A 72,089-nucleotide genomic window follows, 5' to 3' on the forward strand; every position below is an offset into this window, starting at 1 on the left:
CACCAAGTCCCTGCAGTGAGGCATCTGTAATATATCATAATCTACACCACTCCTGAGGCAACACTAAAACAGGAGCTTATGTCAACTTCTTCTTTAACTCGTGAAAACTATTTTCACAAGCAGTTGACCAAATAAAAGGAATCTTACTGGTAAGAGCTTTCAATGGCTAGCCAACTGGGCAAACCCTACACGAAACGCCGTAGTAGCTTGCTAGACCCCAAGAAACTTCTCACTTCTTTTACGATTCGGCCTTTGCCACTCAAGGATTGCTCCACCTTACTAGGGTCTACTGAAATCCCTTCGCTGGAAACAGTTTGGTCTAGAAATAATACTGATTCAACCAAATTCACACTGGAAAACTTAGCATAACAACTTCTTTTCTCTCAATCGTTGTAGCACCATTCTTAAATGCTCCTCATGCTCTTCTTTCGACTTAGAGTAAACCAGGATATCATCAATGAAAACCACGATGAATTGATCCAAGCAATCATGAAATACCCGATTCATCAAGTCCATAAAAACTGCTGGGCATTCGTCAACCCCAAAGGCATCACTACAAACTCATAATGCCCATACCTTGTACGAAAAGCAGTCTTAGCTATATCTTGCTCACCCGCACTTGATGGTACCCCGACCTCAAATCAATTTTCGAGAACATTGTCGCTCCCTTAATTGATCAAACAAATTGTCTATCGAGGTAACGGGTACTTATCTTCACTATCACCTTATTCAGCTCTTTGTAATCTATACACATCGTAACGATCCATCTTCTTCTTCACAAAAAGAATTGGAGCTCCCTAGGGAGAATGACTTAGTGGGATAAAACCTTATCTAAAAGCTCTTGGAGTTGCTTTCTTAATTCTTGAAGCTCGGTTAGGGCTATTCAATAAGGGGCTCTCGATATTGGTGATGTCCGGGTGCTAGTTCAATATGAATCAACCTACTTCTCTCTAGAAGTAAACCTGGTAGCTCTTCCAAAATACACTCCAGAAATTCTCGAATTACAGGCACCCTCTGAATTCTGGCTGAGGAACATCACCTCTGCACTACATGTGCTATATATCCCAAACACCCTTTTCTCAACATCTTTCTAGCTTTCAAGCTATGATCAACATACTCAATTGATGGCCCTCTCCGAAATTAAACCATCTCCACTATCAAGATTAAATCTTGCTTTCTTCTTCCGACAGTCAATTTCTACTCCATACTTCCCTAGGAAATCCATACCCAAATCACGTCGAAATCAGGCATATCAAACACTATTAGATCAACTAACAGCTCTCTTCCATGAATCACTATGGACTCTCTGGAACGCTCTCACGGTCAAAACACTAACCCCATCAGGTAACTCTGTCCTAATGGGTTGGTCTACCATAACAGATTTCAAACCTAATCTTTCTATCATCCCATGAGATATAAAAGAATGCGTGGCTCCAGAATCTATAAAGCATAGAGAAGAGTGTATGAAAGAATAACTAACCAGTTACAGTTGATGGACTGGCCTCTACCTCACCCTGTGCCACACGGTAAACACCCTGGCATCATGCTCTAGGAACTTGTGCTGCGGGTGGAGGAGGAGCTTTACAATCTTTCATTAGGTGCTCTGGCTGGTGATACCTATAACAGATATTCGGACCGAACTCTTTTAGACACTCCCCCAAATGATTCTTCCCACACTTAGGGCACGGAGTGACTCCAGCATTTCTAGGCCGCTTACTCTGCCACTCGCCCCTATTCTTCTTTGCTGGATCCTCTTTTTGTTCCATGTCTCTACTTCTCCTAGCCTCCACTCTTTCTTTCTACGGAGCAGGGGGCAGTTCATTCTGTACTATCATGGATGGCCCTTCAGAAACTCATCTTGTTCACATAAATCTCTGATCTCAACACCCGATCTAATGCTTCATATAGGTATGAGGGGGCTCTGCTCTATCATAACATCACGGGTTATTTCTGACCTCAACCCGAGAACAAATTTCTCTCTTCTCAACTCGGGAGTACTCACTATCCTGGGTGCAAACCTCGCAAGAGAGTTGAATGAACTGAATACTCCTTCACTGTACTTATCCCTTGCTTCAGGTTAATAAATTCTTTTATTTTCTCATGAACACAGTCAACCGTTCGATACTACCGGTCTCAAACACTCTTGTAAAATCTCCCCAAGTCATAGTGGCGTGTCATGTGTTTCTTCATAATTCCCACCAAATTCGGGCATCACCCCAAAATAAAACTAACATAGCTAATCCTCTCTCTATCATTCATGGGAAACAGGGCCACCGTCCGCTCAACGACTTAAACCACCTTCTACTTCTAACAAGTCCCTAGTATCCCTAAACTCTGGCGGTCGATGCTAACTTGCAAGCCCCTGAATCGGATCAACTCGATTCTATACTATTGAGGTACCAGCCCTTCTCGCTCTTGCCTTACGGGTGGTACCCTACTAGGGGCCTCCGTTCTCTCTGGACAACTCTCCCCTGACTCTCTGCTAACACCTGCTGGACAATGGTTCAGAATCATTGTCTATCAAGGGTAGGGGGAGTTTGTTCTGACGTGTAGGGATTCTCCCTTTATCACACCCTTACCTTCTTTCTATTACTACGTCTCATCAACAAAACAACCATTCTAACATCAACTTCAATATTCACTGAGAAGAAAATAATTTAACTTACAATGGTCGAATAAGACACGTCATAGTGGCGAGAATGACACACTGTCCCTCCCAAAACCATTGCTCTGATACCAAAAATGTAACAACTTCTTTCTACTATCATATTCATAAAATAATCAATAAAAAGCAAGTATATTTATCAAAAAAAGTTGGGTCCAAAAAGTTTCTTACTTATAAATACATTCTTTCAAAGTACAACATCATTTATACAAAGGACTCTCAAAAAGACAGTGGACAGTGTAGTCAAGTCTCCCCGCTTGCGACGTCCATCCGACCACGTTCTCACCTATGTCCAGAAAAACAGAGAAAACAATAGGGTGAGCACAAAAATGCTCAGTAAGTAAATATTCTACTCTATAATCCTGTACAAATCTGTTCGTACTCTTGTTACTCTCTCTAGTTCAATCTCTTTGTTCTTTATCTACTTCTAACTCTTACTATTCTTTTCTTTCTTTCTATTCTCATCACCCATGGAGAATACCATAACCATACATGGATGAGATATTAAAGTATAACAATGTATTTTCTTTCTATTCTTTTCTATTCTTATTCTTTCTGGTCTTGTCGATGCATGGATTTGGAACCTTGGTCATGTGAGTGTACTCTCTCTCTCTGGTAGCCCTCATCCGCATGTATTCTCACGGCTATACAAATTCTATTTCTCATTCTCATTCGCTCTCTCATGGCGGAGACCGCTCTCTCTCTGGCGGTTTACATGCGGTAAGTCTACACTCACGGGTTCCCCATCGCATGACCTATTTTCTTTTCTTTTCTTTTCTTTTCTGTAGCACTTAATAATCATTTTATGCTCTAGTGCTAGTTCTTTCTTTCTCTTTATTCTAAGAGAATTAGTTCTTTTCTTTATCTTTATTCATAGAGTGTTTCTTTCTCATTTTTGATATTTCTTCTCATGTGATTACTCAATTAAACATATGCATATGGATGGCTCATGCCTAAAATCTTTCTTATATGCATTCATGACGTGCAAATATGTTATGTTGCATAAAGTAAGGTTCTCTACTTCTACTCATGCTTCTTTAGACATTTCATCAAACATATGTGTGCATACATAAACTATATTCTATTTGTTAATGATATTTCTTTCTAATCATCCAAAATAGGAGTTCAACTCCTTTCAAACATCATAACCTGCAAGGAAAACACACTTCAAATATTCCTCTCAAATTCTTCTAATTCTATCCACACTCTACCAAACTTTAACCACACAAACCACTCTTCTCAAGTGGAAATTCTTTCATATAACAACATTGAGCTCATTCATGAATTCATCAACTCATTTCAAAATAGAAATTCAAGCATTAAGCACATATATAAACCTCTACACATCATTCAATCAAGTAAATTACAACGTAGGTGAATTTACTTACCTTAAGCTCAAGGAGAAACCACTTAAGCTCTCTACTCTGAAGGCTTGATACTTCCTCTTAACCTTCAATACAAACTCAATAAGGATCCTACTTTTTCAACAATAAAACTTACATCTAGAGTAAGGATTCTCACCTTTTAGTGCTTAGGATCAACTTATAACAACTTCTAGTCAAAAGTTCTTCAAAGATCCTTGGAAACTTGAATGAAATTGAAGAGAATGATGAAGATAAAGAGGCGGTGGTGAAGAAGCAAATGAAAGGGTTTCTAAAGCTAAACCCTTAATATCTCATATTTTCTCCACTCTTTCCCAATATACCCTTGCTCCTTCTTTGAAATTCCACTTATGACCTTTCATTCTTTGCAAAAACAACCCCATTCAACCTATTCTCCATGCAATTTCCTTGCATTTCACTCCCCACGTTTCCTGCTAATTAGGGGTAGAATGGTCATTGAGTCCCAAAAGGAAGAATTCCCTAAAACTCAAGGAAAAATTCAGCCGAGTCTCCACCGCAGCGAAGCTATTTCTTCGCCCCGATGAAAACTCACAGCAGCTACACAGGATGTAGCACTTCGTTGCCGCGGCGAAGCGAAATCTTCACCCCGACGAAGACTGTAACATCCAGATTTCGCCAAGTCTTACAAATTTTCAGGGCATTCACTCAACCAAACCAATACACCCTTTCAACTAAGGATAAACCAAGCAATATTAACAACATACAAACTCAAATGAGGATAAATCAACAAACATTCAAGCCATTCATCAAATCTTAACTACGTACCTCAAGTGAGGCGTTACATTCCTCTAGTGGCCAGGCTTGCCAAAATAGAAGCAACTATCTTCCCACCTTTTCCAACGACACCCTCAAGCTTGAGAGCATCTTGTCCTTTGGGTTTGGACTTGGGATAGACCTTGGCCTTTCCCTTACCCTTACCCTTGCCTTTACTAGTAGCAACTAGTAAAACAGGTTTGGACTTTTTCAAGTCCTGCTCTGTAGTCCTTAGCATGTTTAGGAGCTCTGATAGGGACTTCAGTACCGTGTTCATATTGAAGTTCATTATGAACAGTGAACTTTTGATAAGTTTCCTTGACCTTCTGAGTGGCATTAGGTGCAAGCTCAGCCGGATAAGGCTTATCTAAGACATATAATTTCTTTTTGGACTTCAGTACAATCCGAAGATTTTGATACCAGTCCGAGAAATTGGATCCATCCAGCCATTTTCTTTCTCGATTATCGATTGCAGTGATAGGTTGGTATAGCTCATTTGAACGAATCTATAAGTGTAGAAAAACAAATGTTATTATGATGTTTATTATTATTTAATAAGTTCTTTTATGAAATAATCGCTCCCACTATTTTCCTCAAGCCAATAGCCCTCACTATTAATTTGAGAAAGCCTGTTGGCTTTCCCAGTGGACCGAGATCCCATCTAGCCCATTTCAAACCTTCACCTCACTGAACAAGCCAAAGTAGGTTGATCAGGTAGGTCAACAAACTTAATTCACACCAGTGATAGCTCTTACTACCAACCTGAAAAATGAAATAAGCCAACAAACCAATCAGACAATTCAATGGTCGAAACCATTGTCCTCAAGTGTGATTCCTAGTATTAGTAGAGTGGACACTACATGTCACCACGTATACATAACATGTGTACTTCTTTTACTATGCCTATGTGTAATACCCAAGATGTCAAAGGTATGTTCCTAACTCAAAATAGTCCTTTAGATGTTAATTTTATGTTAACAATCATAAAATCTAACTAAGGGCAAAAGAGTCAATTCATTTGGAACAGTATGAATCAATTATCCACAGAGAGGGATTAGGGGCAAAATAGTCATTTTTCCTATGGATGAGGCATAGAATTAGTTGATGGTAAGTGTAGTTGAACTCATTTATTCTATGTATTGCCTTGAATTCATTATACATGAAGTTATTGCTATTTATGTTTTATGAGTTGTTATGTTTGATTGAAGAAAATGAAGTAGGCAAGTGTAGTTGAACTCATTTATTCTACTTATTGCCTTGAATTCATTATACATGAAGTTATTGCTATTTATGTTTTATGAGTTGTTATGCTTGATTGAAGAAAATGAAGTGTGGATGTTGATTGTGGCAAAAACTTGTAGTATTGGAGGCCACATGGTGTTGAATGGTTGCTATTAGAAGTGTTGATGTGTTGTTTGCATTAGCTTACAATGTTATAACAATAATGGATGATTATGGGAATGAGATTTTACACTTCCTTTAAGATGTTAAAGACTATTAAGGGGAGGTTTATTTGATCCATAAGTTGACCTATTGGTTAATTGTCAATAGGAATTGATTTGGCATAGTTTAATATGAAAATTCGGATTTGATAAGTTAGGGGTTATGTTAAACATGCTTCAGTATTTCGACCATAACTTGAGTTATAATACTTGAAATGAGATGATTCTTGAATCATTAGAAATTTAAGACATAGCCCTACAACTTTTATGTTTAGGCCAAGAGCCAATTCGTTTATCAAATGGATGGAAAATGGCCTGAAGTATAAGTTCTAGTTATTAAAGTTTATGATTTAATATAATTAATTCTTAGAGTATGAATGATGATGATATATTAACAAGATTAAGCCATACTAATGTTTACCCATTAGTTAGATGATCTTTGAAAGATATACATGGTCATGATGTCAATGCATGATTAATGTTATGAAATGGCATGAAGATGCAGTGGTAATACATGTTTTAAGATGATGAATGTGAGCAAAAGGTAATCTAAATGGATTGTAATCCATAGATGAATTAAAAGTGTTAAGCTCACTAAAATATGTATTTACATGCCATAAGATGTTAGAGCTGATATAGACATGATGGAAAACGCGTAAGCATATGCTCGTATACTGGTTGAGGAAAGATGAATATATGCTTTAGATGCTAAATACGTGTAAGCACGCCTCGATGATATGAGCTCTGAGAGTATGAAGTGCTTAAGATGCTAAGAAAAGTCTGATCGGCTACACATTAATGCTTCATATGCATTTAGTTGCATTGCATGAGTTATGATGTTATTTACATCATGAGATGATTTATACTCATGTTAGATGATATTTAGATGTTATATCATGACATGTAATGGTGTGTGACTATGTTTACATACTTATTGTATGTGTATGCATTGATGTTTATATAGCCTAGGGAAAAATGATGAAAAGCATATGAATTAGAATTAAAAAAAGGGGGGGGGGGGGGGGGGGGGGGGGGGGGGGAGAGAAGTATACCTAGATGTAAAAGATAAGTGACGTGTTAACAAATATGTTTAAATGAAGGTCAAATAGCACATTTCGAATGAAATGGATCATTCCTTACTGAGCGATTAGCGCTCACCCTTTCATTGTTGATTGCTTTGCAGGTAGACTAGAAGCGAAGGATGCTAGAGACAGCGAGGCTACACGTGAGGGGAGATGATTTATTGTCATCTTGATGTAAATAATGTAAATGATAAATGTTTGTGAAACACCTTTGGAAGCTTCATGGGTTTTTTCTAAATACAACTCTTTCTCCAAACATGTATCCCTGGGATTCTCATTGAGGGATATTCAGACGATACCTGACTGGAGGGGGGTTTTACATTGTGATGTGCTTATCAAGCTTCGCTTTGGCGAACAAGCAAAACACATCATTCAAGTTGACCCATCACCATTAAGAAAAACTCCAATGATGTTTGACCTCTCATTGGTAGAAGTGTACCCTTCACTTTAGCGAACAAGGTTGCGATGAATAGTGGTTTGGTCAAACCCATGTTGATGGAAGGCGTTTTAATTAATTAACTTAATATACTTTAGTTGAGGGGTTTTTATTTTAAGTCTCACCAATTTTATCTTATTAGCATGTTATAGTCATAACATACACCCTTAGCATGCATACTAAGCATTAAGTAAACATGTTGGTGCATAGCCTTAACTAAAATTGATTTCCTCGAGCCAAGAGGAATCAGTAGGTCAACCTAGGTTTAAATAATCTTCAAGTAATTTGCCTTCTTCTTTCCATCGCTTCTTCTTCTCGATCATTGCACAACTTTGAAATAAAATTAAATTTTACATGATTGAAAAGAAACCTCGAGTTACATTTGAGGGGAGTGAGATGACAGAGAGAAGTTACATTGGAGAGTATAGAGAAAGGTAAGGCACGTAGGCCCTATTTTAAAATTATATAATCCCAAAAATTATTGAACTAGGTTCATAGGCTTATGCACCAAACACCATTCATTTTCAAAAAACAAGAAGATGCATAAACAATCAAAATTCAAATTTTGATTAAGTTGGTAAATTAATGTTACCCCTTGATATTCGATAGTGTATATTTAAGTCCAACAAGTTTTAAAATTTTTATTTTAGTCCCTTGTTATTGGGCCTCACTCAATTGGGCCTCCATAATGCTTCTAACATGCAGCAACAATTAATGGATTAAAAAATATTGTGTAACGATATGATCACGGCCCAAAATTTAGCCCACTGCATAAAATCATGGTCTGCCCAAAAAATTCCAGAATGGTGCACGTTTTAACATGCACCAGATCAGGCCCTTGACTAAAAAACCAAGTGCGGTCAAGGCCAAGTGTAGGGAGCACTTGGCCACCACGGGACAGCCTCATACAACAGCTCACAAGGAGGACAGCAGTGGCGCATTCACTTGCGCTACTGTTGTATGCGTCAACAGCCTTTTTACTGTCGTACAAGCTTGCTACTATGCTATTTGCGATGGCACAACCCAAGGCCACATGCTGGAGCATGCATCCAACACCCCTCCATGCACAACAGTGCTGCTGTACGCATTCTGTCCAGCAGCAATGAGCATTTGCGCACTGTCGCTGCTATTCTTCGTTGCTGTCATATGTAGCAGTGCACAGCAACAAGTATTACCCTTCATGGCAATGCACACCGTAGATCAAGATCAAGTTTTATTTGATCTTGATCAATCACAAACAAGTCAGATCTACTGCAATATTTATTCAACGCAACACATCAACCAAAACAGTTTTTTTTTTTTTTAAATCAATTTATAGATTTTAAGAAAAATGTTAAAACCCTAATTGATACATATCGAAACCAAACATCATATAAAAGAACGTAATATGGTATAAGAGGCTCTGATACCACTGTAGGTCTACAGATCAGATTTGTGTAGTGGAATACAAATAAAAACTTGTTCCATAAACCATTGAGCCCTAGATCTTTATACCCGTTTATGGTGTTTGCATATGAAACATATATAAAACTGAAATATTAGAGTTTCATACCGGCGTGTGGAGGCTCTTTCAATCGATACAAATCTCTCCTACTTCAAGTTAGAAGTGAACTTTCGGTATCCACACAAAGATAGGACGTCGATTACCAAGCGGTTCGATGTGCTAGCCAAACCCACAAGTGTCAAGGATGGGAATGTAGAATTTTTCTAAGAAAAATTCTCCTCCTACAACAATGGAGAGTCCATGGTTTTTTTTTGGGGGGGGGGGGGGGGGGGGGGGGGGGGGGTGGGGGTGGGGGGGGTGGGGGTGGGGGGGGGTGTGGAGGGAGTAGAGAGAGAGAGGACGGCTAGGGTCTTTTTTTTGGTGAATATCCTTATTTGTTTTGATTTTAAGTACACTTAAATAGTGTACACCAAAACCCTAATTTAATTTTGGAATTATATCAAATAATTCCATAATTAAATTAAATATATATTCAATTACCAATATCAAGGTAATTTCCCACATGGCATTTTGTATTTCAAATTCAAACTTGAATTTGATTTTATATCATCTTTAATATTAATATCATTCAAATATTAATATGAATATTAATATAAACATATATATTTAAATACATAATCTCACTTATTTTAATTTCCATATGAAATTAAATATAGCCAACAACCTCAACAAATTTAATTGCATTGTGAGATTACCAAAATACCCTTTCATCTTAAAAGATGAAAATACCCTTCTCACTTATTTATCCTTAATCTATCTTCTATTTGTGTGACCTGAAGGCTCCTTATCATATTGGCAGTGAGTAGTATGGCGATGGACACCCAATCAATCGTCTCACTAAACATAGACCAAGATTGGCCTCTAACAAGGCATCATGGCCACCCGATAGATTTGGATTCAGCGAAATAGCTTACCTATCAACAATATGGTTATCGTGCAATCAAATCCTTTCATCATTCATTATCTTATCGAGGCTGAGGTACATAGATAGTGTCAACCTCAGATATCCCTGACATCTCGGTATTCAGTTATTGGACCAACGACCAAAAATAGATTGGATTTAGCTACAACTCAATCCCACTATGGCCACAAATTTAGTGTCATTTCCATTTATCGAATTGCTCAATCAGATAATTTCTCCCTTACCCAAGAGTGATGAATCCTTTGTTAATCAGCCATTGTCTTGATACACTTCTCGATGTAGCCAATCACTACCATTCTAATAGCTCTAAATAGAACTACATTGGGTTAGTGTCAAACTACACCAATTAGTGCACAAGGCACTCTGATAATCTCAAGTCTAAGAATCACATGCACCACCATCAGTTAAAGGATTTATTTCAGGTTACCATCCATGTGAAATCCTCTAGTGGGTCTATCCGGTGAACTCACCTATGGCAAGCACCCATGTGTTGCACCAGGTTGTCAATAAACAACCTTCACAAGTGAGATCAATCATTGCCTTTCGATGGGGTCATTCAACACTATGATGTTATCATCGGTAAGTACTCTGCTTATTTGCACATCTCCCCTCTAAACAATTTCTCTAATGAGGTGGAAACATTTGAGTATGTGCTTGGATCTCTGATGAGACCGTGGTTGCTTGGCCTAAGCAATGGCCCCATTGTTATCACATAATATTTGTACTGGATCAACAATGCTTAGAACCACTCCAAGTTCAGTAATGAACTTCCTGATCCAAACCGCCTCTTTGGTAGCATTAGACAATGCAATATACTCAGCCTCCATTATAGAGTCAACTATAGTACTCTACTTTGAGCTTTTCTAACTCACTGTAGCTCCGTTGAACCAAAAACACAAAACCTGATTGCGATAAAAAATCATCTTTGTCAGTTTGAAAACTGGATTCATTGTATCCTCTTATAGTGAGTTTATCCTCTCCTCCATTAACCAAAAACATATCTTTGGTCCTCTTCAGGTACTTAAGAATGTTCTTGGTCGTGATCTAATAATGCTCACTTGGATCCGATTGATATTTGCTACAAATGCTTAAAGCATATGAGACATCAATCTAAGTACATAACATGGCATACATAATGGATCAAATAGCGGATGCATATGGCATCCTGTTCATCTTATGTCTTTCATCGGGTGATTTCGGACACATGCCCTTCGAGAGATAAACACCATGTGACATTGGAAGGAATCCCTTCTTGGATTATTCCATACTAAATCTTTTCAATACCTTGTCAACGTATGTACTCTGACTTAGGCCAAGCAACCTATGAGATCTATCATGATAAATCTTGATACCGAGGATGTAGGCTACTTCCCCCAAGTCTTTCATGGTAAACACTTAGATAACCAAGTCTTTATAGTCTACAAGTTCAGTATATCATTCCTAATAAGTAATATGTCATCGACATTTAATACGAGGAATGCCAGTATGCTCCCACTGAACTTCTTATACACACAAGGCTCATCTTCATTTTTGATGAAATGTTCTAGCTCCTTGATGCTCGCTTAAGTCCATAAATGGAACCTTTGAAACTTGCATACCTTTCTTGCTTGTCCTTCAAGAATGAAACCATCGGGTTGTGTCATATAGACATCCTCTTCAAGGTTTCCACTTAGAAAAGCAGTTTTGACATCTATTTGCCAAATTTTATAATCATGGTATGCAGCTATTGCAAGCATCATTCGAATAGACTTCAACATTGCTATTGGCGAAAAGGTTTCAACATAGTCTATGGCATGCTTTTGCTTGAAACCTTTGGCAACCAACCATGCTTTATAGGTATGCACGTTACCTTCCATGTCAGTCTTCTTCTTTGTAGCACCCCCTTCTAGCCGAGTACCCTCTAAGTATTCCATTATAGTGGAAACTTAGATAATTCACGCTTGGATGGTTGTGTAATTTAAAACATAAATCCTGACCATTTTGTGGATGCATAACAAATTCATAGAAACATGTCATACTTAGGCTTGTTTATATATAAACAAGCTCATAATTAGGTAATACATAACATATTACACATAACCTCCATGGTCATTCATTACATCAAATATATTTGTTCATACAATCATTAAATAATCACCAAGATCACTCATTCAAACATGCCTCAAAACCCTTTAAGCATTATTTCCGTACATGTAATCAATCATAGATTATTAGGCAAAACAATTATATTAAGAAATTGGAAGCACTTTTGAGGCAGTCATGCTACGCAGGTCATTGTTAAGTGGTGAAAATGCAGATTTATTTTGTGATTTAGGGGTGAAATTGTAAGGAATTCAAGTTTTAACGCATTATTTAGGATGAGTTTCCTTACCTATTTTGTTATCTCCCAAAATCACAGGTTTTGTTGTGTTTTCGGGTATTTAGGTGCAAAAAGATGGATTATTCATGCTTGTGTTGGTGTTCAAACATCCTAGACCCATCGAGTGCAAATAAATCAAGGCGAGTGGAAAAAGAGTGAAATTCTTCATCTGAGCTACATCACACTTTTCTAAGCTACAACGTGAAGATAACGAAACTAAAATTGTGCCCCAAAGAAGAATCATTGAGCCACGACAAAAAGTCGACGAAATCTAAATTGCGTCACATCGTAATTCATCCACTCCATGGAGTGATAGGGTTTTTATCAAAGGAAAAACTGCCTGGAGCTGCTCCACAACACAATTCAAGTACACCGCAGTGCAAATCACGATGTTTGGAAAAACTCCACATTTTCAACCCTAATTTTGGCGACCATTAATGTAACACCCCAATTGAGGTATGTAACTAATTTACGTTGCATTGCTTGAATCTTTATTATTTTGCTCTTAATTGAGTTGTTATATTGTTAATATTGTTTGGTTGGTCCTTGGTTGAATGGATGTTGTGAGTTGGTTGAGTGGTTGCCTTGAAATTTGTAAAGACTTGGCGAATTTTTGTGTTACAAACTTCGTCGGGGCGAAGAAGAAGCTTCGCCACGGCGAGGAAGTCCTACAACCTACGGTGTAGGTTCTATCAGTTTTTGCCGGGGCGAAGAAAGATTCTTCTCCATGGCGAAGGGCTTGAAAAAAATGTGTATTGAGATTCTAGAGAATTCTTCCATAAGGGCAAAATGACCTTTCTACCCTTAATTAGCAGGAAAAGTGGGGAGTAAAATGTAAGAGAATTTTATGAAGAATATGCTAGAGTGGGGGTGTGATTGTAATGATTTAAAGGACAAGGAGGGAATTCCCAAGGAAAAGCAAGGGCAATATGGGAATGAATGAATATATTTTGAGCTAAAAAGGGGATAAACTTCATAAACCCTTCATTCACTCTTCTTCCACCGCCTCTTCCATTCTCCATTTCCTCTCAACTTTTCCTTCAAGCTTTCAAGGATTTTTTAGGGTTTTTATTTGGATCTTGGTAGAGAATTGATCTAAGGCTTCCTAAGGTAAGAATCCTTGCTCTAGATGTGAAATTTACCTATAAAGGTGTTAAGGTCTTAATGTGTTATAGTTTAAAGGTGTAGAGAAAAGACATCTACCAAAGGAAAAGAGAAGTGTTAGTGGAATCATACCATCACAAGGTAAGTAAATCCCAATCCAAGTTGATATTTGAGAAATCCTTTGTGTAGAGATTTATTTATGCATGATATATGTTATGTTATTGAATACTTGGGTTGAGCTGAGTAGTTATTTTGTGGTTGTTAAATACACTTCAATTAAGAAGTGTGATGTGTGATGAGAACGTAGTTTGTGATGAAATTGGAGGAGATTGAGAAATCTCTTTGGAAGTGTTAAGTTATGGCAGGGATTATAGCTTGGTGAAGGAGTTTTCTCCCATTTGGATGGTTCAAGAGAGGGATAGACTTATAAATAAAGTGGACTGTAGGTATGCACACCAGTTGTTTAATGAAATGCCTAAGAGAAGTATGAGCATGAGTTGTGAACCTTCATTTTTGCTACATTGCATAATGGCATTTCTTAAGTGCATTAATGAGCATGAACCATCCATATGCATTAATTGTGCATTTGAGAAATAGTTTGAGAAAGAGTAGAGAACTTTGTGACTAACCTACTCTAAGCATTAAGCTACACTATGAATCTAGTTTGAGAAAGAGTAGAGAACTGTGTGAATGAACTACTCTAAGAGTAGAGAGAATGAGAAGAGCACTAAAAACGGGTTGGTGCTTTGTGATCTCTACCCGATAGGTATGAGAACGGGTTGGTGCTTTGTGATCTCCACCCGATAAGTATGAGAACGGGTTGGTGCTTTGTGATCTCCACCCGATAAGTATAAGAACAGGTTGGTGCTTTGTGATCTCCACCTGAAAGTTGTGAAAAGCAGGTTGGTTCTTTGTGATCTCCACCCGAAAGTCACGAAGAGTGGGATGGTGCTGTGTCAACTCCACCCAGCCGTGCCTCCGGTAAGATGAGGCCGTGACATATAGCAGCAGTTAAGTAAAGAGAGCTGTGTGAAAGATGAGCACTGTAAGGAAAGAATTAGAGAGAGAGTTACGAGGACAGTCAAGTAGAGGATTTACTTACTGAGCATTATTTCGTGCTCACGCCGTTGTTTTTCTTTGTGGTTGCAGGATCTAAGTGAGAACGCGGTTGGATGGGCGTCGGCAAGCGAAGAGTGATAGTTACACTATCCACTGTTTTAATACCATTTTGTAAATGATACTCTGTTTTGTATAAATATGTTTATATGTAATAAAAGAAAACTTTGGGCCTATTTACTTTTGCTATTAAACATATATTCTACTTGATATATTTCTGTAAGTATCCTCGTGTAAAACAGTCATTACAATTAATAACAATTATGCCATTTTGCCTAAAAACTATATAATGGCAACTTTACTCTGATTTTCAGATATATTAGGTTTTATAAAGCACTTTTTCAACTTTTGAGGCTTGGGAGAGAGTGATTGATTGTGTAAAGCAAAACCTTGATCATCTTGAGTGGATTTTACATCCAAATGTGTAAGAGTAAGATCAAGGTTTGTTTTCTTGTATTTATGAGTAGCTAGACTCTTTCCTAGTGTATCCAATGTAATCTAATTAGACTACTTTATGTTTATTGTTTAATCAAATGTTTAATTGATCCAATGGTATCTTAGTTCCGTTCATTTATGGTTGTTGAGTTGATTAATCATTATTATTGCATGATTGCCTTTGATTTACGATTGACTGGTTGTATGAGTTAAGGTTAGCTATACGCCACTAGCTAATCTTGAACATCTCTTGATCTTTGATCGTTGTTGATGTCTAATCGTGTTTAATAGTTGATTGATTGACTATATGAGTTGGGGTTAGTGTTAGAGTAGGTGCTCTAGAGCCAATCAATTATTGTAGAATTGACTATTTGTAATAATGTTCATTGATCAATAAAAGGCATTTTATTCTATATCGCGTAAATCATTATTGTATGTATTGATATATGTCCTTAGAATGGTAGAACTATGACAAGGGTATCAAGTGTTTCAAATCTTGATAGTGAAACCCTATGAGCACATATGGTGGCCATTCTAGAAACGTCCGTAGCCCGAGTATTATTCTGAAGTAAGGGCACAAATAATACGGTAAGGCTATCATAGTGTTGAATGACCTTGTCAAAAAGCAGTGACTGATCTCACTTGTCAAGGTTGTTTGGTGACAACATGGTGCAACACATGGGTTCTTGCTATAGGCAAGTTCACTGGACTAACCCACCAAAGGATTCCATATGGATGGTAACCCTAGTGTCTATGGAACAAATCCTCTAATGAATGGTGGTGCATGTGATCCTTAGACTTGAGATCACCAGAGCGCCTTGTGCACCGATTGGTTAGTTTGACACTAGCCCAATGCAGTCCTATTTAGAGCTGTCAATATGGTAATGATTGGCTGTATCAAGGAGTGTATCAAGACTATGGTGGATCAATAGAGGATTCATCACTCCTAGGTACGAGGGAAGTTATCTCACGGCGCAATTCAGTAAATGGCAATGACACTAAAACTGTGGCCACAGTGGGATTGAGTTGTTGCTCTATCCAATTTATAATTCTGGTCATTGGTCCAGTAACTGAATATATACACATCGAGAGAAACTGAGGTTGACGCTATTTATGTGTCTCAGTCTCGATGAGATAACAGATGATGAAAGGATTGAATTGTACGGTAACCATATCATTGACAGGTAGCTACTCCGCTGAATCCAAATCTATCAGGTGGCCATGATGCCTTGCAAGGGGCCATATATATATATATATATATATATGGATCGGTAGCAAAACCCGCTTAGAGATAAGTTGAAGGAGCCGCCAAACATGCGTATGATTTCTTAACTCTAAACTATTTTTCTGTAGATATTGATTTAATGTATAAACTGAAAAATTTGTGCCCTAATCTTGGTTCTAAGGGAACGATCTGTTATATGCAATTTTTGTTTTCCGCCGCTATGACTTGATCATTTCCTAGCAGTTAGGCTGTATGCCACTAGCTAATCTCAAATTGCTTTGACGAATAATTGATTTATGTCTGTACGATGCCTCTGACAGATGTGAGTTGGTTTGTGTCCATTTTGGTACTTTATGCATAATGGGGTTTTGTTATTTAGACTAGGCTACACGCCACTAGCTAGTTTGGATGATGAAAACACTAGGTTGATTCGGTTGGCCACGACACGACCTTACCTTGGTAAGTATCGACCCTAAGATCTGGATTGAGAAACATCGATTAGATTAATAAGATAAAGTAGGATAATTATGGTGAAATTGGATATACCATACCATTTCTCATTGGTTGATCACTTGTTCATATCTCGTTTTTATCGTAGTTGTTATTTTAGTATTTTTGTTATTCTTATTTGAATTTTAGTTAATTTGGATTTTATTAAATTGTTGGGTAATTTTATTATCTCACTTGATTTCGTTGTTTTAGTTGTTTTTGCATAGTATTAGATTAATTGATAGCTCGACTTTCTATGGGATTGACCCACTTTACTACAATAGCAACCCGTGCACTTGCGAAGGATTTAAAATTGTTTTTAACAAAACAAGTTTTTGGCGCCGTTGCCGGGGAGTTGGAATTATTTGATTTCTTTAATATTTGTGTTTCTATTTTTGTAGTTAGATTTTATTTTATTTTATTTTAGTTGTTTTTATTATTTTCTAGTTGATTTGTGTATTTTTGCGTTACTCTTTTTCTTTGTTTTGAGTTCTTTTGAATGCAAGGTCACCGATCGTTGGATGAAGAAGTGCTTCCTTATTTTGCAGGGTCAATTTGATAGGTAGAAAGAGAAGAGAACTTGAAAATTTGGAAGAATCAAGTGCATCAAATTCAAAATCCAAAGAAGAGATGGTGAATCCACTATGTTCGATGAAGGAGTTTGCGCATCATACCATTGAAACGTCACCCTCCTTGTAGCAACTGCTGTAACTAGTACAATTCATGCATAGTAATGATAGAAAATGGGCCCAAAACTTTTCTTTTTATTATATGTAATAAGTCTTTTGTACACAAAGAGCATCATTTACAAAAAGCCATTTACAAAGACAAAAACAGGGGAAACAGTGTAGCTATTGCTCCTCACTTGCCGATGCCCCTCCGACTGCGTCATCACCTAGATCCTGCATCCACAAAGGAAAATAACGGGGTGAGCACAAAATAATGCTCAGTAAGTAAACCCTCTATCTGTTTATCCTCGTATGTATTTCTCTTAATTCTTTCCTCAAACTTTCTGTTGTTTTCTACTAAACGTCATGGCCTCATCTTACCGGAGGTACGGCCAGATGGCGTTCACACAGCACCATCTCACTCTTCATGACTGTCGGGTGGAGTTCACACAGCACCAACCCGCTCTTAGTGACTACAGAGTGGGGATCACGAAGCACCTACCCAGTTTTCGTAACTATCGGGTGGAGATCACAAAGCACCTACCCGTTCCTCATGACTTTCGGGGGATGATCACAAAACATCAACCCGTTTCTAATAACTAATCGGGTGATGATCACAAAGCATCAACCCATTCCTAATAACTATTGGGTGATGATCACAAAGCATCAACCCATTTCTAATACTCTTCTCATTCACTCTACTCTAGCACTTCTCATTCTCTCTACCCTTAGAGTAGTTGCATCCACAAAGTTCTCTACTCTTAGAGCAAGTGCATACACAAAGTCTCCTACTCTTTCTTAAGTCACTTCTCAATGTACAATTAATGCCTATGGATGATTCATCTCCACTAATGCACTTATGAAATGCCAACATGCAATGTTGCAAGAATTAAGGTTCACTACTCATGCTCAAACCTCTATTAGGCATTTCATCAAACAACTCAAGGGCATAACAAAACCCTACTATAACAATAATTCTATGTCTTTCTCTAACCATCCAAAATGGGGGAAAACTCCCTCACATAGCCATATTTCCTGCCATAGAATAGCACTTCCAAAAAGGATTTCTCAATATCCTTCAATTCCATCTCAAACTACATTTCCAACCCACATCTCACTTCTCACAATTGAAGTGTATGAACAACCACAAGCAATAATAATCTCAATTTAAAACTCAATAACATAGCATATAACATGTATATAACATACATACATAATGGCTATTAAAAACCCTAATCAAGAAAATTCTCAAATCTCAACTTGGGTCGGGATTTACTTACTTTGTTATGGAGAGATCTCACTAGCTCTTCCTTTCTCTTGGTTTGCTTGACTCTTTCTCTACTCTTAAATAAATAAACCAAAAGACCTCAAATTCAAATATACATAAAAACTCACAAAGCTTCACAACCAAAGCAAGAATCCTTACCTTAGGATGCCTTAGATTAATTTTCTACCCTTAATCACTCCAACAGCCCTTTAAAAATCCTTGAACAAAAGAAAGAGAAATTGAGAGGAAGTAAGAAAGGAGAGTGGCGATGGGGAAGAAGAATGAAGGGTTTGCAATGACTTCATTCCTTTTAATGAAATTTATGCACAAACATTCCCATTTTGCCCTTACTCTTCCTTAGGAATTCCATCTATATCCTTTGATTCATTACAAACACACCCCCATATCAACATATTCTCCATGAAAATTCCTTACATATTACTCCCCACTTTTCTTACTAATTAGGGGTAGAATGGTCAAATTTCCCTTAGGGAAGAAAATATCTGAAACTTAACAAACATTTTGGTCGGCCCGTTGCCGCGGAGAAGAAGCTTCTGTCGCCGCGGCAAAACTGTCCAGCAGCTTCCCCGTGGCTTCAACACCTCTTCGCCGCGGCGTAGATTCTTCTTCGCCCCGGCGAAGCCTGAAACATTGAACTTCTTCTATTTCAACCAATTTCAGGGCAAGTATTCAACATATCACTCAATCAAAGGTCAACCAAACAATACTACTAATAAACCAACTCAAATAAGAGCAAAAGAAGAAACATTAGCTACGTACCTCAAGTGGGGCGTTACACTCCTGTATTGTTTTGAGTGCTGCAATGAGGAATTATGAGTTGAAGAGTATCCATTTTCAAATGTTTCCTTCATTCCATGGGATGGCCACTGAAGATCCATTGACATTTATTAGAGATTTTTACTCAACCATGCAAACTTTTCCTTTGCAGGGTTTGACTGAAAATCAATTGAGGATGAGATGTTTTCCATATACATTGAAGGATGTAGCAAAGAGTTGGTTCATTTCATTGGCATTAGCTTCACTTACTACTTTGGACGTGGTCTACAACAAGTTCATAGGTAAATTTCATTCTCATGCAAAGACTACAGAACTAAGAGGTAAAATTGCTACTTTCTCTCAACTTGATGGTGAGCCGTTCCATGAGGCTTGGGAAAGATTTAAATTGATTTTAGTTCAATGTCCATATCATAGATACCCTTTAGAATTGTTGAATCAATTTTTCTATAATAGACTAACACAGGCTTGCCAGGCCATAGTTGACAATGTTGTAGGTGGTGCCATGGGAGAAAAGACCGCAGAGGAGACATACGAGTTGTATGAGATGCCTAGTGCCAACTCACAATAGAAAAGTGTTAGAGGGAAAGCAAAGCGAATTTATGAAGTGATTGCTAACATCGAGTTGGCGATGCAAGTGTCTGAATTGACAAAACAAGTTAAGACCATGTGCAACATGATGATGGGGCAAGGACAGAGTAGTTCCAATGAGGTATGTGCTATGTTTGGTAAAGTTGGCCATACTACTAATGTTTGTCCTTCAGGTGAGAGTTTTCCAAAAGTTATGGAGCAAGCAAACATGATGAACTCTTACAACCAAAGACCCCACAATCCGTATTCGAACACATACAATCCTAGGTGGAGGAACCATCCAAACTTTTCATGGAGAAACAACCAGCCACAAGGAAGTTCTAAACACATCATGCAGCCAAAAAAGCCATCATTGGAGGAGACATTGAACAGTTTCATTCAAGCTTCTCAAAAGAATAATCACTACTTCAAACAGAGATTGCAACAACAAGATGCATCCATAAGGAAGATGGAGGTCTAGATAGGCCAAATTGCAAAGTCATTGATGAACAATCTTACTTCCTCGCAAATGCATGAATTGCTATCGCAGTATAGTGTGCAAAAGCAAGGGTCGATCCCACAGAGATTTGTAAGTTATCAAGTAATCCTAATAACTATGCCTTAATTAAACAAATAAATTCAAGCAAATTAAAGAACTAGTGATTAAAACTAAATGTAAAAAGAAAATAATAATTAACTACTACTGACTAAGCCAAAATAACACCAATAAAAACTAATTTAAGAACCAATGAACTACAACCTAGGCATCCAATTTCACCATAATAATCCAATTTTATGCCAACTATCAAACTATAGTTATCATAATCCAATTTATAGGGCTCGCACTCACATAATTAGGGTATTACCATAAGGTGTTCGAGATTAACCTAGTATCTTTAACACGAGACTAGCTAGGGTGTATAGTCTAGCCTACTGATTAAAAAACCATTAAACTCAAGAGCACTCGAAATCAAGAATAAAGGATTAAAGGTGCATCTGTCAGGGCGTATGCACAAATACTAATCATTCAAGAAATCATGAACCAATTAGCATTTTGTACTAATCATTCAAGAAATCATGAACCAATTAGCATTTTGTCAGGGCGTATGCACAAAATACTAATCATTCATTCACACGAGCTATTCAAGATTAGCTAGGGTGTGTAGTCTAACCTTGTCTCACACAATCAATTAATTAACATTAAAGGTGATCAAACAATAACATCAATTAAAAATTGAATAAAGGATAATGAATAAAACTAGAATTGCAATGGATTGAAAAGACAAATAGTATTAATAAAGACATAAAACCTTCTTATAAGGCTACATTGGATCCCTAGAAAAGTATTTAATTACAAATGATCATAAGGAAATCAAACCTCAAAATCTTGAAAACCATGAAGTACAAGAAGAAGAAGATGAAACCCTAGGTAAGATCTCCTCTCCTTGCCTCTTCCTAATTATATTTGATATTATAAACCCTAGTTCCCTAAAATATTGCTAAGGACATCTATTTATAATATTAAAGTCATGAGGGTATTACGGTAAAAATTTATACTTCAATTTAAAATGCATAATAAAAAAATATTTACATCTCCAAGCACTAATGTAAATTTCATCTCCATTTTAACCATATTCCAGGTCCAACTGGGCCAAGATAAAAACATAAAAGTTGTAGCTATGTCTCTTATCTTTAAAATGCCACTAGAACCAGGTCGATTGGAGTTGTGCAGCTCGAGTTATGATCATTTTCGTGTAGCATATTCTAAAATTTTCCGAACGTCAATTTCCCGCATTGTGTCGTGGCATGATTTTGTGGCACCGCAGCATGAAGTTTCTGTCCATTTTACAACTTTTTCTTGCTGTGGCGTGGGAATAATTTTTCTACAGTGAGCAATCTTCAAAAATTCATAACTTCTTTGTTTGAGCTCTGATTCTCGAACCGTTTGTTCCCATACGATTCTGATTTTTTACTCTTCAACGTCCATACTTGAAATCCTCATTTTTAACCACATAAATACCTGAAAATTCACAAAACATACCTGTGATTCTAGAAAGTAAAAGAGATATAGAAATTAAGTAAAATTAACCAATTAAACCTAATTCCCACACAAAATACCCTTAAAATCACTAAGTATGAGTGCTCTTCCAAGCACTCATCAGTCATTACAAGGTTATGTTCCTGGGAACTTACCAAGCCAACCCTAGCAAGCAAAAATGGTCACAATTTTGAGGAGTGGTAAGGTAATTAAGAAGGATATCAATTTTGAAACTAATGAGCCCTTGTCTGATTTTGCAGGTAAAAAGAAAGAGGGGAAGCAACCGAGTGTGCCCATGTAGAATGAGGAGATTGAAGATCAACATGTGCCACCGAAGTCTTATGTCCAACCCGTGCCTTTTTTGGGACGCTTGATTAAAAGAAAATGGGCAAAGTCATTTTCTGATATATATGACATTTTATCTAAGGTTAATGTGAACTTACCCTTTCTTGATATGATCAGGAACATGCCAACTTACACGAAATTCTTCAAGGAGTTGAACACTCGCAAGCGTAGGTATGAGCCGTAAGGGAAAGTGATGATTTCAGAGACTGTGAGTGCAGTGCTCGAATGCAAGTTACCACCCAAGCTAAAAGATCTAAGGAGCTTTGTTATCAACATCACTATTGGTAAAAAGAAAGAAGAAAGAGCGATGTTGGACTTAGGTGCAAGTATCAACCTCATGCCATATTCCATCTATCAGCAGTTGGGAATGGGAGAACTAAAACCTACAACAATGACCTTGCAGTTGATAGATCGATCAGTGAAATATCCAAGAGGTATTGTTGAAGATATTTTAGTTCAAGTTTACAAACTAATTGTTCTTGTTGATTTTGTGGTGTTAGATATGGAGCAGACTCAGACCATAGCAGTAAGTTCCCTATTTTGCTAAGACGTCCCTTCATGGCCACAACAAAGACCATCATCGATGTGCAAAATGGAAAGCTAAAAATGATGGTTCTTGATCAAATCGTTGAATTTTCAGTTTTCAGTTCTATGTCCTTACCTCCAGATACTAATTATTATTTTGCAGTTGATTCTTTGGATCCTATCATTGTGTCTAGTTTTCCGTAGGGGAAGACTAAAGATAAACTGGAGTTTGCTTTGACAGTAGAGGATGGTGAGTTGAGTGACGATGAGGCTAGGGAGTACGTGGTAGGGTTGGATAGTGAGATTGGGGACATGTCTGATGAGGAATTGAGGATGGCGATTGAACATATTGATGTCAAGTTAGTTTCTTCCATTGAATCCCCACCTAAGCTTGAGTTAAAACCCTTAACACCTACCCTTAATTATGCTTACTTAGGAAATGATCAAACCCTCCCTATAATTATAACTTCAAACCTAACCATAAAGGAGGAGGAGAAATTACTTAAGGTGTTGAGTGATCATAAGACAACCATAGGTTGGATAATAGCAGACATCAAGGGAATTAGCCCCACTATGTGCATGCATAAAATGTTGTTGGAGGAAGATTCCAAACCAACTAGGGAAGCTCAAAGGAGGTTGAATGCGCATTTGCAAGAGGTGGTGAGAGTTGAGGTGTTGAAACCACTTGATGTTGGGATCATTTATCTTATTTCAGACAACAAGTGGGTGAGTCCAGTTCATGTGGTACCAAAGAAGTCGGGCATTACTGTGGTAAGAATTTCTGATAATGAGTTATTACCAACTAGGATGACAACAAGATGGCGGGTCTGCATTGATTACAGGAAGTTGAATGCTAAAACTAAAAATAATCATTTTCCTTTTCCTTTTATTGATCAAATGTTAGAAAGCTTGGATGGTTATTCTTATTATTGTTTCCTTGATGGTTTTTTAAGTTACAATCAGATTCCTATTGCTCTAGAGGATCAAGAGAAGATGACATTCACATGTCCATTTGAAACCTTTGAGTATAAAAGGATGCCCTTCGGATTGTGCAATGCTCCAGCGACGTTTCAAAGGTGTATGATGTCCATCTTTTCTGATATGATTGAAAAATTTATTGAGGTGTTTATGGATGATTTTTTTGTTTTTGGGTTGTCATTTAATAAATTCCTTGATAATTTAAATTTGGTTTTGAAAAGATGTGTTGAAACGAATTTGACATTGAGTTGGGAAAAGAATCATTTCAGGTGAACCAGGGAATTGTTTTAGTGCATGTGGTATCTAGTATGGGTATTGAAGTAGACAAAGATAAGGTTGATTTGATTGCTAAATTGTCGCCACCCACATCTGTGAAGGGTGTGTGAAGTTTTCTTGGTCATGCAGGTTTCTATAGGCAGTTCATAAAGGATTTTTCTAAGATTAGTAAGTCGTTGTGTAATCTCTTGGCTAAAGAAACACATTTTGATTTCAATGATGAATGCTTGACTGCTGTTAATATTTTGAAAGATAAACTCACATCTGCACCTATTCTTATGTCACCTGATTGGTTACTTCCATTTGAGTTGATGTGTGGTGCTTCTGATTTTGCATTAGGGGCAGTTTTAAAACAGAGAGTAGGAAAAGTGCATCATGTTATTCAATATGCGAGTCGTACTTTGAATGATGCACATATTAACTACTCAACCACTGAAAAAGAATTCTTGGCTATTGTGTTTGCTTTAGAAAAATTCCGCTCGTATTTGATTGGTTCTAAAGTAATTGTGTTTTCAGATCATGCTGCATTAAGATATCTGTTGAGTAAAAAGGATGCTAAGTCCAGGTTAATCAGATGGATTTTATTATTGCACGAGTTTGATTTGACTATCAAGGATAAGAAGGGAAGAGAAAATGTAGTGTCGACCACTTGTCTAGACTGTCATAGTAGGTGCCCTAGAGCCAATCAATTATTATAGAATTTACTCTTTGTAATAATGTTCATTAATCAATAAAAGACATTTTATTCTATATCATGTAAATCATAATTGTATGTATTGATATATGTCCTTAGGATGGTAAAATCGTGACGAGGGTATTAAGTGTTTCAAATCTTGATAGTGAGAAACCTATAATCACATATGGTGGCCATTCTAGAAATGTCTGTAGCCCTAGTATTATTCTAACCAAGGACACGGATAATACAGTAAGGCTATCATAGTGTTGAATGACCTTGTCCAAAGGCAGTGACTAATCTCACTTGTCAAGGTTGTTTAGCGACAATCTAGTGTAAAACATGGGTGCTTGCTATAGGCAAGTTCATTGGACAAACCCACCAGAGGATTCTATATGGATGGTAACCCTAGTGTCTATGGAATAAATCCTCTAACGAATGGTGGTGCATGTGATCCTTAGACTTGAGATCACTAGAGCGTCTTGTGCACCGATTGGTGTAGTTTGACACTAGCCCAATGTAGTTCTATTTAGAGCTATCAATACGGTAGTGATTGGCTACATCGAGGAGTGTATCAAGACTATGATGGATCTACAAAGTATTCATCACTTCCAGGTGCGGGAGAAGTTATCTCACAGCGTAATTCAGTGAATGGCAATGACACTAAAGTTGTGGCCATAGTGGGATTGAGTTGTTGCTCAATCCAATTTATTATTCCGGTCATGGGTCCAGTAACTGAATACAAAGATATCAAGAATAACTGAGGTTGACACTGTTTCTGTACTGAGCCTCGATGAGATACCATATGATGAAAGGATTTGATTGCATGGTAACCATATCTTTGATAGGTAGCTATTTCACTGAATCCGAATCTATCAGGTGACCATTATACCTTACTAGGGGTCAATCTTGGTCTGTGTGTAGTGAGACGATTGATTGGTGTCAATCGCGATACTACTTACTGCCGATATAATAAGGAGCCTACGGGTCATACACTTAGAAGATAGGTTAAGGATGGTCAATTTTGGAAGGGTATATTCGTCTTTTAGATGAATGGCCATATTGGTCATTTTGCTATGTAATTAAATTTACTGAGGTTGTAGCCTATGTCCAATTTTATTATTGGAGTAATTTAGCAAAATTATGAATTTAATTATTAGAGTTAATATTAATATTTAACTAAATAATTAAATAAGGGTTAATATGCAATTATACCTAAAGTTTGGGTTGTTGCTAAACTTGAGGGGTGGAAGAGATATTTGCTTGATTATTTAAAGAAAGCAAAAGTAGGTTTTACCTACACTTTTCATTCCCTAGCCATGCATTGAAATTGAGAGAATAATTTTTCTTCTCTTCTCTATTCACTCTCTTCCATTACTTGACTTCTTAAAGCCAAGAATTAATTCTAGCAAAATTAATTCTTGGTCATTGGCGTATTGTCTTCGTGTGGACGATGTGAGTTTGATTCCATCCTCGAATAGGTAGCGAATCGTATTCAGAGATATTGACGGAGCCTTCAGTCACAGGTATAATTGAATCCTTGTATGGATTTTTATTATTTCAATTTAAGCATGTAAAATATAAATATATATATATATATATATTAGACCTTGATCTTGGCAAAATTAGAGTAATCGATGGGCGAAAAATTTTTGTTTTCCGCTGCCATTGTTCATCAATTAGTAACATAGACTTGTGGAGACAACAAGCTATGAAGAGCATAATCAAGATGGGGACTACCGCCTCATTGAGATCTTCCCTGATGAACAACTTTTTTCCATCCTTGGAAAAGAACCTTGGTATGCTGACATTGTGAATTATCTTGCATGCTGTATAATTGACCCTGATTTGACCTTGCAGGAAAAGAAGAAATTCTTATCCACTGTTAAGCATTACTTCTAGGACGATCCTTATTTGTTTAAAAGTTGTTTAGATCAAATAATAAGGAGATGTATCCTTGACTCAGAGCAGTAAGACATTTTAAGACATAACTAGGAATCACCTTGTAGAGGACACTTTGGTGGGAAGAAAATGACACATAAGGTATTGCAATCTGGATTTTATTGGCCATCCTTATTTAAAGATGCTTTTACCTTTGTGCATGATGTGATCATTGCCAACGGACAAGGAATATTGGCAAGAGAGATGAGATGCCACTCATGACATTTATGCTAGATGAGTTGTTCGACGTGTGGGGCATCAACTTTATGGGTCTGTTTCCTAACTCTTTTGGTTATACTTATATACTTGTCGCCGTTGATTATGTTTCAAAATGGATTGAGGCGATTGCCACAAAGACTAATGATAGTAAGGTTGCACACAATTTTCTTAAAGACTTTATTTTTACCTGTTATGGTACCTCTAGAACTATTATTAATGATGGGTGGAGTCACTTTTGTAACAAGTCTTTTATAGAACTGTTGAAGAAGTATGACATTAAACATAAGGTGGCAGCTCTGTATCATCCTCAGACTTAGGGCAAGTAGAAGCAACAAGCAAATCAAGGCCATTTTGGAGAGAACAATTTGCATATCAAGGAAAGATTGGGCGGTGAAACTGAATGATGCTTTATGGGCATATCAGACAGCTTTCAAGACTCCACTTAGGATAAGTCCCTATAGGTTAGTCTTTGAGAAAGCGTGCCATCTACCAATTGAATTAGAACATAAGGTGTATTGGGTGATAAAGAGATTGAACCTTGACATGGACAAGGCTGGACAGGAAAGGAAATTGTAACTAAATGAGTTGGATGAGCTTAGGAATGAAGTGTATGAGAACGCTAAGATCTACAAGGAAAGATCTAAGTTGTACCATGACAAAGTAATATGACGAAAAGAATTCCAATTAGGTATGAAAGTGTTACTTTATGACTCACGGTTGCGCCTTTTTTCCAGGGAAATTGAAGTCAAAATGGATTGGGCCATTCATAGTTTAAGAAGTGTTCCCTCATGGAGCGGTGGAGATAAAAAACTTGAAGACGAGAAACCGATTCACAGTTAATGGACACCAGCTCAAAGCTTACCGGTTAATTTATGCTCCAAACAAGGAAGTGAAGTACTTCAATGATCCTGAATGACGATTGAGTGTCCTATCTAGCTTAAGACGATAAACAAGCGCTTTTCGGGAGGCAACCCGAATGTTTCTTTCCCTTTGTTTGTTTCGTTTTTATTTATTCATTTATTTTTATTTCAGTTTACTGTTTTAATTACATTAGGAGTGTGTTATTTTGGATTTTATTTTATATGTGTTTGAATTTTTAGCAAATCTAACACTTAGTTTAATTTTTCCAAAAAATCCACTTCACGCCGCAGCGCAACTTCTTCAAGCCGCGGCGCAACTTCTTCAAGCCGCAGCGCAATTTTATGAGCCGCTGCAAAAATGTGGTGATTTTGAAATTCAAATCCATAATCATGCCAAGGCACAAAATTTCAAGCTGTGACGCTTTTACGCCATTTTTCATTTTAAGCGCTGAAAACCTGAATCATACGGAGGTGCAAAACTTTGCGCCATGACACAATTCGCAAAATATAAAAAGAACATATAAGTTTTGATTGCGTCGCAGCACAGTTCTTTTTCTTTCAATTTTCTTTGCCTCTTTTTCAAAAAAAAAAAAAAAAATTGCTACAAATTGTGTTTGATTATCCTTAACACTTCTAAACACTTAATTTTGTAGAAATTGCTCCATCTGAGTGCAAAAATTCAGCCAAAGAGAAGTTAGGGTTGAATTGGGGAAAATTGGATTTTGGGCATCACTCTTCAATTCGAGGCAATTGATTACAATTCTTGCTCTAGTAAGCATCCTAGATCATTCACTTGTGATTTTATTTGAATATTTGGTTCTGGACTGTTGCGTTTAGGGTTTGATTGATTTTGGGTGTTGATTGAGCGGGATTTTGATTGGATTTTGTGTTGATTGTGTTGTGATTGGGTGTATTCGGTGTTGTGTGACTGTCGTGTAATTGGGCATTGGGCGAGATTGTTGGTGGAGTTGTGTTATTGTGTGATTTTTAGGAGTTTCGATATCCTGATTTATTGTTATGGCATCGCACAAGAAGGGTAGAGATGCGGCTAGTTCTAGCAGAGGTCTTGGAGGTTCCTCATGGGATACCCATGACCCTAGATTTGTGAGTTCAGCTGCTGAGGATAGGTATAAGGACAATGTTATAAATGGTTGAGGATTCGTGGATGAACGAGGGTTTGATTTTAAAAGTCTTTATAAGGGAATTACTAACATTATTAGTGATTTGAGTTGGAAAGACTTTACAGCCCAATCAGAAGCAATTGTTGAGCCTCTCGTTATGGAGTTTTACGCCAATGCCTTTGAGCATAGAAATGGAAGAATTAGGATTAGAGGGAAAGAGGTGCAATTTGATGTTAGGATGATTAACGAGATTTATGGGTTACTGACGATTTCTGAAGAGGAGGATGATTTTTCCGAATTCCTTAAGGACCCAAACTATGATGAGGTACTATAGTGTTTGACAAAGGGTCGAGAAGAGTGGATTTTTTGTTGGAACAACAGAAGAAAGGGTTTCAATGCGACTTCACTCATATTCACTCATAGGGTGTGGGAGTAATTTGTATATGCCAAGATCTATCCTTCAGGGCACCTTAGCATGTGGACACTGAGAAAGCTCTCATGATATATGCCATATCTTAGAGGATGCGGATCAACATAGAGCAAATTATCCATTTTGGGATTTTGTATGTATCTAGATCTTTGAAATCCTATCTATTTCCTAGCCTTATCATTGTCTTATGTGTATCTGTGGGAGTTGTTATTAGGGACGATGAAGTGAAGAGACCACCATTTCCACCGCTAACAGTAAAATATCTCCAGAATATTACCAGTGGGGGTAAGGGAGTTGTAGCCCAAGCATAGCCGCACAGACAGAGAGCCTCGTACCTATCAACATCTTCCTCCTAGTCTGTACATGGTTAGATAGCCGACTTGAGAGCAGAGATGAGAGAGTGGCAGACATAGGTCACAGGTCAAATGACGTATCAGGCTGAGTGCTTATAGACACTTCAGTGGATCCATCAGTTTTAGTTATCTCAGTTAGAGTGGATCTGGGACAGTTTGTAGTTCCTATCTACCTAGGGAGTTTCTAGCCGAGGGCACCTGTTGGTGGTGTTGTAGGAGGTGATGGGGGTGATTTTGACATGGATGGCGATGATTTGGATGATGATGATGTTGATGGTGGTGGTCAGTAGGAGAGACTAGATCGATTTACTGATGGATTTCCTGCTTCTTCATTTTATTTTCTGTACTTTTGTTTTTAGTTTGTTTTTGTGTGATTTTGCTTTTCAGTTTATAAACTTTAGTTACTTTCTTATGGTTTCCATGTTCTTTACATTTCTATTTTATTTATTTTTTTCCATAAACATTATACAGATTAACAGACAACATGGATTCTATCCAAGACACCATCTATCATTTTCTTTTGTGTTGGTGGATTTCATGTTGATTACAGGATATGCATTCAGTGGAGTTACTTCTAGACTTTCCGATTTGTTCCTTAATTAGGGGGTAACTAGTTTCTTTCTCTTTTACCTCTACGTTGTTTTGTTGGCTACATTGGGGACAATGTACGATTTTGGTTAGGGGTGGGAAAGTATGAAATTGTTGCATGCCTATAAATTTGGTTTATGGAAGTTTGTGTTTCCTGGATGATGTCAAATGTCTGTGATATTGTTGATGGCAATGACATGTAGTATTTAGAAGAGGTGATTTTTACATTAATTCGAGAATTATCCTGGATGTTGATTTTTGCTTGATTTCGAAACTCTTGGGTTTGTGGTTTGTTTGGTTAGTTGGTTCCAACTTTTGGAGGTGTTTTGTGGTGAATTTCCTATGCTTTTATGAGATCCCTAGACTCTAGAACCTATTTGATGATCACTTGAGGTGAAATCCTAGACAACGCATGATTTAAGAAATTACTTAGGCCATCTTTGGACCATTTGTGCCCTTCAAGCCAACCTTTTATGCTATTATCCTTAGTCACCCCGTTGAGCCTTATTGTATATATTTAGCCTTTATTTTCCTTCTTTCAACCCACAATAACCTGTCCCATTTAACCCTTCAACACATTTCCTACCCATAATTTTCTTTTAAGAGTAATTAATCTAAAATTTTGAAAGTGAAATGTGTGTGGCTTCCAGATTTGTATAAGACTTTTTGAGGATGCTCGAAAGACTGGGTTGGGGGTTGTTGTGTGGGAAAAGGAGGATGTTGGGTGATATTCATGCTTCCTAAATTGTTGTAACTTTATGTCTATTGTTTAAAAAAAAAAAAAAATGCAATTCAATAAGGAAGAATGAAAAGGGTTCAGATCCAATTGTGGTTAGGGAGAGTGATGCAATAAAAAAAAAAAAAAAAGGCATTCCGGGTTTGAGAGAGTAAGTTGTTTTGAGCGATTGTGTTCTTTGAATTGTAAGATTTTTCCATTAATTGCTTGAATCCCTTACGTCCTTAGCCTAACGTTACAAGCTTAATGAAGTCCTAACGATCTGAAGTTGTGTGTTGCTCCACATTAGTGGAGAGTGATCTGAAAAGAAGGCTTATGGAGTTGTGTTTTTAATGTTTTCTATTTTATGGGATAAAAAATGTTGTTTTCTATTGGAGATTGCAATGAAACCACCTCTAAGGCTAGGATTAATGATTTGTGGATTGATTGTGATGGAGAGTTGAGAACGAAGGTGAAATTGATTTTTAAGGTGTTCTTGGATGTGTACGATCATTGCTTATTCTTGTTGTAGTGTGTGTATGCAATGTATGAGGCATATTTATTGATGAATCTAGGAAATCCATGTTTTGTATATATGTGTGTTAGGAATTGGTAGGATGTTTGTGGGTAGCATTGCTAAAAACCCTCACGAGACTATAACTCGTCCACTAGGGGGACCTTGGGGTTTAAAGACTTATTGCATACGCTAAATGCAATCGTGTCAACCTACAGAAGTGGTTGAGTTAGGACTAGATTTAATTGCTTTCATTGCTAGGGACTAACAATAAACTGGTTAGGGGTTGTGTTGAGTGGTGAAAATGTAGATTTATTTTGTGATTTGGGGGTGAAATTGTAAAGAATTCAAGTTTTAACGTATTATTTTGGATGAGTTTCCTTACTTATTTTGTTATCTCCTAAAATCACGGGTTTTTGTAAAACCCCTCCCTAGCCGGGTATTTCCTAAGTATCCCTTGGCCATTTCATCTTTGTCCCTTAGTAAGCAATTCCATCTTTGTCCCTTAGTCAATTACCAAAATGCCTTCACTTTTATTGAATTCTCTATGATTTTCTATCTCTTTTCACTCCCCACAAAATCAACTAGTTTTGAGTGAAAAGACTATTTTACCCTTAATGCAAATTTAAGGCATTTTCTTCATATTCTCTTAAAATAATTCTAACAAAATTTAACTAAGGGCTATACAACATAATTTAAATCATGTGCCTCAATGTTGGGTGTTACAATTTTATACTCATTTACATGTATATTTTTGTAATATATATATTTAGTGAGTTTTACTGTTTATTTTACGGGTATACTAGCTAGAGAGAGAGTCATTATAGAATGACATTGTTTGGCATGTTATTGAACATTCAACCTTAGCATGCATTCTAAACAAAATATTAAAACATGCCGGTACATGGCTCAACTAAAACTGATTTCCTCGAGCCTAGAGGAATCGGTAAGTCACCTAGGGGTCCTATAATGAATATCTTGAGTCTTCAAGTATAATTGCCTCTTCCTTTGCTCCGCCTCAGGTACATTACAAAAACATCATACTAAATTTACAATAAAATAAATCTTAATGTAATTTTACATCAATAAATTTAGAAACCTCGATTTACATTCGAGGGGAATGAGATAAGAAAAGAATGTACATCGAGAAGGGGAAGGAAGGCAGGACACGCATGCCCTATTTTTAAAACTTACAACCATACATACCTAAAAATAATTTAAAACATTCACCATAGGTAATAGGGCTCATGTATCGGGCACCATGCAATATACAAACAAGTACATGGCATACATTTCAAAAACAATCAATTTTTTAATTGGGTGGGTTTATTATTAATTACCTTCTTATATGTGTAGAATGATTATTGGCTTTATAGGTTATTAAAAACTGCAGTTTGGTCCCTTCACAAAAAATACATAATTGGGACAGCAACTTTGTCGCCACGGCGAAACAGGCAACCCTAAAAATTCCAGTAAGAATGTTGCCACAGCGAAGTTGTTATTTAACCGCGGCAAAGTCTGGAAATCCCAAAAACTACAGTTCACCTTTTTGCAGTTATACATGTAATAACACGTATCCAAATCAAATAGAACACACAAGCATTCGACCAGGATACCAACCAACCAATATAACATCCATCAACACATTATTAAACCAATTGATCAATTGAATCACTCATTCAAAAGCAGAGTTTGCAAATTTTGTAGACTTTACAAAATAACATTTTATCAATCAAATACATGTTATAAATCAGACAACAAACTATAAAATTTGGTACCCTAGGCTCTGATACCACTGTTAGGAAACGATTAAGTTATGGCAGCGGAAACAAAAACATAAACATCATGGATCGTTCCTTAGAACCAAGATCAGGGTACAAATTTACAGTTTATAAAACATATATTAGAATCTGCATAAAAATCAGTTTAAAGTTAAGAAACCATACCCACGTTTGGAGGCTCCTCCAACTTAACCACCGAATGGGTTTCGATACCGATCCAAAGGTAGAATCGAACCAACGGTAGTCCACATGAAGATAATCCCAACGAACTAAAGAGGGATTTCTAGATCCTTTTTAGCCTTAAGAACCAAGAACAAAAATCAAGATGAAACTTTGATTCAAACAATTGTAAAGTGGCATGGAAGAGAGGAAAGGGGCTGGGGTTTCTCTAAAAAATGATTGAAAATGAAATTCTCTATTAATTTCACAAAGTGTTGCACTTATATAGTGCACACTTTGCCCTATTCCATCATAGAATAGGCTTGGGCACCAACCCAAACAACCCCTATGTCCAAATAGCCTCATTTAGATATTATTATTATTATTATTTCAATTCAATTCAATTCAATTAACATATATTTCATAAATTAACATTTAACAATAACAATAATTCATTTAAATATATGCGAACACATATTTAAATATAATTTCACATATTTAATTGTATATTAATAAATTTAATAAAGGCTACGACCTCAGCAAATTTAATTGCACTGTGAAATTACAAAAATACCCTTTCGCCTAAAATGACGAAAACGCCCTTCTTATAAACAGGTTCTTAAATTATCTTCTATGTGTGTGACTCATAGGCTCCTCATCATATCGGTAGTGTGTAGTATAGTGATTAGCACCAATTAATCATCTCACTACACACAGACCAAGATTAACCCCTAGCAAGGCATCATGGCCACCTGATAGATTTGGATTTAGCGAAGTAGTTACCTGTCAACGATATGGTTACTGTACAATCTAATCCTTTCATCATTCGTTATCTCGACGAGACCGAGGCATAGAAATAGTGTCAACCTCAATTACTCTTGATATTATGTATTCAGTTACTGGACCAATGACCTGAATTATAAATTGGGTCGAGCAACAACTCAATCCCATTGTGGCCACAATTTTAGTGTCATTGCCATTTACTGAATTACACCATGAGATAACTCCTCCCGTACCCAGGAGTGATGAATCCTCTGTCTATCCACCATAATCTTGATACACTCCTTGATGCAGCCAATCACTACCGTATTGACAGCTCTGAAAAGAACTGCATTGGGCTAGTGTCAAACTACACCAATTGGTGCACAAGGCGTTCTAGTGATCTCAAGTCTAAGGATCACATGCACCACCATTCGTTAGAGGATTTTTTCCATAGACACTAGGGTTACCATCCATATGGAATCCTCTGGTGGGTCAGTCCAATGAACTTGCCTACAGCAAGCACCCATGTGTTGCACCAGGTTGTCACCAAACAACCTTGACAAGTGACATTAGTCACTGCCTTTCGACAGGGTCATTCAACACTATGATAGCCTTACCGTATTATTTGTGCCCTTACTTCAGAATAATACTAGGGCTACGGACGCTTCCAAAATGACCACCTTATGTGTGCATAGGGTTCTCACTATCAAGATTTGAAACACTTGATACCCTCATCACGGTTCTACCACTCTAAGGACATATATCAATTCATACAATGATGATTTACGCGATATAGAATAAAATGCCTTTTATTGATCAATGAACATTATTACAAAGAGTCAATTCTACAATAATTGATTGGCTCTAGGGCATTTACTCTACTCCAATATCCAATTAGAATAGATAGGCTGTAACCCTAATCCANTTCTGCAGATTCTTGCTTTATGATAAAATGTAAAATTATACCCTTGATCTTGGCTCATGTAAACGATCCTGTTATATTAATTTTTTTTGTTTCCACTGCGTATACGGGACCGTTTACTAACATATATATTAAGATTTAATTGACAATAATAATTCATTTAAATATATGCGTACATATATTTAAATATAATCTCACTAATTTAATTTTAATATTAAATTAAATACAGGCAACAACCTCAGCAAATTTAATTGCACTGTGAGATTACTAAAATACCTTTTTATCCTAAAAGAAAAAAATGCCCCTTGTACAAACTAATTCTTAAATTATCTTCTACTCGTAGGCTCTTCATCATATCGGCAGTGAGTAGTATCGCGATTAACACCAATTAATTATCTCACTATACACAGACCAAGATTGACCCCTACCAAGGCATCATGGCCACCCGATAGATTTGGATTCAGCGAAATAGCTAGCTATCAACGATATTGTTATTGTGCAATTAAATCCTTTCATCATCTGTTATCTCATCGAGACTAAGGTACATAAATAGTGTCAACCTCGGTTACTCTTGATGTGTTTGTATTTGGTTACTAGGCCAATGACTGGAATAATAAATCAGATTGAGTAACCACTTAATCCCACTGTGGCCACAGATTTAGTGTTTTTGCCATTTACTAAATTACGCAATGAGATAACTTCTCCCGTACCCAGAAGTGATGAATCCTCTGTCGATCCACCATAGTCTTGATACACTCCTCGATGTAGCCAATCACTACTGTATTGATAGCTTTGAATAGAACTACGTTGGGCTAGTTCCAAACTACACCAATCGGTGCACAAGGCGCTCACGGTGATCTCAAGTCTAAGGATCACATGCACTATCATTTTTTAGAGGATTGTTCCATAGACACTAGGGTTACCATCTATATGGAATCCTCTGGTGGGTTAGTCCAGTGAACTTGCCTACAGCAAGCACCCATGCGCTGTACTAAGTTGTCGCCAAACAACCTTGACAAGTGAGATCAGTCACTGTCTTTCGACAAGGTTGTTCAATGCTATGATAGCCTTACTTTATTATCTTTGTCCTTGGTCAAAATAATACTGAGGCTATGGACATTTCTAGAATCACCACTATATGTGATCATAGGGTTCTCACTATCAAGACTTGAAATACTTGATACCCTCGTCACAGTTCTACCATCCTAAGGACTTATATAAAATGCCTTTTATTGATTAATGAACATAACAATATGATTTACATGATATAGAATAAAATTCCTTTTATTGATTAATGAACATTATTACAAAGAGTCAAATCTATAATATTTGATTGGCTCTAGGGTGCCTACTTTAACAGTGGTACCAAAGAAGTCGGGCATTACTGTGGTAAGAAATTCTGATGATGAGTTAGTGCCAACTAGGATGACAATAGGATGGCGAGTTTGCATTGATTATAGGAAGTTGAATGCTACAACTAAAAAGCATCATTTTCCTCTTCCTTTTATTGATCAAATGTTAGAAAGATTGATTAGTTATTCTTATTATTGTTTCCTTGATGGTTTTTCAGGTTATAATCAGATGCCTATCACTCTAGAGGATCAAGAGAAGATGACATTCACATGTCCATTCGGAACTTTTGCATATAGGAGGATGCCTTTCGGATTGTGCAATGCTCCAGCCATGTTTCAAAGGTGTATGATGTCCATCTTTTCTGATATGATTGAAAAATTTATTAAGGTGTTTATGGATGATTTTTCTGTTTTTGGGTCGTCATTTGATAAATGCCTTGATAATTAACTTTGGTTTTGAAAAGATGTGTTGAAACGAATTTGACATTGAGTTGGGAAAAGAGTCAATTCATGGTGAAGTAGGGAACTATTTTAGGGCATGTGGTATCTAGTAGGGGTATTGAAGTAGACAAAGCTAAAGATGATTTGACTGTTAAATTGCCGCCACCCACATCTGTGAAGGGTGTGCGAAGTTTTCTTGGTCATGTAGGTTTCTATAGGTAGTTCACAAAGGATTTTTCTAAAATTAGTAGGCCTTTGTGTAATCTCTTCGCTAAAGAAACACCTTTTGATTTCAATGATGAATGCTTGACTGTTTTTAATAATCTGAAAGATAAACTCACATCTGCACATATTCTTATGTCACCTGATTGGTCACTTCTGTTTGAGTTGATGTGTGATGCTTTTGATTACGCATTAGGAGTAGTTTTAGGACAAAGAGTAGGAAAATTGCTTCATGTTATTCATTATGCGAGTCGTACTTTGAATGATGCACAGATTAACAACTCGACTGCTAAAAAGGAATTATTGGTTATTGTGTTAGCTTTAGAAAAATTCTACTCTTATTTGATTGGTTCTAAAGTGATTGTGTTTTCAGATCATGCTACATTGAGATATCTGTTGAGTAAAAGAATGCTAAGTCTAGGTTAATCAGACGGATTTTATTATTGCAAGAGTTTGATTTGACTATCAATGATAAGAAGGGAAGTGAGAATGTAGTGGCTGACCACTTGTTTAGACTTGTGGAGACAACAAGCCATGAAAAACATAACCAAGATGGGGAGTATCCCCTTATTAAGACCTTCCCTGATGAACAACTTTTTTCCATCCTTGGAAAAGAACTTTGGTATGCTGACATTGTGAATTATCTTGCATGTGGTATAATTGACCCTTATTTGACCTTGCAAGAAAAGACAAAATTCTTATCCACTATTAAGCATTACTTCTGGGACGATCCTTATTTGTTTAAAATTTGTTCAGATCAAATAATAAGGAGATGTGTCCCTGACTCAGAGCAACAAGACATTTTAAGACATAGCCATGAATCACCTTGTGGAGGACACATTGGTGGCAAGAAAACGACACTTAAGGTATTACAATCTGGTTTCTATTGGCCATCCCTATTTAAAGATGTTTTTACCTTTTGTGTAGGATGTGATCATTGCTAATGGAAAGGGAATATTGACAAGAGAGATGAGATGCCACTCACAACATTTATGCTAGTTGAGTTGTTTGACGTATGGGGCATTGACTTTATGGGTTTGTTTCCTAACTCTTTTTGTTATACTTATATACTTGTCGTAGTTGATTATGTTTCTAAATTGATTGAGGCGATTGCCACAAAGACTAATGACAGTAAGGTTGTACTCAATTTTCTTAAAGACTTAATTTTTATCCATTAGGGTACCCCTAGAACTGTTATTAGTGATGGGGGAGTCACTATTGTAACAAGTCTTTTGTAGCATTATTGAAGAAGTACGACAATAAACATAAGGTGGCAACTCCGTATCATCCTCAAACTTTAGGGCAAGTAGAAGTAAGTAACAAGCAAATCAAGGCCATTTTGGAGAGAACAGTTTGCATATCAAGGAAAGATTGGGTGGTGAAACTGAATGATGCTCCATAGGCATATCGAACAGTTTGCATATAGGTTAGTCTATGGGAAAGCATGCCATCTGCCAATGTAGTTAGAGCATAAGGCGTATTAGGTGATCAAGAGATTGAACTTTGACATGGACAAAGATGGACAAGAAAGGAAATTGCAACTAAACGAGTTGGATGAGCTTAGGAATGAAGCGTATGAGAACGCTAAGATCTACAAGGAAAGAACTAAGTTGTACCATGACAAAGCAATACAACGGAAAAAATTCCAATAAGGTATGAAAGCGTTACTTTATGACTCATAGTTGTGTCTTTTTCTAGGGAAATTGAAGTCAAAATGGATTGGGCCATTCATAGTTCGAGAAGTGTTCCCTCATGGAGCGATGGAGATTAAAAACTTGAAGACAGGAAACCGATTCAAAATTAATGGATACTGGCTAAAGGCTTACTGTGAAAATTATGCTCCAAACAAGGAAGTGGAGTACTTCAATGATCCTGAATGATGATTGAGCATCCCATCTAGCTTAAGACAATAAACAAGCGCTTTTCGGGAGGCAATCCAAATGTTTCTTTTCCTTTGTTTGTCTTGTTTTTATTTTATTTTTTTTGTTTATTTATTTATTTTTATTTCAGTTTACTGTTTTAATTTCATTAGGAGTGTGTTATTTTGTATTTTATTTTCTGCGTTTAAATTTTTAGGAAATCTAACACTTAGGTTAATTTTTCCAAGAAATCCACTTCACGCTATGATGCAGATTATTCAAGCCGTGACGCAATTGTGGCATCAGACCTGACGATGACACAAACGCGCAATTAGGCCGCAGCTCAAATAATTCATGCCATGGTGAAAATGCAATGATTTTGAAATTCAAGTATGTAAACACACGGTGGTGCAAAATTTCAGGCGCGAAGCGTTTACATTGTTCCTCTTTTTAAGCATTGAAAACCCAAATCATGCCGAAATGCAAAACTCTGCGCCATGGCTCAATTTACAAAATATAAAAAGACTAGATCAGTTTCAGTTATGCTGCAGCGCAGTTCTTCGCAATTCTCTTAATTTTTTTCAATTAATCTTCAATTTTTCTTTTCTTGAAATCACTTTGCACACATCCTAAACACTTGATTTTGCAAAGATTGCTCCATTTTTGTGCAAAAATTCAGCCGAGGCGAAGTTAGGGTTCAATTGGGAAAATTGGATTTTAGGCATCACTCTTTAATCTGAGGTAGTTAATTACAATTCTTGCTCTGGTAAGCATCCTGCATTACTTTCTTGTGATTTTATTTGCATATTTGGTTCTAGATTGTGGCGTTGAGGGTTTGATTGATTTTGGATGTTGATTAAGCGAGATTTTGATTGGATTTTGAGTGGATTGTGTATTGTGTTGTGATTGGGTGTATTAGGTGTTGTGTGACTACCATGTAATTTGGCATTGGGCGAGATTGTTAGTGGAGTTGTGTTATTGTGTGATTTTCAGAGTGTTGGTACTCAGATTTATTGTTATGGCATTGCACAAGAGGGATAGAGATGTGGCCAGTTCTAGTAAAGGTCTTGGAGGTCCCTCACGGGACACCTATGATCCTAGATTTATGAGTTCATGTGTTAAGGATAGGTATAAGGATAATGTTGTTAATAGTAGAGGATTCGTGGATGAATGAGGGTTTGATTTTAAGAGTCCTTATGAGAGGATTACTGACATTATTAGTGATTTGACTTGGGAGGACTTTACAGCCCAACTGGGAGCAACTGTTGAGCCTCTTGTTATGGAGTTTTATGCCAATGCCTTTGATGAGAATGCAAAATGTCATATTTACCCCCCCTTAATGTCTAGTCTTTTATACTTATTTACTGCCTAAATGTACTCATTATTATTCTATTTTGATTAGGATGCAAATGGAGGCGTTAATTGCAAAACGGAACTAATTAAGTGAATTCGGACAGTATCGACATTGTTTCGTAATTTGAGCATAACTCTCTCGTCCGAGCTCCGATTGAGATGATTCAAAATGATGTGGAACGCTAAGAAAGAGATCTAAAATTTAATGTTTTTATTCTGGAGAGATACTTGCTGCATCAAGGTTTTAATTGAGCTTGAAGTTGACGTACCTACACTACCGACGTTCTGGAACATTCTGCCTTGTCATGCAATTCAAATAGGCAGACTATTACAAGAAGTTTTGAAGACCTATTGCACGAAAATTATAGCTGGAAAACACCACTTTCCTATTTTATTTTAGGACTTTATTATTTTATTTCCAATTAATCAGATTAGGATAAATATTACTTTAGGATATTAGAATATTTTGAGGAGATTGAGTAGAATTAGAATTCAAATTTAGATATTTTTAAAAGAGAGATCATATTAGGGATTACAAGACATATCACACCACGCCTCTCTCTTCTCTTCTCTGGAATTTTTCTTTCTTTTGAGTTTTGTTTATGGCCATGAGTGGCTAAAACTTTTATAACTTGGTCGAAGGAAACGGAGGTCTCGGAATCAATAAACTGTGAGATCTAATCTATTTTTCTTAGTGTTCAATTTTCGTGTTTGAGTATTGGATGTTTTTCTATCCCTAATTTTATGATTGTTTCGTTTAATTACTAGGAGGCCTACTAGTTTATTAATTGTTGCAATCTACTGCTAAGTTAGATATCAAATCCGTAATTGTTTGATCCCTCTAACTTGTGAAGCAATTAGGGTTAATAATTTACTACATCAGGAATTAGTAATCTTAAGAAGAACACTCAACTAAATTAAATACAACCGCTTGAGTTTGCGTTGTCTAGCATCATCGATTTCTCTAATTCTTAAGGCTGCCACTAGATTAAATCTTGAGCGCTTGTCTAGGGTTGTTTAGTGGTAAGATTAATTAAGATCGCTTGTTCCTTAATTAATTACAATTAAGGAGAGATAGGAAAATAGTTCCAACGGTCAGGTATGAATTGATTTAATTTTGTATCAATGATCAGTTGTAAGATTTCGATGGTGGATGTTGACTGAGACCAAGTTTCATTATATTAATTGATTTCGATTTGAATTGTTTTTGCTTTTGTTTTTGCTAAGATTGTTTTCTGTTTTACTCAAAAAACCCCAGCCTTGTTCACATCATCGAAAATTCAGCTAGACACTCTTCGTGGGATCGACCCTTGCTTACCCTATTTACAGTTCAGTAGTTAGGTTAGGAAGGTTTTTAATCTTGGTTGCCTACGACAGCACACCAGCCTTTGGGCATAGAAATGGAAGAATTAAGATTAAAGGAAAGGAGGTGAGATTTGATGTTGAGAGGATTAACAAGATTCATGGGTTATCGACTATTGCTAAAGAAGAGGATGATTTTTCTAAATTCCTTAAGGGCCCAAATTATGATGAGGTGCTACAAAGTTTTATAGATGGTCGGGGAGAGTGGATTCTTGGACGGAATAACAAAAGAAAAGGTTTTAATACAACTTCACTCACACTCACTCATAGGGTGTGGGAGCATTTTGTATGTGCCAAGATCTATCCTTCAAGGCACTTTAGCACAGTGGACATTGAGAAAGTTCTTATGATTTATGCCATATCTCAGCAGATGTGGATCAACATAGGGGAGATTATCCATTTTCGGATTTTGAATGCATCCAGATCTTCTAAATCCTATCTGTATCCCAACCTTATCACTGCCTTATGTGTATTTGTAAGAGTTGTTATTGGGGATAATGAAGTGAAGAGACCACCACTTCCACCATTGACACTGAAGTATCTCCAGAAGATTACCAGTAAGGGTAAAAGAGTTGCAGCCCAGGCATAGCCGCGTAGACAAAGAGCCTTCCGCTCGTCGACATCTTCCACCTAGTTTGTACATGGTTGATAGCCGACTTGAGAGCAGAGATGAGAGAGTGGTAGACATGGGTCACAAGTCAGATGATGTATCAAGCTAAGTGCTTACAGATGCTTCAGCGGATCCAACAGTTTCAGTTATCTTAGTTAAGATTGGATTAGAGATAGTTTGTCTTTCTTGTCTACCCATGGGGTTTTCAGTCGAGGGCACCTATTGGTGGTGTTGTACGAGGTGATAAGGGTGATGTTGATATGGATGGCAATGATGATGATGATGATGGTGACCAGCAGTGAGAGACTAGGTGGATTTATTGATAGATTTCCTGTTTTTCATTTTCTTTTCTGTACTTTTGTTTTTAGTTTATTTGTGTGTGATTTTACTTTTTAGTTGTAAAACTCTAATTACTTTATTATGATTTCGATGTTCTTTTCTTTTCTGTTTTATTTTTATTTCCATAAACATTATGTGGATTAACAGACAACATGGATTCCATCCAAGACACCACGTGTCCTTTCCTTTTGTGTTTATGGATTTCATGTTGATTACAAGATATGCATTCATTGGCGTTACTTTCAAACTTTACGATTTGTTACGCAAAAGGGGGGTAACTCATTTCTTTCCTTTTTACCTCTACGTTGTTTTGTTGGCTACATTGGGGACAATGTAGGATTTTCGTTGGGGGTGGGAAATTATGAAATTTTTGCATGCCTGTAAATTTTTGGTTTATGGAAGTTTGTGTTTCCTAGATGATGTCAAATGTCTGTGATATTGTTGATTGCAATGACATGTAGTTTTTAGAAGAGGTGACTTTTACACTAATTTGAGAATTATGTTGGATGTTAAGTTTTGCTTGAGTTCAAAACTCTTGGGTTTGTGCTTTGTTTTGTTGGTTGGTTCTAGCTTTTGGAGGTGTTTTGTGGTTAATTTCCTATGTTTTTATGAGATCCCTAAACTCTAGAACCTATTTGATGATCACTTGAGGCGAAATCGTAGACAACACATGATTTAAGAAATGATTTAGGCAATCTTTGGACTGTTTTTGCCTTTCAAGCCAACCTTTTATGCTATTATCCTTAGTCACCTCGTTGAGCCTTACTGTATATATTCAACCTTGAATTTCTTTCCTTCAACCTGGACTAACCTGTTCCATTTAACCCTTAAACACATATCCTACCCATTATTTTCTTTTATGAGGAATTAATCTAAAATTTTGAAAGTGAAATGTGTGTGGATTTGAGATTTGTATAAGACTTTGTGAGGATGTTTGAAAGACCAGGCTGGGGGTTGTTGTGTGGGAAAAAGAAGGATGTTGGGTGATATTCATACTTCCTAAATTTCTATAAGTTTATGTTTAATTGATCCAAAAAGAAAAAAAAAAGAAAAAAAAAAAAAAGCAATTCAATAAGGAAGTATGAAAAAGGTACAGATCTAATTGTGGTTGGGGAGAGTGATGCACTAAAGAAAAATAAATAACAATAATAATAAAAATAAAAAAAGGGTTTTGGTTCGAGAGAGTAAGTTGTTTTGAGCGATTGTGTTCTTTGAATTGTAAGATTTTTCCTCTTAATTGCTTGAATCCCTTACATTCTTTCATAACCCGACACCTTAGCCTAATGTTACAAGCTTAATGAAGTCCTAACGATCTGAGTTGTGTGTTGCTCTACATTAGTGGAGAGTGATCTGAAAAGTGGGCCTATGGAGTTGTGTTTTTAATGTTTTCTATTATATGGGATCAAAATGTTGTTTTCTTTTGGAGATTGCTATGAAACCACCTCTAAGGCTAGGATTAGCGGTTTGTGGATTGACTATGATGGAGAGTTGAGAACAAAGGTGAAATTGATTTTTTGGGTGTTCTTGGATGTGTGTGATCATTGCTTATTCTTGTTGCTATATGTGTATGCAATGTATGAGACACATTTATTGATGTATCCAGGAAATTCATGTTTTGTATATATGTGTGTTAGGAAATGGTAGGATGTTTGTGGGTAGCATCGTTGAAAACCCTCACAAGACTAGAACTCATCCGCTAGGGGGACTTAGGGGTTTAAAGGCTTATTACATTCGCTAATGCGATCGTGTCAACCTACAGAAGTGGTTTAGTTAGGATAGATTAGTTAGGATTAGATTTTATCGCTTTCATTGCTAGGGACTAGCAAAAAACTGGTTGGGGGTTGTGTTAAGTGGTGAAAATGCGGATTTATTTTGTGATTTGGGGGTGAAATGGTAAGGAATTCAAGTTTTAACGCATTATTTAGGATGAGTTTCCTTACTTGCTTTGTTATCTCCCATAAACACGGGTTTTGTTGTGTTTTCAGGTATTTAGTGCAAAAGGATGGATTATTCGTGCTTGTGTTGGTGTTCAGACATCTTGGACCTGTTGAGTGCGGATAAATTAAGGTGAACTGAAAAAGAGTGAAATTCTGCATCTGAGCTACAACACACTTTTCTGAGCTGTAGCGTGAAGATGACGAAATTGAAATTGTGCCCCAGCGAAGAATCATTGCGCCACAATAAAAAGTTGACGAATTCCAAATTGCATAGCGGTGCAATTCATCCACGCCGTGATGTGATAGAGTTTTGTGTCAAAGGAAAAATCACCTGGAGTCACGTCGTAGCACAATTAAAGTGCGCCGCGGCGCAAATCGCGATAGTTGGAAAAACTCTACATTTTCAACCCTAATTTTGGTGACCATTTGATAAGTGCTTGAAAATACACTTATACTTAGTGGTTTATAGGTATCATTTGTGGGAAATTAGGATTAATTCACATGAATTAACTTAATTGTTTCATAAATGCACTTTTCGGGATCATGGATATTTTTGTTGTGTTTTTAGGGAATAAGGCTCAAAAATAATATTCGGATGAGAGATGATGTTGGCAAGAGAATTTGTGACGACTGGAAACAAATGGATCGAGAATTGGAGTTGAATTGAAGAAGTTATGGAAGTTGAAGTAAAGAGAAGATTCTAGATTACGTTTCAGCTTGAGCATGCCTCGGTATTTTGAGAATATCCTGAGCTTTAGAACTCGGATTAAGACGATTCTTGAACTTTTGGAAATCTGATTCAAAGCGCTACATTTCGTATGTTTACCACTTTTCCAAACTTCATCGTTATCGAGTTCAAAAATCACCATCTCTGAAGAATAGTGGAATGATGCGGGAAGAAGACCAGTAGCTACTGTGCCACGGCACACTTTTTCTAGTAGCTACTATGCCACAGCACAGTGCCGAGGCATAGCCACAGCAGTTAAAAACTGATTATCCGTTTTTAGGTAGGAGAATAAGGTTAAGAGTCTTAAACCAACTAGAATCAAGGAAAACAAAACCCTAACCCTTGTGGGATATAAATAGAAGTCTTTTAGCATTATTTTGGGGGGGGGGGGGGAATTATTTTAGACATAAAAAAAGACAGAACAAAGATATTCAAGAACTGAAGAAAAATGGAGATTAAAGAAGGCTTGGAGAAGAAGAATTGGAGGAGATCATCATCAACTTCATTAATCCAACCAAATTTCACTAAGGTTTTCTTCATCTTTGTTATTATTATTTGTTATGAATAATACAATGATGTTCTCATATTTATTCATGAAGAACTAATTCTTTTGTGATTAAGGGTGATTTCAAAACCCTAGACATGTCTTGTGATTAATAAAATCTACATCTTTTTATCTTTTGATCCCTCTTGGTTATGTGATTATTTCTCTGAAAATAGGGTCTAACTAGATTTTTCTAATTGTTTAAGTGGCCAATTAAATCGTTAGGATTAATCTATCAATGCCAATTTAGGTTTTTTAGTATGGAATCACTTTATTAACCTAAATAACTAGTGGAAAAGTGTATGCCTGTATACATGGGGGGTAATCACTCAAGATAACTAAACCGAACATATGAGTTTATCCTTGATACAGTAGGTCTCTCACAACTTAATGCTTTTATTACTTTGAATCTAGAGATCGTATCCTAGGTTATTTAATAAATAGGGAATTGGGTTATGACCGTGTCTAGTCCAACGACTCAATAAGGAGAGATGGGACTTATCAACGTTTGGTATTTTCTGCGCTAATGTGATCAAAAGGGTAGAAAGTTAAAGAGTGCTTTTATTATATGCAAACCGTGTCTAGTGGTGGCGAATAAACCTTCAATCTTGTTTATCTCATTGATTTCTCTTTCGTTATTAGTTGCTTGATTTACATTGTTTGCTTTGAGTTTTTTTTTTTTAGTTTTTGTTGAGTTTTTATAATTCGTGACAAACCCCGTTAGAAGTAGATAATTAATTAAGTTCACAAATCCTCTATCGAAAAGACCCTTACTTGCTCTTTGCTACTACACGACTATGCATTAGAATTTAGTGAGGTAAAATTAGGTGTTGCATTTGCACGCATCACCATTATTTACAATTATGCCATTTTGCCTAAAAACTATATAAAGGCAACTTCACTCCGATTTTCAGATATATTAGGTTTTATTAAACACTTTTTCAACTTTGGAGGCTTGGGAGAGAGTGATTGATTGTGCAAAGCTAAACCTTGATCATCTTGAGTGGATTTTGCATCCAAATGTGTAAGGATAAGATCAAGGTTTGTTTTCTTGTATTTATGAGTAGCTAAACTCTTTCCTAGTGTATCCAATGTAATCTAATTAGACTACTTTATGTTTATTGTTTAATCGAATGTTTAATTGATCCAATGGTATCTTAGTTTCATTCATTTATGTTTATTAAGTTGATTAATCATTATTATTGCATGATTGCCTTTGATTTACGATCGAATGGTTGTATGAGTCAAGGTTAGGCTATACGCCACTAGCTAATCTTGAATATCTCTTGATCTTTGATCATTGTTGCTATCTAATCATGTTTAATAGTTGATTGATTGACTATATGAGTTAGGGTTAGGCTATACACCACTAGCTAATCTCAGATTGGTTTGATGAGCGATTGATTTATGTCTATGTGATGCCCTCAACAAATGTGAGCTGTTTTGTGTTCGTTTTGGTACTTTTATGCATAATGGGTTTTTGTGATTTAGACTAGGCTACACGCCACTAGCTAGTTTGGATTATGAAAACACTAAGTTGATCCGGTTGGCGATGGGACGACCTTACTTGGGTAAGTATCGACCTTAAGATTTGGATCGATAAACATCAGTTAGATTAATAACATAAAGTAGGATAATTATGCTGAAATTGGATACACTAGACCATTTCTTATTGTTGATAACTTGTTTAGATATTGTTTTTATCTTAGTTATTATTTTAGTATTTTTGTTATTCTTATTTGAATTTTAGTTAATTTAGATTTTATTAAATTGTTGGGTAATTTTGTTATCTCACTTGATTTCATTATTTTAGTTGTTTTTATAGAGTATTAGATTAATTCATAGCTCGACTCTTTATGGGATTGACCCTTACTTGTGCACTTACTGCAATAGCGACCCATGTACTTGCGGTGGAATTAAGGTTGTTTTTTACTGGGCAAGTTTTTGGTGCCATTGCTGGGGAGTTGGAGTCATTTGATTTCATTAATATTTGTGTTTTTATTTTTGTAGTTAGATTTTATTTTAGTTGTTTTTATTATTTTCTAGTCGTTTTGAGTATTTTTTGTGTTACATTTTTTTCTTTGTTTCGGGTTTTTTTGAATGCAAGGTCGTCGATCGTTGGGCGAAGAACTGCTTCCTTATTTTGATAGGGTGAATTTGATCGGTAGAAAGAGAAGAGAACCTGAAAGTTCAGAAGAATCAAGTGCATCAGATTCAGAATCAGAAGAAGAGATGGCGAATCCACCCCACCCGATGAAGGAGTATGCACATCCTACAATTGGAACGTCGCCCTTTGTAATGACTCTTCCTAGCTAATATACATAGGAAATATACTATGATAGAAATACATAAGCATAGAAATGAAAAGTAATGGGCCCAAAAATTTCTTTACTTTATATATATATAATTCTTTACATAACAAAAGTATCATATACAAAAGCTTAAAACAGTGGACAGTACTGCCATTTCTCTCTGCTTTTCGACGTCCATCCGACTGCTTCTCACCTATTTTCTATAAAAACATTGAGAAACAATGGGGTGAGCACTAGTTGCTCAGTCAGTAAATCCGCTATACTAGTCTTCTCTTTCTGTTGCTCACATTCTAAATTTCTTTCCTTTCTTTACTCGTTTTCTTTTTCTTCTTCATTCTCTCTTTGTTCTTTCTCTTTTCTTTCACTATTTCTAGTTCTCATTGTTCTTTTGTTCTAACTTTCTTTGTTCTTTCTTTCTAGTTCTCTCTATTCTTTTTTTCTTCTAATTTCTCACTATCCATGATAGGAATCATGGTATCATGCATGGATGAGATGCAAATGCACAAACGCATAGAGATGCATTTTCTTTCCACTTTTCTATTTCTTATTCTGTTTTCTTGTTTCTTTTCTTTATTTATTTATTTCTTCTTCTTTTCTTTCTTATTCTTTCTTATTCTTTGCCGATCGGACTTAGTTGATGCATGGATTCAGAACCCTGGCCGTGTGAGTGAGTACATTCGTCATCTACATGCACTCTTATAGACTGTATGAATTCTTTTTCTTCTTAGGCCACTCATTTAAGGTGGTGTGCATGTAGGTACTTCTTTTGGGTACAGCCGTCATCCACATGCACTCTTATGGGCCATACAAATTCTTCTTCTTATTCTTAGGCCGCTCACTGAAGGCGGCGTGCTTGTAGAAATATTCTTTTTCTTGTCACTCATGGGTTCCCCATCGCAACAACCTGTTCTTTTCTTCTTTTAAATCATTCTAGCTTTTTCTTTCTTTCTCTTTATTCTTTAAATTCTTTAGTCTCTAAATTCTCATACATATGCATATGTTTGGATGTAGATGATTCATGCTTATTATATTTAATGCAAAAATGCCATGTAGCATAAAAATAAGTCTATCTCTATCATCTACAAGCTCATATCAAGATCACAAATAGGTACATTCATACATACACTTCTCTTGGACATTTCATCAAACATAATGCATGCATACTCAAATTCTAATTTAGCTATACTTCTACTTCTTTCTCAAGCCACCAATGTTTGGAGTAAAACTCCCTTAAATTAATACTAAACCTGGCCAGGAAAAATACACTTCATAATTCTTCTCAAACTCTTTCTAAATTCAACCCAACTTCTATCAATCACCACACAACAACTTCCACTTCTCATGGCTAAATTATACTCATCCACAACTATCAATCTCATCAATAATTCTCAAAAACATAAACACATACATACATATAAAAATTCTTTACTCACTTGATTTCTCAAATCATAACTTGAGTTGGATTTACTTACCTTGAACTTGAATAATTTCACTAGAATCTCTCTCTCCTTGGTAGACTTCCACTTTCTCCAAAATCTTAAGCATAGAAACTATAAGAATTCAACACTTTAATAATTCATCACACCTCTATTTGCAAGAATTCTTATCTTGGGATGCTTAGGAATGGATCTCTACCAAAATCCAACCAAAAGCCCTCTAATTTTCCTTGGAAATTTGATAAAGAGATTGAGAGAATTGAGAATGAAAGTGGCGTGTGGGGTGTAGAGAATGGTAGGGTTTGTGTGCTTGAACCCTTAATATCTCATGTTAATATTCATACTTTCCTATTTTGCCCTTACACTTTCTTAGAAATTCCATCTTTGTCCTTTAGTTAATTACAAAAATGCCTTCATCACCTTTGCATTCTCCATAAAATTTCCTTACTTTTCACTCCCCACATTTTCAACTAATTAGGGGTAAATGGTCATTTCTCCCTTAAGGAAATTTTCTCTAGAATTCCAGCCAGCTCTTTGCCTTGGCGAAGTTTTTTCTTCGCCCTGGCGAAAAATTCCAGAGCATATGTCGCTGTGGCGAACTTTCTTCTTTGCCGCGGCGAAGTCTGCAATTCCTAACTTCGCAATCCTCCACCTTAAAACAAGCAATACCATGGGCAAACAGGCAACACTAAGAGCATATAAGCTTAACTAAGGGCAAACAAGCATAAAATAGGTTATGTACCTCAATGTGGGCATTACGCCCTCCTATATTATTTTGAGTGCTGCAGCGAGGAATTACGAATTGAAGAGTATCCATTTTCAGACTTGATGATTATATGTTTACCCATGAAGCCTTGTTCTTCACTTTGAGTTTTTAGTCGAGTGTTTGACATGTTGAGCATTTTGATGCTCAACCGTCCTATTCTGGCAACCTGTGATTTTCCTTCAGGGAAATCGCTCCTATTTATACTACGATGCTCATTTGTAAGTGATTCTAGAAATCACATGTTCTTGCATTAGTTTTGAAAAAGGCAATCAATAACAAACATCTTTGAATCCTTTCCTTGGTGGCTAAATCTTGTAAAACTAGGTGCAATCTCGTAAGTCTATGTGTGTGAGGCAAAAATCCTCGTGAAAACTATTATAAGGGTGAAATTTGATTCTAGTGGAACTTCAAGGAGGTTGCCTTGACGAAGTGGATGTAGGAGGCTTGTGGATATAGCTCCGAACCACTATAAATTGCTGAGTGTTTCTCTCTCTCTCAACTCTTTATTATTCATTACTTGTTTGTTGAATTGAACATCATTAATCTCACATGTTCATGCATTTATAGCTCATATTTATTGTCTACATGTTTGGTGCATTTATTGCTATTTCTTGAACTCACTTCATAGCTTCATCATCACTTGGTTGTTAAGCATAGTTATTAAACTTGTTAAGAGTCATTCATTATTTGCTTTATCTTTTATTGACAAGTTTTATTCTACGAATATTTTTATTGACCCCCTGAGTCTAGGATTATTTAGCCATATTTTGGGTTTAACAAATCTCATTTGAATGCTGTCCAAAGAATTCTTAGGTACTTGAAAGGAACTCCAAATATTGGTTTATGGTATCCTAAAGGATTATCTTTTAGATGCCTATTTTTGAGGATGTAGGATAGATAGGAAAAGCATTAATAGAACATGTCAATTATTAGGAAGCATGCTAGTTTCAAGCTTTTCAAAGAAACAAAATTTAGTTGCTACTTTAACCACGGAATCTGAGTATGTGTTAGTGGCTAGTTGTTATGCACAACTTCTTTGGACAAAGCAAAGACTTGAAGATTTTGGTTGCAAAACGCATAGCATTCCTATTCATTGTGATAATACAAGTGCTTTAAATTTGTCTTAAAATCCAATACATCATTCTAGAACAAAGCATATAGACATTATACATCATTTCCTACGTGATTATGTTAGCAAATGTGATATTGCACTTGAATTTGCTAATACTAATCACCAAATGGTTGATATTTTCACTAAGCCTCTTGATAAAGAAAGATTCTACACCATTCGAAGAGAGCTTGGAATGATAAATGTGAATAAGGTATGATTCATCATCCTATGCAATTATCTTATATGTGAAATTGGTTGAGATGATACATTTTGTGTGATTGTTGAGAATTTGTTTAAGTTGACTGCTATAACATGCTTTGTGTGATTGTCTTTGCATGTATCAAAAATGAAAATACTCTTACATAACCCCATTAGTGATTTGATCCATAGGATTGTAAAGAGAAAAAGGTTAGGATTATGAGTTGGGTACTCAAAATCTACTTTTGCAACAACCTGTATAGAGAAGTCTATAGCTACTTCTCCAAAAGGGATCGATAGGTACATTAGATGATGGACATAAGAATCACTAAGTGGTAAGTCTTCTCACGAAGATGGGGAACACATTCTGTTCATATGTAAGGTTAAAATTGTATTTTTAACACATGAATGACAAATTGTTGACAAATGTGTGTTTGAATAGTTGAATGAGTGTTTTGAATAAAGAAAAGTCAAAATGACACAATCTTGTGGTTGATATCAAACTTGACATTTTTTCTCATATATGAAAACTCCCCAAGTGATTAGAATGTCAAAAACATTGTTTATTGATGTTTTGATCAATGTGCAATTAAAGTCAAACTTTTTTTCAAACTGTTTATTTTGGAATGATCGTGCCTACCAGTGGAACAATTATGCACTATTTAGTGTATTTAAATCAGATTTTAAAAACCAATGCACGTCCGTGCTGGCTATCATGAATGACCATGCATCGTATTACATTGCCCTAACCCTAAAATAAAACATTAGTGGAACGATCATGCTTGATTGTCGCATGACCATGCCTCGTGTTTTCTATACAAAGGTCAGTTCATTTTTGCATTGATGCCAAAATCTATTTCAAATATTCTCTCAACTCAAAAATTCATTTCACTCAAAACTCACTCTAAATCCCCCCAAACACATTCCAAACACCTCAAATCACCCTCCAACCATGAGAAGAACAAGAGGAGTACCAAGAAAGCAATCCATAGCCCTAATGGAAGTTTTGAGAGGACCGAATGGAGTTATCTTTAGAGACCCTATGCAAAAGAATTGTTTTAAAGCTCTTGAAGAGAGAGGTATGTCTCTTGGCAAAGCCTTTCATTGGGATATTCTCAAAGATTTAGGCTTAATGGGACAGATAGTAGAGTGGATAGAAAACTTGCAAATAAGTGCGTTAACAAAGTTTAAACTAGATCTCCAAAATAGTAGCCGCTCTCTCTCCTTCTCTAATCTCCCTAAAAAATAAATAAAGACCCTTATTTATAGTTCTAGGGTTTGGAGGTTAATTAGGAAAGAATTAAATGCCTTAAACCATTCAGATTTGGACTAGGAAAAATAAAATAACCCAAATAGGCCCGCAATCCATCACTGTGGTGATCATTCTTTTTGTCCCACGAGTCTGGAATATTCAGAATTTGGAAAAGTCATCAACACAAACTTTTTATCTCTCTGAATAATATTTCCAACGCCATAAGAATCATCAAATTCTGATTTTGACATCTCAAATTATGATTAAAACATCGAAGCATGCTCATCTTGAAGAATTTCCAGGTTTTAAGTCTCATCTTTAACTTGTCACAACTTTCTCATTTCAACTCCGATTCTTGCTTCGTTTGTTCCTACTGATGCGTTGTTACTACAACATGCATAAATAGCAAGTGCACTAGTCGCACAAAGTAATAAAGTGATGAGTAAGTATCATTCCTACGAGGATTGGTTGCTAAGCACTAAGTTTTCTACTGTTTTCAAGTTGGAGCAATCGAGTTGTTTGGATTAATGGGAGAAAATTAAATTTAAAACTAAAACAGAAAATTCTAAATATTCAAAGCTAAATTATGAAAGCAAGATTAAAACAAGGTAATATCAATTTAAAACAACGGGTAGTGTTTTGATTTCATTCAGACTCTATGGATTAAACCTACAGATTATGCTATTTCCATATTCACATGCATTGATTGTAAATCAAATTCTCTAAATTGTAAACATACCTTCTCAGGCTATGTTTTTCTACTTTTCCCTATTAAACTTCCGCACCTAACAAATTGAAGATTAATAGTTCTAAGCTCATTAAGCACCTAGAATCCTAGATTGATTTCATTGATTCTTAAATCTATCTCTAGCATTTAATACTACAATGGTGATTACCCAAGAAGCTTAACATGACTCATTTCTCAATCTCATCATGTTCATCAATTAATAGCATTAAAAACATAATAACCCCACAATCATTGCAACAGCATAAAAAGATAATAAAAATCAATTGCTTAATCCATGAGAATCCGAACTACATCAAAACCCTAACCCAAAATGGGTTAGTTCATAGCTAAATCAATACAATAACCAAGAAAAACGATAAACACAAAGTTCAACATGATAAAATGAGAGAAAAGACAAGAGATCTCCCCTAGTTGCAGAATCCATCGGAGTTAATCCCAATTCTTCTCACTTTTTCAACACAAATTCGTCAAATCTCAAACTAAGAAGATGAAAAAGCTGTTCTAGACTAAGGGAAACGCAACTCTCACTCAAAATGGTAAAGTTTTGCTTTTATACCTCGCCCAAAAACCTAAAACTTTGCCTAAAATTGAAACTGTGCGTTTTAAAGAAACTGAAAACTGCAGACTTCGCCGCGGCGAAGAAGAAATCTCGCCGCGGCGACAAAGTGAAATGGATTCTCGTGCATGACTCATTTCGCCACGGCGAAAAACAAACTTCACTGCGGCGAACCTCCATGAAGAATTCTAAAATTACAGAATTGCCCTCCGTTTGCTTCTTTGCTTGAATCTTCGATCTTCGATGCTCTCCCATGGGAACAAGCTTCACAGTGCTTCACTCTGCTTCAGAACTCTCCCAAATTCTGAGATCCGCTTACTTCTGAGTCCAGAAATACTAATTTGCTCATTATTTGCTCAAAATGTCCATTTTAGCCAGAAACACAAAATGTAAAGAAATAAGTAGCAATTCAGGCATAAATGAACTAAGAAGTATTTAAAGTCCAGCCTAAAAGCCTAATAAAAACAGTATAATTCTCGGATTATCACCTACTCATCACAATTTCCATTGACATCATTCTTCTTCATTCAAATATCATTTTTAACCTAAAAATACTCAAAATACACCCTGTGATCCCATAATAGGTATTTATGAAATAATTAACTCAAATTTTGCAATAAAAACACATTTTTTCCACAAGTAATCCAATTGAATCGCTAACAAAATATGTATTTTCAAGCTCTTATCACAACCCCCAACCAGCTTCTTGCTAGTCCCTAGCAAACTAAGCGATAAATCAAGTCTTTAAGCTTGAAAATAAAACAAACAATTAAAACATTAAAACATATATCTAAACTATCCTAAGTCACTTTCATAGATTGGCACGATTGCATTTAGTATATGCAACTAGCCTTTAAACCCCTAGGCGGTCCTAGTTGGATGAGTTTTAGTCTCGTGACAGTTTCTAGCGATGATACCCACAAATATCTACACTAAACTTAACCTAAACTTCAAAAATATAAATAAACATAAAAAGAACAAAAATTCTTGGATCAATTCATAAAGTTGTCTCAAAAATCGCTTATACACAAAACAAATAGAATAATTAAAAATCACCTGAACTCATAGACAATGCAAACATCAATTCCATTATCGTTATCGTTATCGTTATCGACCCTAGAATATCCATACAACCACAAACTGTTAGTCTACAAACCCGGATGGTTTTATGCATAACATTCATGAACAAAATTTTGATCTCAATATTCGGGTTATGACTTATATGTGAATCATGGAATCAAACTCCATAGGCTTCCTTTTCAAACCACTCTCCACTAATATAGAAATTCACAGTACCTTGGATCAATGAGTCTTTGTAAAGGTTGTAACGTTAGGGTAGGTTATGGGTTCATGAAAGAATGGAAAGGGAAATAAAAAAAAATCAAATTAAGAGACTTAATCTTCATTCATTCTTATTACTATCATATAAAAACACTTCCCTTTTTCACTCAGCAGCTTCCCAACCTTTATTAACCTCTTTTTTTTTTTTTTTTTTTTCGACGGTAATATAAACCCATTTGTATAATTTCATATCTTCATAATGCTTTTCAATGCCCACTTTTCTTTTCTTCCTTTTTTTTTCAACAATAATTAAGTAGAAAACACACATAGCCCCACCTTGATCTTACAAGCACTCCACAACCCCTAATGTATTTCTTTGCATAAACTTGGGTTGTAGCAAAACTACACTACCTCACCAATTCTTGTAATAAGCTTGAATTTCAATTAAGTCTCTTAAAGATAAAACGAGTAAGATTGTGTTTTAGGCTCATAATCAGGGTAGGGTAAAAATTAAGTTCAAAGAAAGAAAAACAAGGCTAAATTATGTTTAAAAAGGCTCAATGGATTAACTAGCGATCGAGGATAATTAAAAGGGTCGGCTTGAAAGGCTCAATTGGTCCAAAAACAGTCTAAATCATTTCCTAAGTGATGTGAACTCTAGGATTTCGCCTTGAGTGGTTATCGAATGAGTTCTAGAATTTGTTTTGATCACAAAAATGTCCATGAAACTTGACACATGAAATGTCTCTAAGTGAGTAAACTTAACCACTTTCAATCCACAACCACTAGGGTCTCAAATAAATGTCATTAACATTCACAATCATCTATAATTAAAGGCAAAAATTAATGTCCTCTACTTGCTACATGTTATTGCAATTATATTCCTATCATAGACATATAAATTAATCCAAGAGAAGAACCAAAATTCAAAATAGAACACAAAAAAATTTCCTCATAAATCCACAAATTCAAAAATAAATTTTGAAGAGACTTCTCTTACCCCCAACCTAAAATCTACATTGTCCCCAATGTACATATGTAAACAAAAGGAAAAAGAGAAAAAGAAAATTTACCCCCCTTTTTGCAATAATGAAGTGTGAATACATGTGACAATTCGATCACCAACTCGGTTCATTCCATTGTTGCCTTTTAATTCTGTCAAAACATAGAAACTTATGGTGCGCCTCATCTGCAACACACATCACGTGTTAAATTTATCAATTTAGAGAAACAAACACAACATCAAAATTAATTAAACTAAATAGAAAAAACAATTAAAAACACCTGAAAACTAACACCTATAAAAATAACAAATTAATCAATAAAAGAAAAAGGGAAAAAATTCAAAATAAAAATAAAAAGCTTGGGTTGCCTCCCAAGAAGCACTTTGTTAAAGTCATGAGCTTTTTGTTAAAGTCATAAGCTTGACTTTCTCACTTCCTTCAATCTAGATCATCTAGGAAAATCTAAGCCCTCATATCCTTAATTTCACCATACACGTAAGGCTTCAATTGTTGTTCATCTACCTTCTCAAATTTTGTCTCCATAGTCCTAGAGTTGACTAAACTAGTTTCTAAAGGAGAAATAAGGTAGCTTTCTTCAAAAAATTTAGGCACTATGTTATCAAGGATACTAATCTCAAAGCATGTATCTAATTCAGATGGACGTTTCATGGCATCGAAAACATTAAACTCTACTTGCTCATCTTCTCGTGATTTTTCAGGCTCGCCGCGATGATAATGTTTATCGCCATAGTGTGTGTGATTTTCTGCACGTTCCTGGTCTGCTTCAACTGCTTCAATTTGTTCCTCATCTATTGGTTCCTCCAGTTGTTACCACTCCTCAAAGTGATTGCATTGACTTGCTCCTTCAGATTCTTCTCCATATCACTTGGCAACGATCCTTGAACTCTTTTTGATAGAATATTAAGAATTTGTCCCATTTGAACTTCAAGATTCCTAATAGATGCTGCTTGATTTTGGAGAAGAATGTCGTGCTTGTCGAATCTTTTGCTTGACTTCTCAATAAACTTGGCAAGCACATCTTCCAAATTTGATTTCATGAGGTGGCGTAGGATCATTGTTGTTGCTCCAAGAGAAATCGGGATGATTCTACCATGCTAGGGTATAATTGTTAGAATAAAGATTCCCTTGACTTCTTTGGAAGTTGTTGACGTAATTGAATTGTTTGGGTTGTGCAAACGGACTTCCTATTTGGCAATCTCTAATTTCACAAATTGAAGTAGGAGACTTGATAGCATTAACTTTAAGTGCAGCACCCAATTGTTGTTGAATAGTTGAAACTTGAGTAGCCAAAGCAATGTAATCGTCTAATACATGAACTCCTACTACTCTTCTTGAAAAATTCCATTCCAAAGGCATCATATAGTTGTTGCTTGCCATCACTTTTCTCAACTGTCGAATTGTTCTCTCAATTTCAGAGCCAAAAGGAACTAAGTCTACACTCTTGTTATGTGCATGATCTAGGACCTAAAAACAAGAAAACTTTGGTAAACTAAACAAAATATAAAAATAAAAGAACAAGCTAAACCTAATATTAAAACTAAACTACTTAAAATAACAAGGAAAATCAAAAAAAAAAAATCAAAAAAAAAATTACCAACAAAATAGCTTCTATTGATATTGCTAAAAAAAATAGTTCCCCAACAATGGCACCAAAAACTTGACAGGCTATTCGCAAGTGTACGAAATTGCGCAAGTAGTAAAACTCGAGTAAACAAATGTCGAATCCCAAGAGAACTACTTACTAATTATCAAACTAATCTATTTTATTACTATTTGATAAAACAAAATTTTAAGAATGATTTAATAAAAAAATAATACAAACTAAAAACTAAACAAAAGTAGAATTTTACTAATACTTTGGTGAAAAGATCAAAATGATTAAACCTATGGTACATATTTCACACAATTTAATCTTATGTATTAACATTTATTGCTAACCTAATTAAGCTTATTCTAAAGGCCAAACTCCCTAATATTTCACTAACTTTCTCTCGAATAATTAGTGAATTAACACTTAAGCAACAACCCAAAATATCTCTAAAGTGGATTTAGAAGCTAAGAGATTAGAGATCATTAAGTTCTATGAAATTTACCCGAGTCTCACAGATCGCGGTAACCTATCTCTAGCATTAGCTCAATCTATGGTTTTATTACCTTAGAACAATCAAGTTTCATCTCTCGATCTCAACCCAACCTATGATATCATTCAACTCTCGTATCTATAAGAATTGAAAGCATTACACACAATAATAAAACTTGGAATTAATGCTCAATTAAAATTAACAACAATAAAATCAACACATATTCATAAATTGGGCTACATCTTTAGCCCTAGAAAAGAAATTTAGTTCATGATTGTAATACTAAAAACAACCATTGTATTCAAGAAAAAACTTCTCTAATTGGTGAACGAAAACTGTAAAAATTTTTATCTCCAAAATAGTTGCCGCTCTTTCTCCTTCTCTAATCTCCCTAAAAACTAATTAAAGACCCTTATTTATAGTGCTAGGGTTTTGACGTTAATTAGGAAAGAATTAAATGGGTTAAACCATTCAGATTAGGACTAGCAAAATAAAATAACCCAAACAGGCATGCAATCCATCGCTGCAGCGACATAAACGGTCGGTGTAGTGATAGTCCATTCTATCCCAAGAGTCTGTAATCTTCAGAATTTGGTGAATTCATCAACATGAACTTTGTAGCTCTCTGAATAAGCTTTCCAACGCCATAAGAATCATCAAATTCCAATATCGACAGCTCAAATTATGATCAAAACATCGAAGCATGCTCATCTTGAACAATTTCCAGGTTTTAAGTCTTATCTTTAACGCGTCACAACTTTCTCATTTCAACTCCAATTCTTGCTCCGTTTGTTTCTACTCGTCAAAATTTCCATCGACATCATTATTCTTCATTTAAATATCATTTTTAATCTGAAAATACTCAAAATACACCCCGTGATCCCATAAAAGGTATTTATGAAATAATTAACTCAAATTTTGCAATAAAAACACATTTTTCCACAAATAATTCAATTGAATTACTAAAAAAATATATATTTCTAAGCTCTTATCACTATCCAAAAAGTTGATTGAACACTAACCATAACATGCTAAGGTATGACTCAAGTAATAAGCAAATTTCTGCTTAGGTATGACACGATGAGACTGCATTCGCACGACCATCTTGCATGATCATGAACCCAAGGTTAAAAGTGAAGATAATTCAAATCCAGATCACTTCGTGCTCTCGACTTCATCTCAAAGGTCAAAGTCAAAACTCTAAGTTCAAAATTGGAATGATCGTTCCTTGTGGTGGAATGACTGTTCATATCTGAAGAAGTGTTGCACGACATTGTTCCAAGAGGTTGTTCACTCCTTTGGAAATTTAAGTAGATTTGGAAGAACATCTGGATGCGATCGTTCCACGTGGTGGAATGACTGTGCAGTGGTCTTGCATGATCATACGGTGTGGTGGAATGATTTTTCTAGTTGACATAGATCTGAAAAATATAACCGTTGTGTCAGGAACAACCATTCCCAATTATGGAACATCCGTTCCTCTAGGTTATTCAAGTTTTATCAAAACTGCATTAAATGCTGCAACGGCTAATTCTTTTTAGGTTATAAAAGTTCAATGCTCCCAGGTCATTTTATAGAGAAGAGATAAGAAAAACATCTTAATATAATCCCTAGAGCTCAAAATCCAAATCAATACTCTCACTTGTACTTATCTTGTAAACCTTTGAGAGATAATTTATTCTTATTATGTGTATAAGCCTACTTGAAAGAGGCAATCAGTCACAAAAAACTTTAAATCCTTTCTTTGGTGGTGAAATCCCGTAAAACTAGGTGCAATCCTGTAAATCTATGTGTGAGGCGAAAATCCTTGTGAAAACTATTGTATGGGAGAAATCCGATTATAGTGGAACTTCAAGGAGGTTGCCTTGAAAAAGTGGATGTAGGAGGTTTGTGGATGTAGCTCTGAACCACTATAAATTGTTAAGCATTTCTCTCTCTCTCTCTCTCTCTCTCTCTCTCTCTCTCTCTTAACTCTTTATTACATTGCATTTTCGTTGGTCGAACATCATTTATTGCACTTGTTCTTGCATTCATTATTCACACTTATTGTTTACAAGTTGAATGCATTTATTGCTCTCTTCAAAGCATATTGTTTTGGTAACATATTTATCATTCATGAGTTGTTGAGTTTAGTCATTGAACATTGTCTTGATAAACTCACAATTTGCTTTAACTCTCAGGGTGTGTTTGGATAATGTTTTATTATATGGTGATGTTATATTAATGGAAAGTAGATCACCTTAAAGACTACTAGGAATGTTTACAGAAATGTGTTTGATTGGTTCGAATAAATTGGTGAATATGTTATAGTTATATGTTTGGTTGGGAGGATAAATGGGTGGGTATATTATATAGATTATTAAATTGCCTTCCTTTTAAATATTAATATAATGTTAATAGTATTATTATTATTTGAACCATTTTTTTAACCCCTTACATTTGAAATTTTGCTAAAACACCACAGTCATATAAAACTTTAATTTGTAGCAAAATAACCCCCACTCACCCCAAGCCACTATCGGCAGCCAGGCATCGCCACTGGTCGCCACTGGTAGACGATAGAATGGCGCACGACTAACCATAAATGGCCGTTGTACGCCGACAAAGCCATTTCTGGCCATGGATCATAGATCTATGGTCGTTTCACGGTCAAAGATGTGGCTGTGAAAATGTCAGATATTTGGCTGCGAAACAGCTAGATTTGTAGCCGTTTCACGGCCACATATTTGGCTTTAAAACGGAAAAATTTGGCCATTTCACGACCATGGATCATAGAGCCATGGCTTAAAATGACCTTATTGTTATTTAATTGCGCCATTTATTTTAACACAAAAAACTTAGCGGTAAGAAGATTTCTACTATTTCTCTAACCACAAGGAGAATTTTTTTTTTTTTTTTATTATACTTGAGGGGGATTATTGTTATTAACACTTTAAGAAAAGCTGAAAATAAGAAAATAATATAATCATCTGTCCTCGAGAATTCTTAAATTATATCGTCTGCATCAATGAAAAGTTTAATAATGCTGCCTTATCTTAGAAAATCCACTACACCACATCTCCATAAACAATTATGGGAGCAGGAGGGAATTGCAAACATACAATTATGAGAGAAGGAGGGAAAAAGAGGTGACGATGGGAGACAAACTGCCAATGGTTGCGGCAAGCTTGAGGATTTTCCAATGATAGTGTTGTGGGGTAGGGTTCCTAACGACATTGTCCATGGCTTGGTACGACATCGTCTATGGCTTGTTGGTAGGGTGAAGTGGGGAGAAATGGGTTAAATTTAGGGGTTTTATCTATTTTTTAGGTTAGGAAATTTTTTTCTTACCCTCTGTTTTGTTAAAAGTTAAAACTAACTCAAAGGTAAAAAACACAGGGGGTTTTGAGTCATTACCCATATCAGAGAGGGTTTATGTTGCGTTCGCCAAACCTCAGGGGTTTTATAACCCGTTATCCCATGTAAATAATTATCCTAACTTGGAAGGGTCATTTGGAAAAAATAGAAAATGAAAAGGTAACAACAGAATCTCAACTAGTCTACTAGACACTACAACGAGTCTGTAGTCACCGTATTTTGTAGTCTCTGATTCTGGTTCTCACTGTCACTTCAATTCTAGGGTTTGTTCGAATCGAATTCAAAACGAAGCCAAAAGATATCTCTTCTAATCGAATTCTCACGCGTGTTTTCTGGTATGCAAATTCTCACTTTTCATCATAATTCCTCTAAACGAAGTCCATATTAATATAATTAGATCTGTCTCTTAGTCTTAGTATTTTTATACTGCATATAAATTTGATTGCTCTTTAGTTTCTTGAGATCTTAGAAGTTTGGAGTTTTGTAAGCTGTGAGTAATTAGAATATTAAAATACTTAAAAAAATGTTTTTCTTTTTGTCAATGGCGGAGTTTTTTTTCTTTTGTTCCTTGTAATTATAGATGGTCAAACCGACAGTCAATAATAACTCTCATGATTGATGTATGTGATGGCTTCTCAAGCTAAACAAAGTCAAAGCGTTTTTTATTTATTTATTTTTTTAATTGTTTGGTTTTCATTTTTTGGACTTAGGTTTAGATGTGCTTTTAGGTTTATAAATTGCTTTGCATTCCAAGGGTTCACTATTTAGGCAGTTGGTGCTTGTCAAAGTTAATTTGTCCGGGGAATTTACTCAAGGCGCAGAACTATAAAGATGTGGTTTGGTGCAAGATATATTTTGAGTTCATTTCTATCCACAATTTTTGTTTCAGTGGGGCAAACATGAGGTAAATTATTTAAGAAATTATGGTCTTTCTAATTACAAAAAACATTAAATGTCGGAAATTATATTAACCTTATTTAAGTTTTATCATAAAACGAAAGGGACCTCATGTAGTTTCAAAATTTTTTCCATCTACCAATCAACTAGAAAAAATTTATCTGTTTAAACTACAGATATTTAAAGAAAAAGAAGAAAACTATAGCATTTATTAGTTAAATAACTGTTTTTCCAAGGAATACTAACCATTTCTCTTTAGAACTCTTTTTTTAAGTAATACTAATCATTTTTCTCCTTAGAATGCCTTCATACACAATTTGTTTCGCTTTTTGCATTTTCTCTCATGAAACACTGCTTTTTTACTATGTTTTAATAATTTAATAATTTAACACATAGGTTCGGGGGTGAGCATTAAACTTGCTAGCCAATCTGACCCATAGATTGTCAGGTTGGGACATATTTATGCCTTTGAAATTAATGTAGTGCTGGTGCGATTTTAGGTTACTAGCAAACTGAATAAAACTGACCCCTAAATGTTGTAAAATTAATTTTTAAATTGGACATCTGTTCCTTGTTAATGAATTAATTTCATAGAGGTACACTTGTTTATTGCCTATAAGTTACAGCACTAGGTCTATAACTTACTTTGTGATATGTTTTCTCTCAATTTCTCTCCCTGTCTCCCCTTGTCACTCCCTCTTCTTTCCTGGTTGTCACTGTCAGTGTCAATCCTTGAGATGTTGTCTCTGACGATCAAGCAGTCACCAGTGATGTTTTGCTTCCAATAACTTGCTTGTGATGGAGTTGCACCAAGTTAGAATTTGGGCGAAGGATATATACTCCATTAACTATACTTTTTTCCTTATTCTTTATAAATAAAATCCTCCAATAAACTTCTCTATTATCTTCAATTTTGTTATCCATAAAATTATATAACAAGAAAATGTTATTTGTCGTCAAAATTATAAAAGTAGATTATAATTCAAAAAAATAACTTATTGGGCTTAAACCTAGCCTCTGGCAAACCTGAGCCGATCATTGTTCTGCTGATTCAGGCTTATCGCATTTGATGGGTTAGAATTGGGTCATGGGTCATAACCTTTAGGTTTACAGGGTCATAACCTTGAGGTTTACATTATTAAGCAAACCCATAAATATTAAAGAAAATCTTGATCTAGTATTTGATGTCAATAATTCACAAGTGTTTTATGATTGTAATATTTTATGTACATTCAAGTCTACAGGTGGATGATAACTTATTTATAGAAGAATAGGTTTTTGCAGTCATAGCTATTTTTGTTTGTGACATCTGCATCGTTCTTAGAATTTTCTTTCTAGGGGACTTGCTATGATATGAACCTGTTTCTTCACTTGGCATATGTAACTCACAATAACAAGATCAATAGTTTTGACAAATGAAATAAAAGATCTGATTTTCTCTTTTTTATTTTTTTTTATTTTGTTTCGGAAAAAAGTCCAGCTGTGAGTATGTCAGGGGAGGTGGAGTACCGTTGCTTTATTGGTGGCCTTTCATGGTCAACATCTGATAGAGGTTTAAAAGATGCATTTGAAAAGTTTGGCCATCTTCTTGAGGCAAAGGTAACCAGTCCTTCAATTATGTTTACTGTTTACTTTATACCCTTAAACTCAAGGTTGATGTTGACTGTGGAAGAACCATAAATTTGGTTCAACTCTATTCATATTGGAGGTACCCGTACTGTTCTCTTTCTACCTTTGGTGGTTGGTGGACCTGTACCGGGGTCCAACTCTCCACTTGTTTGGTTGGTTGTTCTCTTTTGCCATAACTTGTTGTACAATTCCCTCTAATTATAGCTTCATCCAATGGGTGGGCGGCGTTAGCTTCTGGGGTTAGAAGGTTCTCCCATCATTCCATCACACTTTTCCACGCTTTCTCGGGTACTACGCCTGATCGACAAAACAACCACATTTATCAATCAAGAAACACCTTTATTAAAGCAGTAACGTGAGAAGCGATTATATCACTAACAGGAGGGATTGTTAAGCTCAATGTCGGGCGATGAACATTAGGGTGGGTACAATTTTGGGGTTTCAGACCAAGCTCGTCAACTGTCCACAAATATGCGGATACTGATATCCGTACTAGTGTTACTCATGAGTAGAATACAATAAAGTAAATGCATTTATTTAGCAAAGTAAATGGGCCCGCGAATTTCTTAATACAATACTTATCAGTAGTTAATTAAAGTTTTGGGACAAGTGTAGCATTGGTCCTCGCTTGCAGTACAAAACGCTCCCATCGAGGGGGCTCCGCACCGCAGAATCCTCAAGCCAAAGTGAACACAAGAGGAGCAAATAGTCTCAGTAATAAGAGTTCTCTACCTCGTCATGATATGCACCAACGATCATTTCTTTTCCTGCTTTTGAGATTCTTCCTAAGACTCAATTCTGCTAGATGCAGTTTATTTCTTCTGTTCTGTTTCTCTGCGTCCCCCTAGCGCTCTCTTTTTTAATTCTTGTGCAGTTGGAGAGTCACAAGATGAATACTTACCGAAGGCCCTTTGGGAGGACTCTAAGCCACCACTTCTGTGACTCCTCTCATTCTCCTTTTCCTCGTTCATGTTCTCATTCTGTGAATTGTAGCCTCATCTTCCGGGAGCACGGCGGGGTGGAGTTCCAAAGCAACCAACCGACTCTTCGGACTTCGGGATGTTCACAAAGCCACCACCCCATCTTAGATTTCTCATTCTCTTTACTTTTAGAGTATCTCATTCACAACGTTCCTCTACTCTTCTCAACTACTCTTAATGCACTCAATTAATGCATAAGGATGGTTCATCGCTTAAGTTTTCTACTTAATGCACTTAGGGAATACACAAAGGCAATTTGCATCAGATAGTCGATCTACATAGTCACCACTCAGAGAGACATCCTGAGTTATACACATCAGATTGATAACATTTTTAGTCCCGTTTTTAAAGCTTTAGAGACAGGGCTACAACTTTTATGTTTTGTCTAACCACCCAGTTGAAATCCGTTAAGCAATGCCCAAAAATCACTTAGATAAAGTCACGGCTGTGGAGGGCAGGTTTGGTAACATGTTTTCACTTAGGCATTTATTCATCAAACATTACTTTGTGCACAAACAACCCTATTCATTATCATTCTATTTATTTCTCAAACCATTCCAAAATGGAGAAAACTCTCCTTGTAGCATACACTACCTACATGCAACACACTCCCAAAACAATTTCTCCAATTCTTCCAATTTCACCCATCATCAATCATCACATATACTTCTCATATTCAACTATATCCAACAAAAGCAAAATAATCATTACATCTTCATCCAATTTCTCATATCAACCAAATATGCATATTTAAAAAAATAATCTCTACTCACTGATTCTTAATTTTAGCTTAGTATTGGATTTTGAGTGGAATTTACTTACTATGTTCGTGAGTAGTCTGCCCTCCTAAACTCTCTACTCTTGTTGGATTACCAGATCTTCTAGCTGTAAACCTAAGCACAAGAGTATAGAACCAACCTTTACACAATAAATGTGATGGAGACCACTTGTGCTGAACAAGAACCCTTGAACAATCTACTCATAAAGCCTTCAAATTTGTCCGTTGGAAAAGTGATAATGAAGACATCTGAAAGAAAGAGGAGTGGTGGGTTGGCGGATGGTTAGACCGACATAATTGGTGAACCCTTCAATTTAGTAACTCATTTCCCATTTTCCTCCTTAAATCCTCTTTGGCTTAGAGTAAGATTAATGCCCTTAGCATTACCAAATGCTTACGTGTCTATGACTCGTAGAAGTATTCACTCTTTCACTTCACAAATTACACTATAGGTGAGTATAGACTATTTACCTTATGCAAATTAAGGCATTCTCAAATATTGGTGCTCTTACAATATTTATACATTTAACTAGTATCATATTTGTACATCATGTGCCTCAATTAGGGGTTTACATTTTATTCAGGTTTAATTTTGATTTATATCATGTTTAACGTCTACGGTGTTAACGTGGAGAGGTCATTATAGAATACATTGTTGGCATGTTATGAACATTAACCTTAGCTGCATTCTAAACATAATTAAAAACATGCCGGTACATCCTCAACTAAAAAATGATTTCCTCGGCCTAGAGGAGACTCGGTAAGTACCCTAGGGTACCTAGTAATTAATATCGGCTTTGAGGCTTCAAGTAATATTTGCTCTTCCTTTGTCCGCCTCAGGTACTACAAAAAACATCATACTAATTTACAATAACATAATCTTAATGTAATTTTAATCAATAAATTTAGAAACTCGATTTACATTTTCGTAGGGGAATGAGATAAGAAAGAATGTACATCGAGAAGGGGAAGGAAGGCAGGACACCAGCCCTATTTTTAAAACTTACAACCATCATTTACCTACAAATAATGTAAAAACATTCACCATAAGGTAATAGGCTGCTCATGTATCGGCCAGCAATATAACAAACAGTACATGGCATACATTTCAAAAACAATCAATTTTTTAAATTGGGTGGGTTTAGTTATTAAGTACCTTCTTATATGTTAGAATGATTATTGGCTTTATAGGTTTTAAAAACGGTCGTTGTCACCTTCACAAAAATACTAATGGGACGCAACTTGTGCCACGGCGAAACGGATCAACCTAAAATTCAGTAGAATGGCTTCCACTAGCGCGAGTGTGTATTATACCGCGGCAAAGTCTGGAAATCCCAAACAACTATAAGTTCACACTTGCAGTTTATACTGGTAATACACACGTTCTCAAATCAAAGAACACACAAGCATTCGACAGATACCCAACCAACAATATAACATCCATCAAACCCATATTACACCAATTGATCAATTGAATCACTCATTCAAAGCAGGTTTGCAAAATTTTGTAGACTTACAAAAATAACATTTTATCCATCAACTACTGTTATAAATCAGACAACACAACTTATAAAATTGGTTACCCTAGGCTCTGATACACTGTTAGGAAACGATTAACTTATGGCACGGAAACAAAAACTAAACATCATGGTCGTTCCTTAGAACCAGAGCAGGGTACAAATTTACAGATTTATAAAAACATAATTAGAATCGCTTAAAAAATCAGTTTAAAGTTAAGACACCATACACACTTGTGGAGGTCCCACCCCCTCCACACTAACCACCGAAGGTGGTTCGATACCGATTCCAAATGTGAATCGAAACCAACGGTTAGTACCACATGAAGATATCCAACGAACTAAAGGGGATTTCTAGATCCTTTTAGCCTTAAGAACCAAGAACAAAAATCAATATGAAACTTTGCTTCAAACATTGTAAGTGGCATGGAAGATGAGGGAAAGGGCTGGGTTTCTTCTAAAAAATGATGAAAATGAAATTCTCTATAATTCAACAACGTGTTGCACTTAGATAGGAACACACTTTGCCCTATTCCATCATAGAATAGGCTTGGGCACCAACCCAAAACAACCCCATTCACAATAGCCCATTTAGATATTATTATTATATTATTTCAATTCAATTCACATTCATTACATTATTTCATAATATTCACATTTACAATAACAATAACTTCCTTTAAATATTGCGAACACACATTTAAATATTATTTCACCTATTTAATGTATATTATATTTAATAAAGGCTACACCTCAGCAATTAATGCACTGTGAAATTACCAATAACCAACCCTTCGCCTATAAATGACGAAAACGCCCTCTTATAACAGGTTCTGATTCAATTATTTCTATTGGGTGACTCATAGGCTCCTCATCATACATCGGGAGTGTGTAGATAGTGATTAGCACCAATTAATCATCTCAATACCCACAGACCAAGATTAACCCCTAGCAAGGCACTCATGGCCACCTGTAAGATGTGGATGTACGCAAGTTACCTGTCCACGATATGGGTTACTCTGTACAATCTAATCCTTTTCACATTCGTTATCTCGACGAGACCGAGGCATAGAAATAGTGGTCACACCCTATTACTCTTGTATTATGTATTCATTACTGACCAATGACTGCATTATAAAATTGGTCGAGAGCAACCTCAATTCCCATTGTGGCCACACTTTAGTGTCATTGCCATTTACTGAAATTACACACAGAATAACTCCTCCCGTTACCCAGGAGTATAATCCTCTGTCTATCCACCATAATCTGTACACTCCTCTGGATGCAGGCACAATCATACCGTTATGGGACAGCCGAAAATGAACTGCATGTGGGTAGTGTCAACCTACACCATTGGTGACAACAGGCTTCTAGTGTCTCAAGTATAAGGATCACATGACACCACCATTCGTTAGAGATTTTTTCCATAGGGAACACTAGGTTCCATCCCTATGGAATCCCTCTGTGGCGTCAGTCCAGATGAACTGGCCAAAGCAAGCACCTGTGCACCAGGTTTCACCAAACAACCTTGACAACTGACTTATCACTGCCTTTCGACAGGGGCATTCAAACACGATGTAGCCTTACCGTTTTATTGTGCCCTTATTCAGAATAATATAGGGTTACGGACGCTCCGAAAAATGACCACCTATGGTGGCCTAGGGTTGCTCCTATCAAGAATTTGAAACAATTGATACCCTCACCGGTTTCTACCACTAAGGACAGTATACAATTCATACATGGATGATTACGGATATAGAATAACATGCCTTTATTGATCAATGACATTATGCAACGAGTCATGCTACCAATAATTGATTGGCTCTAGGCATTTACTATCTACCAATATCCAATTAGAATAGATAGGCCTGTAACCCTATCCCCCTTGTAACCCAACACCCTTAATGGTATTATTATATTAAAATCACTTAATAATTATATATATATAAGATATATATATATATATAAGATTTAATTGACATAATAATTTCATTAACATATATGGCGTACATATATTTAAATATACTCCACTATTATATTTTCAATATTAAATTAAATACAGGCAACAACCTCAGCAAATTAATTGCACGTGAGATTACAAAATAACCTTTTTATCGAATAAAACAAAAAAATGACCCTTGTACAACTAATTCTAAATTTCTCTTACTCGGAGGCTCTCATCATACCGGCAGTGATAGTATCGCGAATTAAACCAATTATTCTCACTATACACAGACCAAGATTGACCCCTACCAAGGCATCATGGCACCCGATAGATTTGGATTCAGCGAAATAGCGCATAACACGATATGTGATTGGCAATTAATCCTTGCATCATCGTTTAATCTCACGAGACTAAGGTACATAAATAGTGTCAACCTCGGTTACTCTTGTGTGTTTTGTATTTGGAGTTACTAGGCCAATGACTGAAATAAATACAGATTGAGTAACCACTTAATCCCACTGTGGCCACAGATTTGTGTTTTTGCCATTTACTCAATTATCACGACAATGAGATAACTTCGTCCGCCGAAGTGATGAATCCGCTGCGATCCCACCATAGTGTGATACACTCCTCGATGTAGCCAATCACTAGCTGTATTGATACTTTGACATCAGAACTACGTGGGGTAGTTTCCACACTACACCAATCGGTGGCACAAGGCGCTCACGGTGATCTCAAGTTCAGGATCATCCACTATCATTTTTTAGGGATTGTTTCCATAGATACATCGGGTTACATCTATATGGAAATCCTCTGTGGGTTAGTCCAGTGAACTTGCACTACATCAAGCACCCATGCGCTGTACTAAGTTGTCGCCAAACAACCGACAGTGAGACAGTCACGTTCGTTTCTACAGGGTTGTTCAATGCTATGATGCTTACTTATTATGCTTGCCTTGGTCAAATAATACCTGAGGCTATGGAACATTTCTAGAAATCAACCACATATGGATTATCATAGGGTGCTCATATCAAACTTGAAAAGCTTACTATACCTCGTCAAGTTCTACCATCCTAAGGACTTATATAAATGCCTTTTATGATTAATGAATAACAATATCGATTTTACTATATATAGAATTAAATTCCTTTTATTGATTAATGAACATTATTACAAAGAGTCAAACTATAATATTTGCATGGCTCTAGGTGCCTACTTTTAACAGTGGTACCAAAGAAGTCGGGCAATTACTGTGGGTAAGAAATTCTGATTGATGACGTTTAGTGCCACTAGGATGACAATAGATGCGAGTGTTGCTTGATTAAGGAAGTTGAATGCCTACAACCTAAAAAACGCTCAGTGCCTCTTCCTTTATTGATCAAATGTTAGCAAAGATGATTATGTTCTTATTATTGTTTCTTGATGGTTTGATCAGGTATAATCAGACTGCCTATCCTCTAGCGGATCAAGAGAGATGACATTGCACGGTCCATTCGGAACTTTGCATATACGGAAGGAGGCCTTTCGGATTGTGCAATGCTCCAGCCATGTTGCAAGTGTATGATGTCCATCTTTCTGATTATGATTGAAAAAATTATTAAGGTGTGTGGGTGATTTTCTGTTTTTGGTCGTCATTTGATAATGCATTGATTATTAAACTTGGTTTTGACAAGAGTGTTTGAAACAATTTGACATTGAGTTGGGAAAATGAGTCATTCATGGTGAAGTACGGAACTATTTTAGGGCATGTGGTATCTAGTAGGGGTAATTGAAGTAGACAAGCTAAAGATGTATTGACTGTTAAATTGCCGCCACCCACATCGGAAGGTGTGCGAAGTTTCTTGTCTGTAGGTTTCTATAGGTAGTTCACAAAGGATTTTCTAAAATGCGTAGGCTTTGTACTCTTGCGCCTAAAGAAACCCTTTTGATGTCAATGATGAATGCTTGAATGTTGTGTAATAATCTGAAAGAGTTAACTCACATCCAATATTCTATGTCCACCATGATTGGTCAAGTCTGTTTGAAGTGTGATGTTTGAT

The 72,089-nt window shown here is 36.1% G+C and overlaps 1 protein-coding gene and 1 non-coding gene across 2 annotated transcripts; one reads left to right on the forward strand and one right to left on the reverse strand.

Moving 5' to 3' along the window:
- Positions 1-19,978: 19,978 nt before the first annotated feature.
- LOC116137558 lies at positions 19,979-20,085 on the reverse strand. Its single transcript, XR_004129204.1, has one exon. It is a non-coding gene; the product is annotated as a small nucleolar RNA R71 (small nucleolar RNA).
- A 2,726-nt stretch (positions 20,086-22,811) lies between these two features.
- LOC116137554 lies at positions 22,812-28,070 on the forward strand. The gene is made up of 5 exons (XM_031423249.1): positions 22,812-23,144; positions 23,348-23,914; positions 24,107-24,221; positions 24,527-24,962; positions 27,965-28,070. Exons 1-5 carry the CDS (start codon positions 22,812-22,814, stop codon positions 28,068-28,070), a joined length of 1,557 nt encoding a protein of 518 aa, XP_031279109.1.
- Positions 28,071-72,089: the final 44,019 nt, after the last annotated feature.

Source organism: Pistacia vera, unplaced genomic scaffold, assembly GCF_008641045.1.
Source record: "Pistacia vera cultivar Batoury unplaced genomic scaffold, PisVer_v2 Contig330, whole genome shotgun sequence".
Taxonomy (NCBI): Eukaryota; Viridiplantae; Streptophyta; class Magnoliopsida; order Sapindales; family Anacardiaceae; genus Pistacia; species Pistacia vera.

Excerpts from the sequence above, each read along its gene's own strand:
- LOC116137554 (XM_031423249.1), top strand. The coding sequence starts at position 22,812 with ATGATTTCAGAGACTGTGAGTGCAGTGCTCGAATGCAAGTTACCACCC. Across the intron at positions 23,915-24,106 it reads AGAAGTCGGGCATTACTGTG|ATTCCTATTGCTCTAGAGGA; the intron begins GTAAGAATTTCT and ends AGTTACAATCAG. Across the intron at positions 24,222-24,526 it reads TCCAGCGACGTTTCAAAGGT|GTTTCTATAGGCAGTTCATA; the intron begins GTATGATGTCCA and ends TTGGTCATGCAG.